The sequence below is a fragment of the Gadus macrocephalus genome, chromosome 13 (assembly GCF_031168955.1).
Source record: "Gadus macrocephalus chromosome 13, ASM3116895v1".
Taxonomy (NCBI): domain Eukaryota; kingdom Metazoa; phylum Chordata; class Actinopteri; order Gadiformes; family Gadidae; genus Gadus; species Gadus macrocephalus.
This window is the reverse complement of record NC_082394.1, coordinates 13,335,425-13,407,063: the sequence shown is the minus strand read 5'-3', so window position 1 is coordinate 13,407,063 and position 71,639 is coordinate 13,335,425. Positions and strand designations below refer to the sequence as shown.

The 71,639-nt window shown below is 43.0% G+C and overlaps 3 protein-coding genes across 13 annotated transcripts; 2 read left to right on the top strand and 1 right to left on the bottom strand.

Annotated features, from left to right (window-relative positions):
- Positions 1-11,855: 11,855 nt before the first annotated feature.
- Positions 11,856-15,800, bottom strand: LOC132471030 (inhibin beta E chain). The gene is made up of 2 exons (XM_060070006.1): positions 15,249-15,800; positions 11,856-14,885 (listed from the first exon to the last, which is right to left on the bottom strand). The coding sequence occupies exons 1-2, from the start codon at positions 15,649-15,651 to the stop codon at positions 14,092-14,094; spliced, it is 1,197 nt and encodes a 398-aa protein (XP_059925989.1). The 5' UTR covers positions 15,652-15,800; the 3' UTR covers positions 11,856-14,091.
- Positions 15,801-18,378: 2,578 nt separating this feature from the next.
- On the top strand, positions 18,379-59,592 carry LOC132471028 (R3H domain-containing protein 2). Of its 7 annotated transcripts, none has more exons than XM_060070001.1 (27): positions 18,379-18,596; positions 36,261-36,359; positions 37,566-37,705; positions 37,840-38,052; positions 38,208-38,249; positions 39,432-39,518; positions 39,661-39,784; positions 40,426-40,504; positions 41,045-41,104; positions 41,488-41,628; positions 41,910-42,018; positions 42,623-42,718; positions 42,960-43,009; positions 43,717-43,764; positions 46,885-47,120; positions 47,579-47,751; positions 48,266-48,364; positions 48,597-48,896; positions 52,136-52,271; positions 53,823-53,980; positions 54,487-54,653; positions 55,571-55,671; positions 56,462-56,631; positions 56,974-57,121; positions 58,153-58,247; positions 58,691-58,775; positions 59,186-59,592. In XM_060070001.1, the coding sequence occupies exons 4-27, from the start codon at positions 37,894-37,896 to the stop codon at positions 59,566-59,568; spliced, it is 3,246 nt and encodes a 1,081-aa protein (XP_059925984.1). In that variant the 5' UTR covers positions 18,379-18,596; positions 36,261-36,359; positions 37,566-37,705; positions 37,840-37,893; the 3' UTR covers positions 59,569-59,592. The 7 variants fall into 7 exon arrangements, with proteins under 7 accessions (XP_059925984.1, XP_059925985.1, XP_059925980.1 ...); XM_060070002.1 differs by having other exon boundaries at positions 18,379-19,030; positions 42,978-43,009; XM_060069997.1 differs by having other exon boundaries at positions 18,379-19,030.
- A 2,089-nt stretch (positions 59,593-61,681) lies between these two features.
- LOC132470701 (SH3 and cysteine-rich domain-containing protein 3-like) lies at positions 61,682-70,714 on the top strand. 5 transcript variants are annotated; one of them, XM_060069513.1, is made up of 13 exons: positions 61,682-62,430; positions 62,921-62,950; positions 63,127-63,205; positions 65,157-65,313; positions 65,503-65,600; positions 65,734-65,815; positions 66,427-66,524; positions 66,823-66,886; positions 67,080-67,129; positions 67,652-67,755; positions 68,148-68,199; positions 68,448-68,585; positions 69,325-69,457. In XM_060069513.1, exons 2-13 carry the CDS (start codon positions 62,934-62,936, stop codon positions 69,343-69,345), a joined length of 960 nt encoding a protein of 319 aa, XP_059925496.1. In that variant the 5' UTR covers positions 61,682-62,430; positions 62,921-62,933; the 3' UTR covers positions 69,346-69,457. The 5 variants fall into 5 exon arrangements, with proteins under 5 accessions (XP_059925496.1, XP_059925497.1, XP_059925495.1 ...); XM_060069512.1 differs by lacking the exon at positions 69,325-69,457 and adding an exon at positions 70,049-70,714 and having other exon boundaries at positions 61,709-62,430; positions 62,873-62,950; XM_060069511.1 differs by lacking the exon at positions 69,325-69,457 and adding an exon at positions 70,049-70,714 and having other exon boundaries at positions 61,747-62,430.
- The last annotated feature ends 925 nt before the right edge of the window (positions 70,715-71,639 follow it).

The following is a 71,639-nucleotide window of genomic DNA, read 5'->3' as shown; positions in this document are numbered from 1 at the left end:
ATTATGGTACAATTATGCAAAATGTCTGTGTATTTGCCTCTTTAGATGAAATAAAGTAAATAAATGAAAAGAGACTATCATTTTGAAGTAGATAGGCCTATTGGACTACAGGCCTAACGCCAGGCCAAATTCGACCAAACTTGGTATGAAATCAGCTTTCAACCCGTTGATGCTCGTTATGTGGCGGGTGTCTGCCAGAAAATCACATTTGGAAAAATATATTGGCACCTAAGGTATTTCAGGTTACAAGAAACAGCTGTTTTCAGGCGGCGTTACGAACCTCGGAAGAACCCCCCCCCACACACACACACACACACACACACACACACACACACACACACACACACACACACACACACACACACACACACACACACACACACACACACACACACACACACACACACACGGCGAAAAAAATAAAAGAAGCTAATATTGGCAGACAGACATCTAAAATTAGTTTCTCAAATGAAAAGTGAAGGCAAAGTCTTAAGATCAACGTTTCCTTAAGTCTGGATAGTAACATCATTATTACGAGTGTGTGTTGTCACACACTTTTATCAATCACAAACATTGATTCCGCCTGAATAGAGGAGCAGCAAGCAGTCGAATCCACAGGTTGTTATCAACCAAGTAATTCCGCCTTATTCAGACCACAGTTGGTTCAGCTTTAGTGTGTGTTGCATTGACTGGCATCACATCAAAATAATAGCTTCCACACTTCAGTCATTGAATCCACCGCTTAAGATGTGGCCTGGTTCATGCAGTTTGCAAATAGTTGTAATCATTTGCATGCATCTCGATAGCCTACACTGAATGCATTGCAGTCGTATAGGATTCTACATCATAATGAACGCAGTTGAAAAATACCATTCTACTTATATGAATTGCGATGTTTTGAACATTTGGATGTGGCAGAAACACCGTTTAGTCGTTTTACTTGGCAAAGCGTTCTTCTTTCTGCTTTCACATCAAACTATACAGATGAATCAATAAATGAAGCCCTACCTTATCACTTCGGCGGAAGAGTGTTCTGCATTAATTCTCTGACTTCATGCCCAGTCCTCGGATGGTCTCGGAAAGTTCAGGGACAGCGTCCCGCTGGGGGTTCGAGAATTTCCAATAAAGTCTCCTCTTCTTCTCCGCGTTCTGGCGGACGCAACACAGATGGAGATGGTTCGCCCAGCGTATAAAAAGCAAGACGTTATCCCTTCCGTTAAAAGTTATTTTCCATAGTTTTCTTTAAAGCCACGTATCGTAAACAGTGACAAAATTGTATCCCATGTTCGGTTATGGAGTCCCGCAAAATCCGAAGTTGGTTCAGCCAATGCGGGAATGCGCACCCTCTTCGCCTGACTCCCTCCTCCCCTCCCTGCTCCAGTCTGTGGACCACCCCGAAACAGGAAGCTCACTTTTTGTTTTCCTTAAAAAAAAAAGAAGACCACGCTGGTTGGGGTTTTTCTGTTCCAAGTTAATTTATTGCACACGTCATTCGAACACAGTTGAAGGATAAACGCCGCTGCTTTATAGAATATCAAATTAATCCATAAAGGCCTACATATATTTGAAAAAATATTTACAATTGCGTTTTTCGAGTGTTGCACTAGAGCATTAAGGACACGACCTTCATAAGAAAAACAATATATCGTTGTCTTATCAAACGCAGGGCCGACACACACGTCGATCTATGTGTGTTTACTTAAATACTGTTACTTCATAGGCAACTTCTTGGACTGCGTGTGTGGGTGGCTTACGTGTGTGTATGCTGTAGAAGCCGAGTCTTACTAGGCTATTAAGTTGTTTAAATCAACCCAAAACCCGGGGTGGATTTCAACCCGGATCTTCAAAACTATACGTATCTTATCGCAAGCCCCAAGAGAAGCCCAGAGAACGAGTTTAGCCCTACTTGAACAATTTGCATATACCATAACAAGGATTTGGAATAAAAAAAACTATTTACAGAATTTGAATAGATATCAACGGTTTTATTTAAAGGGCCTAGTCATTTTTTGATGATGATTCAAATGATTCATGATTCAAATTCATATGCAAATATTTTATATAGATATGACATTTGACAAGATTCAAAATTAGAATGTCCCGTTATCATATTACGAAAACAATGCAAACTTGCAGCAGGACATCTACCACAGATGACCCTATAGATGAGCAATGTCCACAGAGTTCAGAAAGTTCTTTTGAACAAGGTCTCAAACTGGAGGGCTGCAACCAGCCTACCAGCGTGTGAGTACACCGAGAGAGCATAACAGCAGGTAACCAAATCAGATATCCTCAATGAGAGTCTTGGGAATTAAGCCCCAACATAGCCACCCCTAAAGCGGCCTCACAGGGGATACACGGTGGTGCTGGTGCAAGCAAATATCTCCACAGATGCCGGGGCCATATGCCTTATCAGACTGTGGCAATGAAAATCCTTTTGCGGCTTAGCGCCTCATTCACACCAGGTGGAAAGTCCTCCACTGTAGAGTATCAATGGAGAGGATTGCATTAGCAACGGAGCTGTTGAAAGAGTGAGAGTGTCATGGCACAGGAGGTGCTGCTTGTAATATATTTATGTCAATGGTTTTCAATGTGAGGTAACTGCATATGTAGTTTTGTAAATGTCTGCATACGCATACGTAATTACGTATGTATGTGTGATCAACTTTCCGCACGCACGCACACACACACACACACACACACACACACACACACACACACACACACACACACACACACACACACACACACACACGGGGGGGCGCACACACACGCACATGTGCACACACGAGCACATACACGCTTGTGTGTGCTCATGTTTATATTTTACATTAAAATGCCCAAACCCTGTCAAGATATCTTTAGGATTTAACAGTATTTTCAAATTGCAAGTTAGAAGGATGAGTGAATAACAGTTACAGGTGTTGACTTTCAGAAAGAGTCAGAAGTTCATGCAGAGTTTACCCTTGAGGACAGATTACACAAAGGATGAGTAGCTATTCAGCCAAAGCAGAGGCTTCTGGCTCGATACCTAGTTCCAGCGACTATTAAAGAGTGGCAGCCTTCACTTACCAAAACAAACCTTTGACGAGCTGCTCTATAGGATCTTGGTCATCAATGCACCACTGATTAGGTGTTCACTCATTTGTGAACACACTCACTGCTGATGCTACGTCAACAAACATATGCCACCCTCATTGTGATTACCGGTGATTCAATAACCGTTAATTCACTTGGAAAAACATTGATGCAAATTTGCAACACACAAACGTAGGAAAAACAAGTGAACGAAGCACATTGTGAGGGAGTGTCAGTTTGACTGGTCTCCAGGTTAGCCCTAGGGCCATGAGGCTAGAGGCTCATATAGCCTGGGTGTGTGTGAGCGAGACGGAGCGAGAGACCATGCATCTGTCATTAAGACTCGGGAGCAGCTGGACATCATTCCCCATGTGCTACAAAATCCAGCAGATTGTTGACAGGATTTGTTTTTCCATTGCAGATGGCCCTTTGCACATGTTCCCCTCCCATTGGTCAGGGTCTCAGGCAGACTGCCGATGTGTCGCCTAAAGATGCTCTCTATCTTCTCTGGGTTTCACCTTGGATCGTCACATGACCGACCCACACACTCATATACACACAAAGTAGAATGAGGGATGTAAGAGGCACAGATAACAGAGGAGTTATCCTCTGTTATCAAAAAAGTTCAAAAAAGTTGATGCAAATTTTTCATTGCAAGATGTGTGACAGATGTTGGTGGGGAACAGTGGTGACAAAATGTTAACAGGTTCATATTTTTTTTAATGGAATCATAACTATTACTAGCATTATTTAAGGAATTAGAATGATGGTGTTGCTGTTTTCTTTAATTAAACTGCAGTTACATTTTATGATCCAGCAAACTCTGTTCTAAAGCATTAGTACGGATTTGTGATGCTTTATCATTGCTATGTTCATCAATCCATCCCTTCATCCATTTACTGATTCTAAATTAGGGTAACACACAAACACACACACACACACACACACACACACACACACACACACACACACACACACACACACACACACACACACACACACACACACACACACACACACACACACACACACACACACTAATATTATTATATACATTGGAATGTTCTTTCCGTTTTTTGCAGTAACTTTTTAGCATAAATGATCATTGTAAATGCGTAAAAATTTCGGAATCCCGATATACTACCATCAACAAATCAATTTACAGCCGCTAGAGGGCACCATAACACAGGCTATGAAGTGGACGTCCCAATATAGAAACAGTATGCAATGGATGGAACGATTGGTAATATCCTATATAGCCTTTATCCAAAAATAAAGCTTTTTGTAATACTTTGTTATATAATGTGGCCTAGTTTAAATCCTGAAATGTTAAAAAATTAAATTAAACCCAGCCAAAATTCGGAATAGCGGTATGTCAGATATAAGTAAAACTGCCTTCATTATGCTAGAATATTGTCCCCCTCTATGCGTTATGTGTGTGTGTGTGTGTGTGTGTGTGTGTGTGTGTGTGTGTGTGTGTGTGTGTGTGTGTGTGTGTGTGTGTGTGTGTGTGTGTGTGTGTGTGTGTGTGTGTGTGTGTGTGTGTGTGTGTGTGTGTGTGTGTGTGTGTCTGTGTGTGTGTGTGTGTGTTTGTGCATGGTTGTTTGTCAATCTAGGGCATCTATGTATTTACGCATGTATTTATGCATGTATTTGTATGTGCATTTAAGAAATGTGAATAACTTGTGACGCGACTCAAATTCATTGGATGTGTAGTTAGATGCCTTCCAACCCTGCAAGATTGTGGGCAGATCCTAAGAAACAGTGATGTAGGCTGTTTGCACAATCGAATCAGTTACTAACAATTGATCACATTAAAGTATGTACATGAATTAAGATCATAAAACCAGGGGCGGTTCTAGAGGGGGGCAGCAGCGGCCAGTGCCCCGTAAAACTGAGCTTGCATCCTGGTTTCAATGTGCCCCTCCAACAAAACAACCCCTCCCCCCGTCCCTGCATAAAACCTTATCAAAACAGTGGTAACAATATTCAGGGCCATAATTATAAAATTCAAATAACAATGATAACAACCCACAATATATCGGGACATAATAGAGTGAAACATTGAAACAGTCAATGTCCTTTGATACTTCCATAAAATTCTATAACTATGCTCAAAACAAAGAGAACCACCTGATCCACGGTTCCGCTGTATGTGCTGCTCTACAGCAGACTCCAGTGGTCACACGTGTTAGCCGTAAACTACAGGAAGTGGCATCAAAACATACTGGTCGGGTATTTTCCGCTCGATCTTCTCCTTTGGAGAATTAGGAGGGAAATCTCCACAGGAAATTGCATGCGGTAAGAAAGAGCTGAAAGTATGAGTGGAGGTTAAGATGAAACAGCTAGGTCTCTGGCATTAATTCCCTGAACTGTGCTGCAAGAACAGTTGCAAAACAACTCTCCCCATTATGCATTTCACTTCTCCCATCTTTGTGTTTGCAAAGCACTAGCATTCTAGGACAAATAACACATAGCTATAATCTATGATGGTCGTTACAACCGTAGTGACATTGTAGAAGTTATTTGCACAATATTTATTTGAAACGTTGTGAAACTTCATTAAACATTAACCATATTAACAATTGTAACCCCCTATGGGTTTCAATACGATGTTAAATGTTTTCCATATAAAACATAATTGCTAAACAAAACCTTAATATTCGAAGAAAGGTAAAAAAGAAAGAATGCAGACCATTATTAAACAATTTTGTCAGACCCCTGGCCATTGTTTTCTAAGTAAAAAGTTTTCTGTATGTTGTAACAGAATGTCTTGTAAAGGAAGATAGACAGAACTAGAAGCTGGGAGAGCTTGCTACAATTACCGGCCATTTCCATGGCATGGCAGCGGCAAATCAATTTTTTTAATGTTCACTACTGGCTACATATAAGGAACATGCAATCATTGCTTGTGGATTGGTCGCTATTTAATGTAAGCAGGCATTACATCTACAGGCCTAGCAATGCCGGGTTCTCTGGAAGTTAAGCAGTGCTGTTAATGGTCAATTAGTGGATTTGAGACAAGTTGGATTTGCTCATCGATGAACCCTATTTGATATCCCCAATGACCTGCGACAGAGACGAGCACCGTCATTCAGATGAGATGTTAAAGGTGACGCATTATACCACCAGGTGTGTAAGTGTGAAGCCCTTTTTTAAATCTGCCTGGGCGTGTCCACCTCGATGTATCACAGATAGATGAGCAACGATTCATACAGTCCATATGGTAGGCCGGTATATATCCAGCATATATCTAGGTGTCACCTTTAAACCAAGATTCTGTCTCCCTTTGGTCACAGAGGATCCCATGACACTCATTGTAGGGGTAGGGGTGCTATCGCCGAGCCAGATTCCCACCCTGTCACTTTTACAAACATGGCCCCCTGATCATTCCCCGGTTTTAGTTGGATTGCCAGTATCTGAGCATATTGGCAGCACCTTCTGTATTGCCAAGATGGGTGCTACACACTGGTAGTTGATAAGGTGTCATAACGCCCCCCTCCCTGTAAAGCACTTTTTGTCCCTTCACAATTCTGCGACCTGCACATATGAGAAGGTCACTACTCAGAGACCGCACCCACCCCTTTTGCCATTAGAGGACGTGAAGTCCTCCCAGAGCTAAGCAGCCCGTTTGCATCAAGTAATCACTGGTGCAGAGGGGAACAGGCATAGTGTTTATTTTGGTCTGCCAGATACAAAATAAAAAATGAAATGCACTGTACACTCAGTTGGCTGGAATTAACCAACACCTTTTTTAGACGGTCATTGGATTGATTTAGCATCTTTTTTCACATTGACATATTTCTTTATGCAACATGCTTTCAATGGAGCAGACTCAGCCTCGCGATTCGATCACAGATAAACCCATCGGTCCATGAACATTTGGGATTACAAACACTGTGCAACGCCTTGTGTCCACTTTAATTGAACGTGGAAGTAAGGGAAGTAAGGGAAGTAAGGAGGTATGAATGATGTAATTCCCCTGATTCCTGACCTTGATCTTTGCAGAAATGCTTTACGCAGAACTGTGAATTAAGATGTGGTCTTTATTTGTTGAGCACCATAGAGCTAAATCTAGTGCGCATGCTCAAGGTTGGGGACCAGACGTCCATAACAGTGTTGGCCAATGGGACATATTGGACGGAGAACGAGCAAGAGTATTGTGCCATACCTTGCCTTGCTCTTGATGGCCCAAGCCCATTGACCCATCAGCTCCATACTGCCAGGCCGCTTCAGATACGAAGCAATACACCAGAAGGCTGTTCGTTTCCAATGTAGTGCAGACAAGTTGGCTCACTTGGTTACCTCATTTCCTTTAAATCGCTGTAGCTTCAATCATAAACATCAGATATTAGCTTAATTCCCATACGACAACAGCTCAGAGGTTAAATAACAGAATCATTGCCGGCCTAGCAGCAAGAAAGTACTTTGGCTTTTTGAGATTGGGGTGTGGCCATGACACAGCTGCAGAGGAATGGCCTTTTTCAAAGAAGAAACAGCCTGGTAGTCACCCCTGTAATGCTAAAATTGTCCAGGTTTGACAAATCTAGTCGAACTTGGACCAGAAACTAAAAGGACCCAGAGCTCCATATTTAGGCAGTCTGCATTTGTTGCACTATCTTTTAATTCAAAGCAAATAAAGGCCCGGTTTTGCTAGCAAAGCTAATAGTAGAGTATAGGGATAGGATCGTATGGTGAAGTTGATAAGGTGTATTCCACCAATCCACAGCTTACGTCTACTGGGTTTGATCTTGAAAGTCTGAAGTCTATCTACAATTGGGCAAGGTGCGTAACCCCTAGTTGGTCCTTAGCAACCTTACCTGTCTGTATTTATTTACTGTTAGTTGCGTGGAAGAAAGGTGTCTGCTATATGAGTAAGTAGTGGAAGCAGACAGTGTGTCACTCATTGCAAATTGGAATGTACCCCGCTCAAGTCAGCACATGAACGCTTACCCTGAGTTTTATAGGTTATGTATTTGTCTTTCTAAAGGATGGTCACAACATTTAGCCATGATCCTAAAACCATGGAAGAGAAGTCATCCTTGCCATTTGTCATTGAAAAAATAGAACTTAAGAAAGGTAAAAAGGTGTTGTGTCAAATTGAATGAACAAATACCTTGGGTATATGATAAGTATATAGCTTCAGCTGTTGCTTACAACCTTTGGCTCATATAAGAGCCAGTTTCATTCCAATGTTGCCCTGTCTGTCAATTTATTTAGCAAGAGCGACACTGCCATCGGTCATAACTCTTTGTTATAATGATCATGCACTCACCTGCCTATATTATCTTAGGTAAGGACATGTTGCTACAAGTACCATTACTTTATCCTTGACTCAATACAGGAATCACTGCTGGCTGGGACATGTTAAATGTATTTTTGGATAATAGTGTTTTCAAAGGCAGAGTTATGTTTCCGTTGTCTCTCAGGGATTCAAAAGCCAACCAATAACCATGGCTAGTTTAACTGTCAAGATGTTCAGTGCTCAGGGGATCAAGTTCTCAAGACATTCATGAATCACCAGTCCTCGTAGGACATTGGAATATGTGTATGGTCTACAAAATTGTTTGAAACTAGGGTATCCTTTTCAAAATTGGTTGAAGATTCTGTAATTTCCTTTTGCTTCTCTTTTCTCAAAATATTGATGATCTTCAAACTTTAGAATCTTTAAAGTGAACAAAAGGAGGGGAGCAGAATAAACAGATTATGACAAATCAGGACTCGGGGGTAGTAATCTGAATAAATTGAACACTGTGGTCAACCAATGGTTAATCTTGGATCCAGCAGTTCTACTAAGTTATTGCAGAATTTCTGGGGGGAGACAGCAAGGGGTGAATTTTTTTTTCTACCAGAGATACGTGATTTTTGCGAGTGGATGAAGCTTTCAGAAATTGATTTTAATAAGTGTATCAAAATCTGGCCAGTCTATACCATGGTGATTAAATACCTTTGGACCTCTTTTTGAAGTTAACTGCTGAGGGTTGAGTCTGTGCCCAATTACGCACTTACAGACCCCTGCCTCCATGAGTTATTGGTTGAAACATATATGAAGCTAAAGAAAGTGAAAAGCCTTATTCCCCCAGATCCACGCTCGTATGCCATCAGACTTTAGATATTATTTTAAAGTATAATTTGTGAGACTTTATAATGTAAATAATGTATTGTGAGCTTACTTCTTAGATCCTGCCACCAAGTGGCAAACATTTTTCTGCATGCTGCTCCTATTGAGAAAATAAAGCTGGAAACCACTCGCAAAAAATTGCACAAAAAAAATAACGTTTGTAGTTTGAAGTAAGTTGAAAGGTATTGAAGGTCACGTAACATATATTTGCGTTCCCAATTTTTTTTTTGTCGTTGGATACCAGATTGCTTGATAGAATTTGCCACAATATAATAGTTTTTTTTGCAGTATATTATGTTTGTGAACACAAACATAAAAAAAAGATTGATTACTTTACATTACTTATTTCCAAATGTCCTTATGCAAAGGACCACATGAAGATGCGTAAACGAAGGACAACGTATCTTGTCTCAAATAAAGGCCCATTTTAGCCTAGTCTCTTTGTTTATAAATAGAGGTTTGTATTCGTTTAGTTAACAACAAGGGGCAATTTTAAAAGTTATACATGAGCATAAATGAATTTATATGACTTTCAAAACCAATCAAGCTACAAAGGTGTAGCCCCTAGTGTCCTCTTATGGGCCCTCAGTGGTCCCCAACCCTACCTTTGAAAAACACCCAGCTAATAAATAATTTATTCAAGTTATGACCAGCACATAGACAATCTAGTTATACTAATTACATAAGAAAGGTAAACTAGTCAATAACAATTCTTTAAGAAGTTACATGCTTAGATGATCCTTGAGTTCACCAAGGATGAGGATGTTTTTTGTAAAACCACTCTTATGTCACACGTAGTGATATATCAGGAAACTGGGTGCATCGTAACAAGATCATCCTGTGCTGATCCTTCTGTTATTTGAAGTGGCTTGTACAAGGCTGTAAAAACACGAGCCAGCCAACCATATACACATCTTGTGGACTGTAGAAGCAAGAAGAATGTGTTAATTGGGTTTTGTCTGGGTTATGCTTCATCAGAAGGCAGACATCCTTTCAGGTCAGATCTGCATTATTATAAAGAATGGCAATTCTAGTCGTCTTCAACAGGCAATAATAACACTGTTATGTCACTTACTCGCCAGTGTAGCTACATTTACTGTGTTTTCAATGGTAAAAGATAAGAGGTGGACCATATATGCAACATTTAGTTTTTCTTACTTAACAATATTATCACATCTCTTTGTTGTGGGGGAGAAACTTAAAGACTCAATTCAGTCAGAGGTCATATTTATGGAGACTTAAGTTATGAAGAAAATATTACTGGTTTACCGAGCAAACTGCTTTAAGCAAAGGCTTGCACAAACAAATGAGAAAGCCCCTTGAAACTTGCTGTCAAACATGTCTGTCTGACAGCATTAACCTCCCGCCCAACACCCACGCCCCGGGGGATTTGTGGGATGGCAAACGGAGTGAGGGATTAGGGTTTTATAGTGTCAGCAATCAGTGGGCCGGTGGGTCAGTGTGCCACTGTGCCAGTATATCAGTGAGTCGATGGGTCTCTGGTACAATCTTCGAGTACTCCCTTTCAATCTCCTTTTCATAATAAACACAAATTTGTCACGCAGATTGCTGTCATCACATGGTCTAACCTTCTCACATATTCATGGGGAAACCGTTTTGTCTCTTCACCCATCATCACACCTGCAGCTACACGCTCACTGCCTTTTGCCTTTTTGGCAGGGGAAGAAGAACTGTGTCGTGATGTGAAGCAGAGGAACCTGTGGCCACATTCTTAGTAGTAAAGACCAAAGTAAGCAATTTATTCACCATGCGGGAAACTTTCCCTTAGCCTTTTAAATTACATTTTAATGCAGAAAAAGGCAACAATGACACAGGTAAATCATGATGAATCAGTAACAGTCAGTTCTTCTCATGACTCCATTTTGGCTGCTCTACAGGCATTGCCACATTTGGACTTTATTATATAAACCACTATGGTTTAAGCTGCTAGTCACATCCTCTGTGATGAACTGAATGGAAAGTGTCAGTGTGGTTTTAGGGAAGGGCAGAACGGACTCATTCGAGTCACAGCGACAGACCAAAACCAAACGCCCTAAGGTATCTGGATATGGTTTGCATTTTTTTTGCACTTCATTAGAGCTAGGGTCGGCAATTGGGAGAAACCAGCCAGAGAATGCACGATTTTTTAAGTTTCCAACCGAGAGATTTTCTTCAGGCCTCCCTCTCTAGAGCCGCTACGGGCTGCGGTGCAACATAGCACGTCAACAAAGACAGAGGGACGAGCCGGGAACAGATCAGTTATAGGATGTGATTTTATTCATAACTTTATTGAAATCATTATCGATCAGCATTGACTACAGACATGTCCGTGAAAATCTGAGCTGAAATGTACCGTATTGTCACTTTGATCTGAAGGCACATGCCAATGTGGTACTTGGTGCCAGGGAATCTCAAAAGTGTTTACAACACAAACATAGACTCGATAGCACTTCCACCTTTTGTTTGCACAAGCACAACCTTTGCCTAAGGGAGCACGCTGGTGACATGACAAATCCTATGTTTCTCATGGGATGTGAAATTTGCCAGCAGGAATGTGAAAGTTGATGTGTGTGTATGACGCAATGATGCATTTAAATGTTAAGAAGGAAAGAGAGAAAAGACCCTCCATTATTTAAAGATTAAACAAATAAAGCACTGATTTTTACTCTTTTTTATTTAAAATATAATTTGACTGTCATTTCAGACCATTTGCGAACACCCTGAAAACGCTAACTTCTAGTTACAATTGATTCTTCAGAAAGAGATGTTGACACAATTACGATTTGAAGAAAGAATTACAATGCCACATAATTACTTTTCACCATCTGTTCAACTCTACACACATATTCAATATCATACATGTTACACAACTATAGCATGAGACAAAAACATTTGGTTTTTGATTTATTTTTGGCAGTACTCAAGCATCCTACGAGACGTAGATGCTTCAAGCAGAACTCAAAAGTACAGTAAGTTGATAAAGTGCTTAGTAAGCTATGTACGGCCCCTCCTTGTTGCTGAGGGGCCTGAAAGAGGAAGTGCTTGCAAAAAAATGAAATATAAAAAATAAAATAACACAATAACTCTTAGGGCATTGAGCAGACGCTTTTATCCAAAGTGACTTACAATAACTATTAGGTGAAAATTGTTTGCAATAACAAACATTGGCAGTATTCATTATTATATTATTATAATTGTATAGTACTAAACTCAATTTATGGATAGCTTTGTAGCTGTTTGCTATTGTACCCTTACTTATTTCAAAAGCACATCATCTAGTTGCTTCAAATTTGTACCTGTTATATCACATTATCAACGTCCTGTGATTTTAAGAGACGTACCGTACAGCAGAATGATACAGTACAGACCATTCAGGCCATTACACCATTAAGGATATACAAGAAAGCAAAAACATACATTTAATTCGAAGTCCAAACTTCAATGAAAGACATACGTAGCAAGAACCAGATGTTTCCAAATCAGATGAATAATCAATTGTTTGCTTGGTGGAACTTGAGAAGCGTATGACTTTAAAAAAGACTTTGGAAAATACAAATGCCGACGTGCCTGCCACACATGCCAAATGACCCATCTGTTTCGCAGACCTTCACATTACCTGGTTCTGAAGCAATCGCTGAATGTTTACTTGTGTGGCTGGGAAATAACCTTGAGTTCAGGCCATCGGAGCCTCAGTTGCCCAACGGGTTGCCTGAGCAAACAATACAGTGCAGATGCTGATTAGCTGCATTTCCCCAGCATGAAGCGCATGCATACAGCTCTCCGGGCAGATTCTAGATGTCAGATGCTTGACGCTTAGATGGTGAAATCTGACTTCACCAGCGACCCTCTCACCCTGCCTTCCATTATTCATAGATGATCACTTCAAACATCTCCTCAAATTGCTAACAGAATGCAATGAAAACAAAAAAGCATGTTCGACGCACAAAGCTTCTAAATGGAAGACTGTCATAGTTATGAATAAATCCAACATAAATACACTTGATCGGATTAAAAAATGTGTCCTTTTTCTTGGGACATATTTTTCTGCATATCAAATTGATGTGCAGAAGGAACAATTTAAGCTGAATAGGTGAATAACTATAATTGTTAAAAAAAAAAATGCAATCAATAACAACGTTGGCAATATCATCGACGTTACGTTGCTCTCCTTAATCGAAGTGCGCACGTTTTGTTTTGTAGGCAGCACAAGTAATAACACACGTGAAAGCATGGTTTGAAGGCTGTTTCCCTTAAGTGATCCTAGTAATTATTAAGGCACTATATCATACTTAATCTCTGAACAGAATCTCAGCAGCATATTGAATGATAAAAGTAACTGAACTACTTTTGCCATAAGAATGAGGACACAATATCAATCCCGGTTTTTTTGTGTCAATATGTTTTGGTCCAGATTTTCTATAACCTCCTTAGTATTTGGCTGTTGGTTTTTTGATTTAGAAAAAATTATATTGCATTACATCAGAATAAGGTTAGTCATTTACCCCCATGATGGTTAAAAAATTGGGTAGGCCTACTTGTTACTGCATGTTTACTTATCCAAAAGTATATCAAACATTTGTTTGGATGACTTGCAGAATTGAATTGGCACCTACCTCCTAAGATGGCAATGTTTGTTATTAGTTGTTTGCAAAGCAAAACTCAACAAGGGTTGCTAGAAAAATAGAAATATTGTTGCGTGATGCTGAAGGAGCTCAAGGAGCCCTGTATATATATGTATATATAAATATTTATATACACATATGTAAATAATTGTTCTTTGTATGTGTTAGTATCTTTGTGAATGTCAATGGGAATTTCCCCAAACCCTTGTGTGATTACATTAACATCGACCACCGCCTCCGCCTCCAGCTACATCTCCGCCTCCCTTCCATCTATGTGCATCCGCAGGAATCCACGATCATGTCGGGGACGTCCATCTTCACGATGTTGTGCTGCGAGTTGAAGTACATCATGGAGAGCGGCCTGCGCTCGGTGGGAACGCAGCAGGACGTCACGGCCGTGTTGATGCCGTTGATCTTCAGCTGGCTGAACACCGTGGCGTGGAAGGAGGACGCGATGCCGGGGGACCCGGACAGATGCTGCGGACACTGGCCCATGCAGTAGTTCATGTGGTAGCCCTCTGGGGCGATGATCCAGTCCTGCCACTGGATGTCCTTGAACTTGATGTAGAAGTCCCTCTTGCAGCACACGGTGACGTCGTCGCCGCACCGGAGCGAACGCTTCCTCAGCGAGTGTTTGGACTGGTCGTCGTGTTGCCGCACCTTGGCCACAAGGAAGGGCTGGTGGTGGGGGTTGTCGCCGGCGCTGGAGGAGCTGGAGGAGCCCTGTAAGGAGCACAGATTCTCCCCGCCGTCCTCCCGGCAGCTGACCTCCAGGTGGAGGTGGCTGTGTTCGCGGTCCAGGAAGGCCTGCAGCGGGCGGGTGATGGTGAAGGTGTGCCAGTTGCTCTCCTGGACGTCCAGCGTCTTCTCGACAAGCAGAGTGCGGTTTGAGTCCCCGGGGAGGCCGGACAGGAAGACCTGGGCTCGTATACGGTGGGGGTCCAGGCCAGAGGAGCGGGCATATACCCACAGAGAGGACTGGAGCACCTGGATGTTTTGGCCGTGCTCCTGCAGGAACTGGAAGGTGAGGCCGAGGCTAGCGTTGGGCGCACTGCCTCTCTCCTCTGAAACAGAAACCACGTTGCATTAGTTAAAAGTGTAGAGTACATTTCTATTTGTTTTTTAGACAAAAAAATATGTGACAACTTTTATTTTCTTGTCATAACGAAGGGAGAACTGGAAAAGTTAAAAGCAATGTGTTTATTACAACAACAAAAAAAGTATATGTCATGCAGAAAAAGTAGGCGCATTCAAAGAAATAAAGTAGGCTATAAATCATATTGCTTGTTTGTATGGTATAAAAGTTCAATCTACATATGGTCATTGCTTTTTTTTTCGCGGAAGCGTTATGACCATCAAAGTCACTTGAATGATCAGGCCTTTATTTCACCGTAAAAACGATGTCCCCGTTAAAATGTAACACTCACCTGTTTCTGCAAAGCTTACTATCTCGTAGCCATGATCTTTCGTGGGTATGGTGTTGCTGACGCGCCCCGCTTGGAGTTTGCGAAGCGCCGTTAAAAGCGCCACCCGAGGAATTGTATGAGTGATGTTTGGTCTCTCTTTAAGGTGCAATTTGCTCAAAATCTGTTGCTTCGCGACCTCGATCATCAGTCTGTCCTCCGCTTCCTTATCCAGTGCCGGCAAACCACAGGACACACACCCTGGGGAATCACCACCAGTCTTGACCTCAGCCCGGAGCCCCGTCAACATCAGAGAAGCAATCAATAACAACGTTGGCAATATCATCGACGTTATGTTGCTCTCCTTAATCGAAGTGCGCACGTTTTGTTTTGTAGGCAGCACAAGTAATAACACACGTGAAAGCATGGTTTGAAGGCTGTTTCCCTTATGTAATCCTAGTCGAACTGGAAGTATATAACGTTTAGAGAGGTCTTGGTTGATGATGGTCCGGGTCCTTGTGGCCGAGTGGGCAGGCTTGTTGAGAGAAAGAAAAAGTGACTCCTCATCTAATGATTGAAATATCTGGGGTAATCCACAAAAAACGTGTGACACGTTGGAGAGGCGCACCAATGAGCGCACTGAGGCATAGACCAAATTCTGGCATTGCATGTCTCAGCACCTCTCACGCAACACACACATGACACACACACACACACACACACGCACGCACGCACGCACGCACACACACACACACACACACACACACACACACACACACACACACACACACACACACACACACACACACACACACACACACACACACACACACACACACACACACACACACACACACAGTTCACTGGAAATGCTGAACCGTAGCTTTTACGCGCACACGATAGCCAACTGCATGTCTGCTGCGCAGTGGGCGCTAATGAAAAGATAAGTTTTAACCTCGCTGTATTCTGACATAGGCCTATCTGACATTGTATGCGTTAAGCGTTCTTCAGCACAAACATTACACACTTTTCCCGATTTTGGACGGACAGTATGACAATTGCATCAAAGAGGAAACGCTGTGACAAGAAGTGTTACAGAGTTACTTCACTTACTTCAAATTCGACAGGAGCGAGTTCATAATGCAGCATACCCCCCGCATCTCATTGGGACGGCGGCTTGTCAGTAATTATAGTCTACTTGCCCAAAGTGCCCAAGGCCGTAACAACCTTTTCAGAAAGTTGTCTTAACATGTCGATTTAGAAGGCACCGAATCAAGTTGCTTTGTGTGTGTGTGTGTGTGTGTGTGTGTGTGTGTGTGTGTGTGTGTGTGTGTGTGTGTGTGTGTGTGTGTGTGTGTGTGTGTGTGTGTGTGTGTGTGTGTGTGTGTGCGTGTGTTTAAATTGAGTGCGTGTGCGTGCGTCATGTGAGTGTTTTCTTGTTTGTGCGTTTGTTTGTTTGTTTGCTTGTTTTTTTAATGTGTTTGGGTTCGTTCGAAGGTAAAATTGCAATTCAAATGTTTATATTAGCATTAAAAAAAGTGCTTCATACATTGTGAACCTTGTGCGTTAGGTAGCTGCGGTAGCGCAATCAGCCAGCTCATTCATGTCGGTAACGGTAGGTAATCCCTTCGTTGATCCTTGAATTCAATCTTACCCAAGCTTAAATGATCCACCTCTTCTCTCGACCCTACACGCCACCAGTATCTCGTTCTACTAATAAAACGTTGAACAAAATGTAACCAACATGTATTACACCTTTACAAAAGGTAAATTGGCTTGATATCTACATAACAGTGACATGCACATATTTAAATTTACTAATGAAAAAAAGGGCTGGTAATTACAATGAACTACAAAATAGTAAAAAGTAACCTAATATATACTAATCTTAATCTATAATATATACATACAAATATTAGATATACAAGGATAAGCAAACAGACAAAGAGCAAAACAATAGTGTCTATATGAGTAACAGTGACATTATACTTATATTTGTCGGCCCCTATATAAACAATGAGTTTATATAGGCCTAACAGCTATATTTCCTCCTTAAAGATAAGACAGTTGTGGTTGGAATGATTTCCAAATTATTCTCTCTTTTTGTCCCCGGTGGTAATATGTGTTTTGATGTCTTGATTGGCCACAAAATATAAAGCAACAGCTAAATGTAGTTTCCAACACAACGTTAGTGCCATGTAGGCCTACATGCTCACTTCTTTAGGAAGCTGGCTCGGCCTTTTCATGGTCTGCTTGGCATGTCAAGCAATGAATAGTTCCTATCAGTCACGGTTGGGGTCAAATAACAAAACGATTTAGGCCTACTTCAATTTCGGGTGGATCATTCACAATATGTCAAAATGAATTGCCGTTTTCTTATTATCTCTCTCTCTCTCTCTCTCTCTCTCTCTCTCTCTCTCTCTCTCTCTCTCTCTCTCTCTCTCTCTCTCTTTCTCTCACACACACAAGCTCACACACACAAGCACACGCACACGCACGCACCCCCCCCCCCCACACACACACACACACACACACACACACACACACACACACACACACACACACACACACACACACACACACACACACACACACACACACACACACACACACACACGTTAAAACAATTAATGTGAATCGGCCTTGATGGATGCCGATCCTGCACTGATAGCAGGCCACAAGAGTCAGTTACATTTAGGAATATCGCGGAACTAGCCTGCCGACACGCGGTACGTATTTGTAAGTACAGGAAGAGCGTGGAAATCAATAACAGTAGGCTACTCAACCATAAGCAGATGCAGACAGTTGGCCCATTTCAGCTCTGGGTCGATGTTTGAAATGCAGTTCCTACATGAAACCAAGAACGAATAAAAGGCACTTTTCTTTATCCGTAGTTATCAGACATCCTTTAAACGATCCCACAACGATGAAAAGGCATATGAATGAGATTTATAGATGATCACGCCGTTGTTTCCTCTTATTTCCTCTGCTGCTCCTTTTACGTTTTGGGGTTTCGGATGTATACAAGTTATGGGATATGCCAGTAGCCTACCACACACACTGTAAAAAGTGCTCTTGACTTAAACTTGGTGACAAAAAATGTGACGCTGCCACAGTGGCCGCAGCTCATAGGTGAATACCGTTTTGTTTATTTTTTGTTCTCTTATTTGATGAATGCATTATTTCCCAAAAGTAATCGTCTGGTTATTTCCAAACACTGACAGACCGGGGTTTGACATGAGTGTGGGGCGCCCTGGTCGGCAGTTTAAGTCACCCGGCGGCCTATCACTTCTATCCGTCTCGCGCGGCGCAGTTGTGACAGTGCGGGTCGCAGCAAACCAAGTGAAGCTAGCAACACCATTATTAGCATCGGTGAGTCTTCTGGAGATAAGCCTATATAGCTTAGCCCACCCCATAGCTAGCGCCTCATATTGTGACATGTCAGTGCCTGGTTAGTTTAGGGTAATGGCCAACCTCAGTGTTAATATTTGATATTTAGTTTGGGAGGCAGCTGACGTTTTGGTGACATTATTGTTGCCTGTTGACGAAACGATATAACGTGAACGTCTACTGGGCTAATGCACTAGTGCTAGCTGGCTATTTCGCTAGGTCGGTGGGAAGGTAACTAGGTGGCTAATTATACTTGCTGGAGAAAGCAAGCTAATGCCATGAGCTATCATTGGCTATTGTTACCCAGTGTTTCAGTAGCCTAGCCTCGGCACCGACAACACCACCTGTGCTCAGCAGACAGATCGTGAAGAACTGGACAATCCATATCGGACTCATTGAATACAACCCCTCTTGCGGTGAGCCTAACCTTGTTAATGACTCAATTAGTTATGTTTTATAAAACCCATAACAAGCGACTTTCAGCACCAATAACACCAGTAAACGTTGTATTGCATTGGGTGACAGTCCTTATGGAGAGCGGTCACGATATCCCCGGAGTGAATATAGCGTTGATGCTTAGACGTTGCTGGTCGTTCATCCTTATCTGCACCAAACCCTTACTGCCAACGAACTGTTGATTCCTAATGATACTCAAATCGTGCATAAAGTCGGTGCAGTAATGATCGGATGGATAGCATTATATAACCCATTACTGTACCCCTGCAGATTAATTAAAGGCTTCGTCTTGATTGGTTGAATTAAGATGTAAACAAACGGAAAATACTTAGGATGAGCTTTGGATGCATGAGACCATATCGGAATCTGTTCTATTTATTCTAAAAGTTATATTAACTTCAGTACTAGAATTATTTAATATTACCCGTGTTCAATGTACTGTATATTCCATTCAGCATTTTGGGGCATTCGCTAGAAATGTGCATGTGCTTCTGGTTAGATCCATTAGTAAATATTTTTTGTAAATGGTTCATTGATAATATTTGGACCAGTTGAAATAGCAACACATGCTAGTTTTTTATTCCTTATTAAACTTATTTCGACACTATGCCTGATTCTGCTGTAGTGACCATCCGTTCATTTGTTTGTTGGAGTCAACACTTTGTGACCAGAAACACATGCTTTATATATCTTTCTATATTCTAAGAGGTAATTATTCCGATTTGGACGTCGAGCCTTGACAAATAAGTATTGGTTCTTGGATTATTTCAGATGAATACAAAAATGTATAGAAAAACATGGCATTGTCATTGCCTTGTATTCTGATAGTGGGGACGTATTTATATATCCCACTATCAAATCACTATCAAATCACCTTTTTCCTAATCCAATTATATTTAACAGTTTACAGTACGCTTGGTGCTACTTTGCAATTCCCTTCTATTAAACCATTGAGCAATAAGAATGTAGAATATATAGCAGGATTTGAGGCGGTGTATCAGTGAACCACCAGTCTGCTGTTGCTAAGGCTAGAAACAAGGAAGATGATGGAGCCCGTCTGCTGTACTACGCCTCATTTCCTGCCCCTTGCTCATTTTGGTCCTGACGATCTAGCATCATATTATTATCTGTTAAACTCTAACATCAACCGAAATGCAAAAAAATAAGACAGCATTTCGGGTGATCAAATTACTGATGTCATTTTTCTTTGGTCGTAATTTAATGCGAGTGTTGAAGTAAACTTATTTGTTCGATGTATGAATTAAGCGTACACTGATTGCCTGAAGTCTTACTCCTTACATCAACTATTAATGCAGATAAGAATTCTAAATGTGGATTGAAACTACTATTAAAAACTAAAGGGTATATACAATGCAGGTTGTTTAATCATGCATTGGTTCTTTGGTTTGACATTACCCGTTTGTTACTTTGAACAGGTATCCATATCGCCTTCTGTGTCTGAATATCTGTTTGCAGCAGCAGAGTGCCTTTTTCTCGAGATTTGAAGAGCTATTTATAGATCTCTGCCAGAGCAGCAAGCATGGTGCTGTTGCTGCTGCTCCTCGCTCCCTTCTCTTTCACACTCCTGCTTATTTTTCTCCCTGCTCCTCTCGCATCCTTCCGAGTCTAGTTGTGTTTCTGTACCCATTTCATTCCCATGTTTCTTGATTTCTTTCTCTGCTTCACTCTTTTCTCTTCCCTCTTCATCATGACCTCCCTCCATCCTTGTTTCCATCCCCATATTCCTCAACTCGGTCTACTTGATGTAAATTATTTATCAGAGCGGAATGGTAACTGGTTTTGTGGTTCCAAGTCTGGCTTTGATGAGGCTTGGCTTCCTGATTGACCTTACACTATAGACCTAACTCTGCTGCAGAGTTTATGTGTTTTGGCATGATACTCCAACTCAATTCATCCATTAAGTCTCACTGCACACAGTGTGGCTTGTAGCCTAATAGCGAAACAAACAGTTTTTCTAAATGTTACACACGCACGCACGCACGCGCGAGCGTATTTTGGTTAGTAAGTTAACATTTTGTTACAATAACAATCACTGGACGGCGTCTGATGATGCTTCTTGAATATAAATGTGTCCCTTGTTACAAGACCCAAATACACCTTGACATGATGTGAGGCTATCAAGTGAGATCATTCAATGTTAATTGCAATTCGTATTTTGGTTCAGTGTTTGGTACCTACCTTTGTGCAAATCAAGCATTATACATTCTCATGCAAACACCAAGCTTTCTGAGCACAATGATTGGATGCTGAACTGACGTATCTTGTAAGATAAAACCTCTTCTGTTCATGTTTGTGAACAACAGTAGGTTTGTGTCTACTAACGAAAAACCTCAAATAGCTTCTGGCAAATCCAGGATGGCCCTATGTCTTTGTGGGAAGAGGCATTGATTTATTTGATACAAATAGTTCAAGAGGGAAATTGAGCATGCCTGGATGCAAATGGTTTCTATTTTCCTTGGCACTGGCCTTCAATATGTAGCAGTAGTGTATTTCTAGCTGTTGAACAATTCACCGTTAATCCTGGTTAATTAAGGGAAACAACCTTTACTCTGTTTGGTCCGACGTCCCACAAGCAATGCTGTCTTGCTGATGTCCCTGGTAGAGCCCTGTTTGATGAACTTTTCACCGTCTCTCTGGCATTGGACTACACAGTGGGACTTGAGGGAAGAGAGATAGAAATGTACTCAAGGGGGGTTATTTTATACCATTCAATTATATAGATAGCTTGTCTCCTCCCTCTGCTTTATTTGAAACAGGTGCTTTTGTGTTTATTGCTCCGGTAGATGTCCAGATGTGTGCACATAAAGCAGCATTAAATATTGGTCATAAATAGGCCATCTGGTTCATTGTTGTGCTACGAAGACTTGCATGCAGGCGGATACAAGTAGGTCCATACGCAGCTGGGCTTTCTTGGTGGCATTAGGATGGTCATCGCATTATATTGTTTGAAGAGAGGAGAGAGCGAGAGGGAGGAAGCTGGAGAGCTAGAGAGCAAACACGACCTGGAGACGAAGAGACATCTCAACAGGGAGGGTTGGAGTGGAAGGGAGCGGTGAGCAGTGCGTATCACAGTAAGCAACACAGAGAGAGAGGGAGAAGAGAGAGTGCGTGAGCTAGCTAGTGAGCAAAGCTTTCTAATTCCCTCTCGTAAGCGTGCCTCATTCAGAAAAACCCCCGGATACGATGAAAAGATAGGTTTCAATGCAGATTCTGTAAAAGACACGTCTGGTAGTGGTGGTCACAGTCGAGATGGGATCAGACCAAGCGCAAGGTGGAAACAAAGAAGAGTAACGAAGAGAAGTGAGCCAGCTTCCCAGCTGAAATGTGTTGCCGCGGGAAACGCAATGTTCTACTCCAGCGTTTAAGACCAAACTAATCGTCATTTTGCAAACCTGCAGTTACTGTTATCTCTTTTGCTTCTTTAATGTGCTATTGTCCGTAAAACCCTTTTATCCTTCTGGGAACCCAGCGTGCCCAGTTAACAATTCAAGTAAGTTTCTTCTGTGTTTTTACTTCTATTGCTGTGTGTGCATTAGTGAGTATTGGTAATATGCAGCCGAGTAGGGTAGGATTTGAGTTACTAATGCTTCCCTCAACTCTTAGGAGTGTGTGTTTTTGACCTGCTGCCATTGTCATCATTAAAATTGCCTTTTTACCTTTTCCCCCTCCATTAGTTGATGATGCTCCCAAGACAAAATTTGGGAGCAAGATTTTGGGTAAATTTTCTGCAATCTCCCATTAAATATGCACATTATATTGAGAAAGCACTATTCAAATGATGAGGTTTATCAGGCTCTACTTGGAGTAGGTGATCATAAGAATCGGTTAAAGCGCAACACATATATTATATGTATTTATAGGAAAACTCCTTAATGTGTATACCTTTTCCATTTTAGTCAATGGTACAGGGCAGCAACAGCGTGTTTGGACTGGTCCTGAAGGCATTCTATTAGTGGCAGCTGTTCCCTGATGTCTTTGTAGGGTTGTACTGTGCAGTGTCTCACACATGCACAAATGAACATACTACACATACAGAGTGCAGTGAGGCCAGTACTGAGGTTACGAGGGATTCCCTGCTCCTGTGTCCTTCTCAAAGTGTGTGTGTGTGTGTGTTTCATGGGGGTGCTCACTTCAACCTTGTCTTACATAGGAGGGGGAGGGACTACGCTTACTCTATTGGTTTTGCCTACAGATTACATGCAGTAAGGCTTGTTGTTGCTGCACACGGATACGCTAAAGACTTGTCACAGAGACGCAGATGATTCATAAAAAGGGCGGGAATGCATTATTCATAAAATGGAGGAAGTTACCTTACATTCAATGGTGCTGTGCATTATTAGCGATGATGTGCCATTAATCCTTACTCAAACCCACGTTTTAGACAATGATGTGTACCAACATATGGAAAGAGAAGGAAAAGGAGACCGCAGCAGAGTCCTCCTTTAATACAAAATCTATTGCTGCTATTAATAGTAAACGCTCCTCTTGTCTTTAGTGCTGGTTTAGCTTTAGAGAACTCGTATACGATTCCAGTATATGCATGTCTTATTTTTTCAAACTATATGAAATATTTAGAGCACAAATTATTTGTTCTAATTTAAGTATTTGGATATGCGCTAAAGTGTTGACTGCACACAGAAAAAAATCTGCTTTTGACCCGTTTATCTAGTAAAAAAATAATACAAATTCAGGTGTGAGTTAACCACAAATAACTTTATTTCCCTGTCAACTATTCTCTTGTTGTAAGGTTGATTTCAGCATATCCTTTCTCATCGCCTGGCAAATAGTCTTAATGTACACACATTAGGAGTCAAACTTTAGCATTTGGGTAATGGGGTTCAAAGTAAATGTTCAACTGCACATATTATTTATTACTTAAAAATCTTTGTGAATATTAGGAGGAAAAAATAATATAAAAAAATAATATATACAATGCTTGGATGCCAATCATTGCAGTCAAAACATTACCCCAATGGATTCTTATTGTGTTGAAAGCTGAAGTCCTAACATGTATCCTTGTTCTGCTGCATCATTAGCATATTGAGGACTAGTGCTCAAATACGGCCTTTTGCACTTGGAAATCCAAACAATGGATAAAGATCACAGAAACACCCAAACTAGATAGTCAAACTCCATTTCGGCTTGGACTGCTTAAAAATTACTCCCTTATATCCCCAAGCCTACACACTTGGCCACTCAGTCCCCTGAGAGACTGAGGCTAGGATGACTGATGTGGCCGAAGCATCCAACTTAAATCCATCCTCTCACCCATGGTGCTTGCTGTGAACACACCTCTGTTGATTTGGCCATGTGTGTTTTGATGTTTGTTTGGTTGTTTTTTTTGGTAACTGGTTCCCAGGTACTGCATGCTCAGAAAGCCACCCTCTTGCATAACAATTATCCGTCCGTGGGAAAAGCGACCGAACAGGGAATGGGAGTAAGCTACTGGATGAGAGGCGTTGCGGAAAATCAATAGCTACCCCCAGATCAGCTGCTGCCGTAATTGCCATTGAAGTCAGCAGGTTCACACTCCTTTTCAAACTCAACTTTAGATGAACATGCAAAAGTGTATTGTCAGAGAATTATCAATGATGTGTATGCTTTGATTATTTCAGGCTGCTTCCATACTTTCACCTTTTTTTTTTATCTCTGGCACTCTTGAGTTGTTTTAGTATTTGTCTTGATTTTCTTTAAAGCCATAGAAATAATAAGAACCTTTTACTTTACCTGTCTAGCTAATGGATACGGACAAGGAGCACTGGAGCACTGATAACTGATTTCTTCTGAAGCAAACAATTTCCTTATCAATTCACTGCGTACCACATTGAATAAATGGCTTTTGGGAGAATCAATGCTTAAACTTGCTTTAGGTAACAATTAAGAACTATTATTTGGACACAATTTGTTAGAAATGCCATTGTCAGATATTGGTGAGTAAAATGCTCTGTGAGAATATGTTTCTAGTTGAGTTTGCCTGGCTATGCATGAGACAAATACAATTACATTAACTAAAGATTACCTGTTTAACCACTCACAGCTCTTTTCTGTGAAATCAGGGTTAACCCAATTTGCAGGCCAAATGGGTTCCCTGAACCAATCAAATGCGGGCATTTGCCATTATAATAGTGCTGCAACAGGTGCGTGAATGAAACCTTTCTCGATTAGCTGAGAAACATCAGGAGGCATGGAGCATAGCTCTCTTCTTCTCTCTTCTGCTCTCTTCTCTCTTTGCGATTCTCCAATCTTACCTACGGCAGCTTTTAGGGAGAGAGAAAATGGCTGGCATTTGAACACCTGAAGGTGGTGAAGGGCAAGGCAAGGTAGATACTGTTAGGGGAATGCTTAATGCACCCTGATGTTTACTGGTGTGGGCGGTTCCCTATAGAGAAGAGCTAAGGATGGATGGAGAGGAGAGTGTACATAAGGAAAGCAGGTACCATTCTGGGGATGGTTCTGGTGGCAGGAAGCAGATGGTGGAGGGCAGTGAGAAGCCGACCTGTCGCCACAGCTAGGTCACCTACGTGATCAAGCTCCAGTTTTGTGTTAAAAAATGCTGTTCATTCAGCTACACCAACAAATATAAAAAAAATACATTATTCCTCATTATTATGATGGTGGTGATGATGCAATAAAAAGACCTTGCATGATCCAGTGGCCATCACTTATCCAAATGGTGTCTAAACATGACGTTATCTAGAAGGAAGACAATGGCCACTGCAAGCTCAGCCAGCGTCTGCCGCCGTAATTGTGTACTTTACCATTCCTGGAGCATTCAATAATTCTCTATATCTGCCTTGGACCTGGCTACCATGTTTTGTCGCTTTATCGTGTCATGCTGTGTTTCTTGAGAGAAAGCTATGACCTCAAATGTGATGCTGACTGGAAGATTGATAGAGAACCAGACCTGTTGTGATGGCTTGATAACGGTTTGATCGACTAGATGGCCGGCTGATTACCGTCCCGCCTTCTGGCCTTTTTCGAGTGGACACGCTGAGGGGTGACAAAGACTGCACTGACTCCTGGCCCAGCAGGGGCAGCCGGTCGGGTTGATTGGCTGGATGCCTGAATTCCAGGCTTGTTGGCTGGTTGGCTACCCTCACAGTCCCTCTTAAGAGGCCCTTGCACAACCACCACCACTGTTTTGACTTTGCAGTGAGGCAGATTTCACAAAGGGTGTCTGAGTTCTAGTTTGGCAGCTCATCAATGACATTTGATGAAATAGGTCCATCAAATGTCTGCACTAGGTGCATATGCAGAGCAAGAGCAGTGTGGTCTCTCTGCTAATAGGATATTTGGCTCCAGAAAAGGCTCTGTAAAGGGGAAAATCCACAAACACGTTTCATAGAATTTTCGTAACAAACATTAAGGGCAGAGTGAGGTAGTGGGTTTGCCATGCCTTTTGTAGTTTAATTTATATAGAGTGCAAGTACATTTCTTTAGGAATTTTCCAGATAATATGATGGTGTGTGGGAAAGCAATTTGGTCTCATAGGGAAACTTTCCTGTGCTACCTTCATTGATGTCTCTAGTTGCCCATCATTTCTAGCAACATTTAGGGATGTGCCAAACATTTTATGTCTAAGTATTGCAGCTATCAATGCATGATGGTATCCTGTAAAGAGTGTGGATTTGTTTGTAAGAATATAATGCTTATTAAGCCTCTACTGTACATAGCATAATAATTTTAGTAAACAATCGTATAGTCTTAAAAAGACACATATAGGGTATCAAGTATTTCCGAATGGGATTAAACTATATGTCAATCACTGAAGTCCGCATTGATCTATCATCTGCTTTATTTTATAATAACGGTACAGCCATAATTTCTTTAACAGCCCTTTTAAAAATGCATCACATTTTCAACTTCCACATTTGAACACTAATTGATGTGGCTGCTAGCATTGCTGAAGTCTCTTATTGACTCTGAATTATTTAGGCTTGCATGTTCGGCTTGTTGTTTTTAAATGATCTGTCAGCAGAGTTTTTCAAAGTGTGACTGGTAATCTTCTCAGTCACTGATTATTAGGTTTTTGGTCTCATGCCTTGATCACAACCTTTCCTATTGACGGGAAACCAAGTTGAGAACCCCTCACCTTGCACAGAGTACCTGTGCACCTGCAATCTGAAATCTGCTTTAACTGTAGAGAGAATATGTGAATATAAAGACACCTATATACTTACTTATAGAAAGATAAAACACTGGCTAGCCGAGCTGTAAGGTAGCCTTGTCATTTATTTAGGTCCAGGGTCTTGTCACTGGCCACAGGGAATGAAAGGAGAAGAAGCTAGCAGATTGAGCTAGGAAAACGAAAAGAAGGATGCTTGAGTGCTGATGGTTTATCCCGCTATTTGTTTCACCATTTTCTTTCAAGGTGGATTCTGAGTGCAGACACTCATGATCGCAGAGTGAGTACAGGAGAGCGATTGGGGACATTTGAGCAATACCAGCTCTGATATACGCTTCAGTGGTGTTATTGGTGTTGCATCCCTTGGGATAGGGTTCCTGCTTGCAGGGCTGGGTGAGACCTTTCAGGAAAGCCCCAGTGACGGAGCTGTTGACTGCTCCTCTGCCCTGCTGGCCAGGGCTATTCGTATTAATACATTACCCTAGGGACGGGTTATCCAGAAAATGCCTTACTGCACCCATTACTATGTGACAAAGTACACGGCCGAAGAGACCCAGAGTGAAAGCTCTATGGTTGCTTATTATCAAAGAGGAATGCGTTGATGGCTCTCTTGACGTATTATGGTTGAATTTTAGATTCATTAGAAGTGCAGAATATACCGGTAAATACTATTTCATTCTGTCCTCCTATTTTGCAGGAAAACGTTGAAACAAAAGAGATAATTCATATTGAAAGAGTTTATGTTACCACTGGATGCAGATTTTTTTAATTACAATATTGACCCAAATTTTAAATGACCTAATTAATAAGATGACTCCCCCCCCCCCCCCCCCCCCCCCCCCCAGCAATTGATAAAAATAAATAATTTGTTTTTGAAAATAATGATATTTACAAACCCATTTAATACCAGGTAGGCTGTTGTTTTTAACTAACACGGTGACTCAAGCTAGGTCAACTTATGTTTGAACCAGTGTGGGAACTTTAAAATGGGTTCACGTCTAGTGGGCGTGGGCACCGGAACGCCCTAATTATACACTCTCCCATGTGAGCAAGCTTTTAGGTTTATTGAAATGAAAGCGAAGCTGTCACTCTGCCTAGGGATAGGTGTTAGGTTTATTATATGGCAATAATGTATGCCAGGTTTCTGTCCTCAGTCCCCATATGTCAGTGAGGATGGAGCCGTGACTTTCCATCAGCCAAGACGTTTCATTTGAGGCCCGTCTTCTTCTTTTTTTCTGGGTACTCAAGCTGTTTACGGCGGGGTCCACTTCAAGCAGACCTTCCTGTTAGTCATGGCTTCCATCGGGCAGAGCAGAACGCAAAGCAGACGTCCGTAACGTGTGAGAATTACTTGTATTGTCACGTGTCCATGAAAACAGTTAACATTTGCCACTGCCATTGGTGAATGTCTTCATACCTGTGCAGTTTTAACTAAAAATAAACTATTTATAGTTTATTTTAACACTTAGAGAAACAAAAATGAAATTATGTATTCAACAGAAAGCTACGCAAAACTATAAGAATATATATATTTTGCATAAGGAATCAGGAATTTGACTGCACTGCTATGTTTTGTAATACCTTGATGTATGTTACAGAATAATTCTAGTGTGCTAGATGAGCCCACCATACACACACACACGCATGCACGCGACTAAGACCTGAGTCTGATCATGGCCTAAGATTTAAACCATGCCGTCCAGGGAGTCGCTTGTTTCTAGACATGGATGCGCCTATGATCATAATCGACCAATAAATCCTCTAAATGGCTGATCAGTAGGTATGTGTATATCCTTGTAAGCATCATTTCATATGCATTAGTGAAAGTCAAGTCAATTTTATCTTCATATCCCTTAATCAGTTTCAATCTGAAAAGGCCTAACCCAGGCCATATATATTTATGATTCCCCCTAAGCCTACAAAAGTGTTTTATTATCAAGGAATAAATCTTAAAGAACACAGTATGGGGGATCCCTTCTCCCAGGGATGGTGAGAAGTGCAATGGGTGCCACAATTGACATACAGAGTAGTATTACCAGCAAACATTTTAAGTGTAATAAAAAATATAGATTTGTATTGTCCATGGCGATGAGGTGCTGGCTAGTCGCTAGTCTTAGCTGGGGAATAGATTGGGCAGGGTGGCCCAGGAAGCTGTAGGGGACTTATAATCCAGTACCTTTCGGCACGAGGGCTAGGCTAGTGCTAGTTAACAGGTCGTTTCAGGGGTCTATAGGTGTCAAGCGTTCAAGCTGGATGCTTTTCGTAATGGAGTTTGGGCAACCGGTCATTACAGAAATCGAGTCTAAAATATATAAATGCTCGGATGAGCACCTCTGCCTCTGCTGCAGATAACATTGGTCTGATTTAGCAATGTATCTATGATGAATTTGATGCATTGCATTAGATACAAATTATCTATTGCAGTTCTGGCAATACTTTTTACATCTCGATCAAAATTGAGCATATGGCCAGCCATGAAAGACGGCAAGATTTCTGACAAAGGAACTTTAAGAGATAGCAGAGCCATCTAAACACACCAACGTCCTCAGACTGTGTTGGTTTTTTTTAAGCTGCCACTAGTTTTGGGCCGCCCATCTTTTAATTCAACCATCCGGATCGAGAATGAGTTGTTTGATCCAATAGGAATGTTGTCAGCGTAATAGGGAAAGCAAATTCTGTGACTGGTTAATAAGGCCAAGAGGAAGACCATAACCTTAACCCAGCGTGATGAGAACATGAAAAGATGGGCACTGTTCTGATAAAAATACAAAGTAGAAATGGATGCATTAAAATCCCTTTATGAAAACCTTATCCACTCGTAAAACATATTTTTATTTCTACTTAGGTAGAGGAATATCTCTAACGAACCAGGGAATAACGTTTAACTCCGCCCCTTGAAGTTTCTGGTTTCCAGCCCAGGCTTTTAGCCGTTTCTCATAGTAGAAGTTCTGCTGTAACAGAAGTTCTCCTATAACTTCATAGGACCCATGCTGGATGCATGATTATCAAAACGTTGGTTCTTGTTTGACCAAAGCAATTTAAATGGGTGAGCCATCGTCTTTGTCTACGTGTTCAATCGATTTCATGTCGTACTGTACTCAATTTGAGATACATTTCCTTTTCATGTTTTACCATTTGCTATCCTTTTGCTAAGCTTGTTAGCACAGTCAGCAATGCACGGTGGTTTGTTCTCATCCCAAATCTGCAGAATATTCTGAAATAAAAAGCGCTTTATTAGAATTGTGAAAGTCCGTTCTGAGAAGAAATGTGTTCTTGTAAATATGTCACTAACAATGCAGTCTTACTTATAGGCATTAGTTATATAATTGTAGTATAACATTTCACTGCCATCCAAACACAATTAATCCACAGGCTTGCATTTGTGATTAGGGTCTCTTTAATCAAAATGTTATTCCTTATTAGCCTAATACATTTATTTAATTGATTTGTAATGTTAAAGAAACATTTCGTCATATTCCCAAAAGCCTTCTTACAAGGCTGCTTCTTGCGTGTGTACCTGAGCCCTTGTGGGCCTGCAGGATTGAGCCATTTTTTTAAGGACCTGAAGTGTGCAGTTGTAAGTGGGCCACCGCGGCTGTGTAGTACCTGCGTGTTAGTGTTTGTGTGAATACCAGGTGTGTTTGTACATTGGTAAATACGCTGGGCTCTATAAGTGTGTGTCTGTGTGTGTGTGTGTGTGTGTTTGTGCGTGCACGCAGAGGATGGGGGGGGGATTGAGGGGTATGGCTGCCTTTCTCTTGGTGACAGAGCCTGTTGCCATGGAGCTGTTCTCTCCATTGGTGGAGGCCTAGTCCAATCACTTAACAGCGCAGTCCGTTTCATCATTGAGAATTTTCTCCTCTCTTCCCGACTCACTCTCCTTTTCGCTCTCCCTCTTCGATCATGTTTTCTTCTCCCCTTTCATTCCTTCCCCCACCTTCCTAACAAAATGAGGTAAAGAGGATGCATTTGGATTGTAATCAAGGAATGGTAATTTATCCAGAGTCCATTCTGGTAATATGTTGATTTTGACACTGTTCATCTTTGAATCCTCTTATTTTATTATCTTCTGTACTGACACTCAATTCTCACATTAGAACTTCTGATGCAGCTTAATCCCCCCTCCCCAATTTATTTCTTCTTAAATTGAACATCATGCAAATTATGCTGTCATCTTGTTAGGTACATGTGATGGCCTGGAGATTGTGCAACCAAATCATGCAGTGAATCTTTCCTGGTCACTTTTCTACATAAGTATCACTGCATGCAGTGATGCGTACACTAGTGGCTTCATTCATAAGGGCTGGAGCTATGTTCCGAGTTGTTTGTTTGGCTTCTCCATGTGTGACAGTCTTCAGCTTTTTTGCTGAGCCAAAATAAATGTTCTGTCTGTGCTCTGTTGCTGTTATTTAGATAATCCCCAAGGCCTAGCTTCTGACAAACAGGTTGATAAGAAGACGTTTCTGCTGGACCTGCACATGCCCATTGTATAAGAAGGGGCAACTGATAAGAAGTGCTCAATGACATCAGTGGGGAAACTAGTGTTGTGTAAAATGTTGAGTTTTTTCGACCATAACCCTCGAGCTGGCAGTACTGTGAGCCGCATCAATAAAGCATTCCGGTTAAGGATTCCCCCTTTCTCCTCTGCTACCTATTCATTATGTAAAAGGGAGAACTTGACATGCTCATCCCCTTGCATACATTGTCGAGGCGTTCTGTGGGTCCATTAGGCCTACTCTCATTTCTCTGATGCCTGTTTTGTCATTCTTGCAGAGAAAGTCAAATTTAGCCTGGTAAAGCGTGGTGGGGGAGAGAGACACATGGAGTAACTAAGGAAGGGGAGGGAGAGAGGAAGATACTTTTAGTGAAACGAGGGGAGGAGCGGGAGGTAGAGTCATGGGGTGTGAACAGGAAAGAGGTGGCAGATGGAGATGAGGTGCGACTGAGGAGAGGGCGAGAAACACAGGTGTAACTAAGGAACGAGAGAGAGAGGTTGCTGAACTTGGAGAGCGAGTGACAGAAAGGTAGCTAGGTTTGTGGGGAGGGAGGGAGGGAGGGAATGAGTCAGAGCTCATCCCACAGGACTGAGTGGGTTGGCTGAGCGGAGGAGGATGGCGTCAGCAGCAAGGGCTGACAATCGGGAGGACACATTAAACGTGGAAGAAAAAAGCAGAGAAAAGGGAGAAAGTAAACAAAACGGTTACTGGTGGGTGGACTAAAGGATGTGAGGACGGGAGGGGCAGATGACAGGCAGGGGTATCCTCACTGAACCGAGCGAGCACACATAACAGAGGTGGTGGGATGATGATGACGGATTCTTAGTTGAAGAAAGACGATAAGTAAAGGAACGGAACCCCAGTTTCCGCTCACTAACCGTTGTAATTAGTCAAACTTGGCAAGGGACACTCGTGAACGGTCGCTGTATGAGACTGATGGATAAATGTGTTCTTGTCTGTCAGACTGTATAGTACCCCAGCCCAGTCCATTCGCCTACTAGTGTTTCAACCTTTGCCAGACCGGATCTGTGGGGGCATGGTACACTGTACTGTAGCCAAGGCAAAAGGGGGAATTTTGTCTGACGTTCATTCACACATAAACCACAAACACCGGTGCGCTGCCACATACACCACATACACCTGCAACGACTACTGTGAGGACATGGTCTGCTTGTGTTTGCTTCCTTTTTTGTGAAACAGGTTTTCTGTGATGTTGTCAAATGGGCTCTGTGCTCTTCAGAATACTGAGTAGGTGAATTATGTTGAGGTTCCATTCATCTTAATATCTTACTCGGAGGCTACGCAGAGACTATATTGCATTCTTGGGGAAAACTGTTATGATGATTGACGATAACTTGATACAAAAAGGATATTGGGCACAACTATGTACTAATGTAAATCCCCCTTCCGCACCCACCCAAGAAGTTTTGCAACTCTATGTGATGGGTTTTGGTAATAAGCTAATGCAGTGGCATGGAAATGAGGGAACTGCAGAAAACATTTGGTGCTGTAGACCCTTATTGTTGTCCAAAAGCTAACAAAGGGAAGTCATGGGCCCTCATATGAGGGAAACTATTACTTGAAGATATATGCATCCATTCACATTATCACCATATTACAATTTCCTGTCCATGTTAGCAGACCCCATGCCCCCAGTGTGCACAGAAATTCCACTCACTTCTGTGGAATGCCCGGTTGCTAACTATTGCAAAGACCATGACCCAGCTTGCCCTGGAAAGACTAAATTGGACAGTGACGTACCTGCTGCACATAGCCTCCTTGACCAGCATACTGATGCCCATACAGTGCACATGCGTGCCCTGTATTGTACAAGCACTTTTCATGTGGAAGTAATTATCATTGAAGGTGATCAAAGAAGTGGTGTATGTATCCAAACTCTGCCACTACACAAGGGTGCAAGACATTGTGCAATGCACATAGTGGTCATTTCATTAATTTTTTCCATATTTTTTTGTATGTGTTTATCAAACCCCCTGTTTTATTGGTAGCTGTCACATGGTCATTTAGTCCAATAATTCAACTATGCGGATGTCCTTTTTGGATATGTAGCCCGGAAATAGATATGGAAAGGTTTAATATCTCTCACTCTACTAACCTTCCCTTTTTGCTCCCCACCCTCCAAAGACCATGCGCTCACATCCCCTGATTGTGAACCGTGCAGCATTGGCTGTGTTTGGAGTGGTAACCCGACACCGTGGGCTGGGCAGGGGATGACCTGTTGCTGTCAGCTAGTGACTTGTCATCCACCATGCTTGTATTGGTGGAGCTGCCAAGGTCGCTAATACCCTGAAGTGGGTCAGAGTGCCCTACACTGATTCATGCATGCTGCTGCTGGACTGCCCTGCTCATGTGTGGTTTAACCTGGGGGGGGGGGGGGGGTCAAGCTATGCAATTTTTACTTTGGTTTCAATTGCATACGTCTGTTCCAAAACATTGATAGTTTTCAGCAAAAACATAATACAAATGGAATTGCACCATGCATTTACTGCATTTATCTGAGCCTCTTCTTGAAGCCTCTTCTCTTCTAAAAAGATTTTGACTCATGGTGTAGGTAATTCCTGTGCACTACCCTGTGCTATCACTTCAGTAAAGGTGTGATACAAGCGAAGAATCTCAAACTCTTTGCTGACCATTGGAATAAGTCCTCTTTATTTACTCTTGGAATGGTGTGAGGGCAGGGGAAAGCTACTGAAAGCCATTGTTAAGGCAATAAGTGTAATGCAGAATGTCGATGTATGGTCAAAAGCAAGTGTACTGAATAAACCATACGTGCGAGTAAAAGGTGTAAAGCTCTAGCAACCTTGTGCCTTATTCTGTTCGGTTGTGAGCTACTTTCATTTTTTTTCTTCCCTTTTCCTTCTGGCGACTTTTATTTGTCCACCACTCTGGGCACGCTAACTGTAATCCACATATTTATTTTTTATATCATCCTTCTCCCTGCCTCTCTTACTGGTGCTCGCGCGACGCAAATGGCAGCAGCTGAGAATGTCGTTACCGTATCCTAGGCAACCCATGTTCGTGTGGGGGAAGTGGGGCGCATAGAGGAGGAGGAGGAGGGAGAGAGCAAACGGGAGAATGTGAAAGAGAGAGAGAGAGAGAGAGAGAGGTGCGGCTGAGGTGGAGTGAATAGGGTAGGCTGCTTCATTCATGAGCACCATTTGGAGATCCCATTCATTGTGTGTGTGTGTGTGTGTGTGTGTGTTCTACTCATTCATTCTATCACTGCAGAGAATATTTGAATCAAATTTCCGATTTACACCACATAAGGCACAATTGCATTGCAAGCAGTGTGTATCCGTGTGGACGATTTTATATATGCATACATCAATATGTGAAGAGGCAGCCAGAGCCCCTGGTGAATCATCAATACGCTGTGTCGGTAGCCAAGTAGAAAGTGTATCTGCGTAGATACCTTGGCTGTGTTGTGCTGTGCTTGCTGCTGCATGGCGTGCGTTGTGTAACTGTCTGCAGAGCGGGGCGAGGTTGTGTGGGTGTCCTGGTCATTGATGCATTGCGTTGCTGCTGCTGCTGCCGAGGAGGCTGATGACGCCCTTGCTGTTGCATTGCCTGGGTCTTCCCCACACCGGGAATCCCAATATCTCTCGCTCTCTCTGTGTCTCACTGTCTCCCTCTGTCTCTCTCTCTCTCTCTGTCTCTTTGACTCTCTCTCTGTCTCTCGGTCTCTCGGTCTCTCTCTGTGTCTCTTTTTTATCCCTTAGGTGTTTGTGGATCCCCCCCATGTGTCCAAGCAAAGCTTGTTTATACCGCAGAGGGTGCCCATGTATGCATGTGTGCGTATGACAAAACCTAATTCGATGATGATGACTGCTGTAATTAACAGGTTGTCGTTCATGACAAGGGAGGTGGCAGAGCTCAAGCTGTTTCCTCTGATTGGAGGAAGTTAAATTAAAAGGAACTTGTAATTGGAAGATGATGAGGGGTTTGTGATTGATGGAGGCAGAATACTGAGTGTGAGTGGCTGACTCTGTAGGGTATACTCAACTTGCTGCTACATTTATTGTTGTGTGGTATTAGGTATTTCCTTGTTCTTAGATTGGATACTCTACAAATTTAGGAATTAGATTAGTGGTTAAAACACCCAATGGAAAATCTGTTCAGCAAGGCTTGGTTACCATAATGATTGGCTAGACAAGAGGATTAAGATCTGGAATACTACAAAGATGCTGTTAACATGGAGGTTAAGTAAAGAGTTACTTTGTGATGGGAGATATCACTCGACTTGTTCCCTTTCAAATAGTACTGATGCTTGCAGTTTGGGGAAACCCATTTTGAGGAGAAATGCACCTTTTGCAACATCTTTTGGTTTCATTGAATAAATATCGACTTTATTTTTTGTAATGGTTGCCCAGGCACTTCTATTGGCCAATGGGCTCCGCGTTTCCAGGAGCTCTGCCCTACAGAATCCCCAGCAGCAGCAGCAGCAGCAACGGCAGCAGCAGCGATGAGTCACTGGATGTGTGAAAAATGACGTCATCCGTGTCTTCCTCTTTCCCTCTCGGTCTCCAGGACTCCTCATTGGAAGGCAGAGCATGCAACTGCACTGAGACGGAGACGGAGAAGAGAGCAAGAGAGTGAGAGAGAGCGAGGCTCCAGAAGAACGTTCAGGTGGGGGCTGGTCGGTCTGTGTTTCCCTCCCTGTCCCACTTTAGTCTGGCTAGCTAACCGCTGCCCATTCAGTTCCACCCGATTGCTGTTAGTATGCCTGCTACTTTTGTGCTTTTTCACCGGTTGTGTTGTTGTTGATTGAAGTGTTTTTCTGGTCTGCATCGATCTTGCACCTAGGGAATGTGGGGTTGCCAGGATGTCATTGTGTAATAGGCGTGTGTTGTTCGTTGTTTTGAAGAATGATTTATTTTATTTGCACAACTCATCTGTTTGCAATCAAAGATTACATATTTTTTTTTATTAAGCTTCATCTTGGAAACAGTGATTAGGATTTTTTTTTTTTTTGATATTCTTACTGTTAAAGCTTTACACTGCAGCTACTAAAACAGTCATTTTTCAATATTGTTTAGCTACGGTGCATCACAAAATAGCGGAAATATAATTGTTTCTGAATGATTTTCATAATGGATCCGAAGTGAAACGCCAGTATATATTTATTTTGAGTATACTATTTTTATTCTGTAAAAATAGTATACTCTGCCTGATGCTATTGACTACTGAGGCAATCAGGTACGGAGGGTCAGTAGTTTTTGGCCAGGAACTTAGGGAGGATGGCTGAAACCAACTGAATGTCGTGAAACATTAATTCTCCAAACTAATAATAAGTGGAAGAAAGAACCAAATGAAAATGTTTGGTTGGCTTGAGCGTAACAGCCTCCTTTGCCAACAGTACTCTTTGATCAATACTGTAGCCTGAACCTTGCAGACGCTATCATAATAAGCAAAATTGTCACTATAGAGAGTGGGGCAGAGCCAGGATTAATCCCTGCTCTCGGCTCCTCTGAACACGGTCTTGAGTAAGTGCTGTCTGCTTTATTTACCTTTTTTATAAATCAATAAAGAAAGAAGTCACGAAGAAATTATTGATATAATGCTTAAATAACTAATCATTTAAAATTCCTGAAACAGATATTTATTTGAATATCAAGACACCATTGATCGTTTAAGATCGTTTAAGTTATAGATTTTTAACAATGAACATCCACTCCCTGGGGATTATGGCACGGTCAATGGATTTTGTCGTGCAAATAATAACCAAAGTGAACAATCTGTATAATCATGAAATCCTGAAGCCATAAAGATGGTTAAATAGAAATAAACAATCTCTTGTCTAACTGACCTTGTCGCTGTAACTGATGCCTCCAGCTCTCAGGCTCCACACTTGCCATGGACTGCCGTGCTCCTCCTGCTGCAGCCCAACCCTCTACTCCACTCTAGTGGGATCCCCTCCTCCTTGCCGGTGGCATCCACCCTGCGAGTCAGCGCACATCTGATACCATCCATAGGTATTCCACACAGTAGTCGCCACCAACCTGTCTGCAGTTTTGCAGCTACCTCTCTGTCTGACCCCTCTGATGTCCCAACGGATAAACACCTAAGTCACACACCTGCATTTTTTTTTCTTCTCCCTGACCCCAAGCCTCTGCTGGGTCCTCCAGCCCCCTCCCCCCACCCTCTCCCTTTCCCCAGAAAGATGTCAGTAAGCCTGGCAACGGACATCCAGCAGCAGGGAGAGAGTGGGCCGCTCACCGAGCCCTGTAGCCGAGGCATGGGCTCCCCCCAACCTCAGGCCACCAAGGATGGGAACGGGGAGGGCCTGGAGCCCGACGACGGCTCCCTGCACGATGCACAGGTGAGACGCAGGGAGGGAGAGAGTAGGGGGTTGAAGAGGAGTACTAATTTTTGGATTTCAAATTGTCTACGTATTCATGATTGTAACATATTGTGCCATTTTTACAAAATAGGTTGTAACATAGCAGGATTAATGTCTTTGTCCTTTACACACAGAGACGGGCGCCTAACCACAGCCATAGCAGGAAAAGGCCTAAGGTAACTGTACTTTCAAAAATAAATAATATTGTATTATATCGAAGGTTGAAAGGTTTTAGTGTCGTTAAAGTAGAAACACTCAAAGAATTTGTCCAAACGATGATAATATTTAATATTGCACTTCTGAGTCACGACTATCCGTTGTTGTTAGTGTGAAACAAGACAATTTTGGAGCATCCTCGTAAACAAGGACATGTTTCTTTTAATATGTACGATCCATGTACCAAATTAGAATTTCTAATGCATTGAGAAATATATATTTGTAGCCTATTTGTGTTTAGTAAATAACTTATAAAAAAAGATTAGATTAATCAATTTATCTAAAAGTTGAAGTCCTAAATCAAGCCCTAAATTATAATGTGTGCTGATGGATGGTAAACTGTAATTACGCCAATATAGACCGCATCATACATGAGCTTCACTAACAACTTTATAACATCTTTATAAAGGCCGCACTTGTGTAAAACACATGCTTTAAAGTACATAAAATCCTATCCGAAGGCCCCCACGTTCTGCTGAAAGGTACAAAGGCATTCTTTTGATTGTGACCTTTTAATTCAATTGTTTTGCATTGAAGAGCTGCAGCATAACAAATCATTGAGTCTGTGAAAAGCCTTTTGAAATTTTGGGATGTTTCTGTTGGGGCAGCGCCCCTTAGTAGACAACGCATGGTTCTATGTTTAATATAATGAATGGTATTGATGCCATGCGCGCCAAGGCCTGGAGCAGGCCTGGAGCAGGGTTGGAAATCATAACGCGCCTGTATGGCGGCGGCGCTGCGACAGCTCTAGTTGGAAACACGACCAACTAAAGTTTCAATGAAATTGCACCGCAGCACTAGTGCTGTTCAAGAGAATGCAGATAAATGCACTATTCTGAATGACGGATCACCAGAAAATAAATAATAATAAACACCCAAATATTGAAGTTTATTTCCCAATTAGCAGGCTTATTATTAGTAGCCTAGATAACTTTTTCAACCTCTTGGTGCAAGAGGGGCATTACCATTTAGCAAACATTGACCATGTCAATATTATTTTTGAAAGGTAAATGTCTAAATGTCACCGACACTTGTTTGGAGGCTGCACAACCATCATTTGTCTGAAATATTTGCATACAGGACGAGGTCTATATTTGATTATTTACGGTATGGTGTAATTGACTGAATGGCTTGTGTTTCAGTCCAATGCCAAGCTGAAGCTGGTACGGAGTCTAGCGGTGTGTGAAGAGTCCTCGGGTCCATTTTCTAGCGATGGACTTCCAGAATCGGTACATTTCATCATATGCTTTCCTATACAATATGCTCATGCAGTATCACGTATAATGCAGTTTTCCATGCCATAAGTCAGCTTAATGTATTGACCGGTTGGACAGTCTGATTTCTATCTGCTGATCCGATCTCGTTTTCCAGGATATCATTCAGCTGCACATCAGCTGTCCGTCCGACAAGGAAGAGGAGAAGTCCTCCAAGGAGGAGTATGAAAACGAAGAGAAGGATAAAAAGGACAAAACGCCACGCAAAATGTTGTCCCGCGGTAAGATTGCGATCATACGCATTGTATACATTTTGTTTTTTATGACGTGTGATGGTGAGTTGCATCATCTGACCATCTATCCCCAAGAAGACAAAGCAGTCAGGCATGGCCAAGTATCTGATTGTGATTGAATCCCATTAACAGTGCTAGTGCAGTGCCCCATCAGTTAAATCATTTAAACCAATTTGCATCGACATGCAGGTGACTTCTAAGAAAGCCAATGGGAATTATTTGCTTTGTTTTCCCTGCCTTCTTTGTTTCTTCTGTAATCTTTCTTTATCTCTTCACTTCTGAGACATTCCGGGCTTTTATGAATCATAGAGCAGTAAGGAGACAAAACGACTTAGCCCAGTTGTGTGTGTGTGTGTGTGTGTGTGTGTGTGTGTGTGTGTGTGTGTGTGTGTGTGTGTGTGTGTGTGTGTGTGTGTGTGTGTGTGTGTGTGTGTGTGTGTGTGTGTGTGTGTGTGTGTGTGTGTGTGTGTGTGTTGGTGCCTCCATAACTACATGGAATTGGCCAGTCAGGTTAACACTTAATCTCCTTTCCCTCTGGGAACCTCGCAGCATGGAGTCGCTGGGGTTCTCCAAGGCTTTTAATAATGCATTGGAAATGCCCTCATTGATATATTTATGATCTCCCTCAGACTCCAGTCAAGAATACACAGACTCCACTGGCATCGATGTCCATGAGTTTCTGGTCAACACACTGAAAAACAATCCCAGGTATTTGTCCCACATCCCCTTTTGCTTCGTGGTCAGGAACGGACCAACAACAACAGTGGCTTGTGTATGTCAACCTGTCAGACTGTTTTATTTTGTTTATCATCATATATGTCCGATCGGTGCAAAGGCTGCTGCTTGAATCTTCAAAGGAGGACAGCATTTTTGACCCGGAAGCTTTAGCCTGCGCCATCCAAGGAAAGGAAATCCCTTGTTTCACCTAATGGGCTTTCTATTTAGAGATCTCCCCAGTATTTGGCATTGGATAAGTCTGGCCTGCGTCAGCGGCAGCGCTGGGGGTGCTTGAGTGGGGAAAGGGAGCTGGCCGTTCTCTCCTTCCTCTTTAGATGGGTTGGAAATAAAGAGCCTCGCCTTTTGATCTTTCCCTTGTACTTACACACGCTAATCAATTCTCTCTCTCTCTCTCTCTCTCTCTCTCTCTCTCTCTCTCTCTCTCTCTCTCTCTCTCTCTCTCTCTCTCTCTCTCTCTCTCTCTCTCTCTCTCTCTCTCTCTCTCTCTCTCTCTCTCTCTCTCTCTCTCAGGGATCGAATGATGCTGCTCAAACTAGAACAAGATATCCTGGAGTTTATAAATGATGACAAGTGAGCCACATTCTTCATAAACAATCGCTTGTGTTTAATTTAGTACTCCCTGGTCTAGCCCATTTCTGCTTATAGGCTGTTGGGGTAATCAGATAAATATGGCATGTTCTATTTGGACAAAGTTAATTGTTACTGACCATTGTGTTATATAACTATGGGTGAGCTTTGGCAGAGACACAAGGCATTTTAGTAATAACATGACTATATCCATAAAACATTTATTTGAATACATCTTGTTTGTTTTTTATCGTTGCATATACATATGTGACCGCATTGGAAAGTTGGCCTCTGCTACATAAGTAAACAAGTCATGGCACCATGTTTGTCCACGGGCAGTAGGAACCTATGCACTGACGTCTGTCCCTTGGTTTTTTCACTGGCAGTAACCAGTATAAGAAGTTTCCCCAGATGACCTCTTACCACCGCATGCTGTTGCACCGGGTGGCCGCATACTTTGGCATGGACCACAATGTGGACCAGACGGGCAAGGCTGTCATCATTAACAAGACGGGCAACACGCGCATGTGAGTCGCTCAAGAGACGCATTCACTTTTCAGTTGAAGCAAAAGTACATTGTTACTATGACGTTTTCTTTTTATCGTATGTGGTTGATGTTGAAAAGTCATCACAGTCGACTCTCAGGGGCCAGGTTTGAATAAATGGAACAATGGCAGGGTTTGTGTGTTGTACCTGTTCTTTAATTGGATGCATGATACTAAAAGGGCCCCATAGGGATCTTGTCGACTCTAAAACATTGTTTTTGAAGTTGACGTTGTTGTGCTCTCGTTTTTGATTTGCCCCACAGCCCAGAGCAAAGGTTTTCTGAGCACATTAAGGATGAGCGCAACATTGACTTCCAGAAAAAGTTCATCCTGAAGAGAGATGACGCTAGTATGGACAAGGACGATAATCAGGTACTCTCCAGTACTGTGCTTAGTAAGTGTTGGACTACGAATATGATATGCACAGTACAAACTATCTTCATCAAAGCCTTTTCATGGATTAATAACGTTCTGTTAAAGAGAACTACAGCATCTGGATTACATTGCTTCTTTTGTGCAATCTGCTGTTTGAGTCTTGTGTATGCATATTGAACTGAATAAGCTGCTGTTGAAATACCAACCATCCAGCAGTTTTTTTTAACTTGGTGTGTCATGTAGCTGTCAGTGAAACACAGGAAGGTGTTTATTGGCACAAAATCGTGTAGAGGATGCAGAACAATCTTGCTTGTGATGTTTTAAAGATGCTATCGCAGGAAATGTAACAATGCATTTCAAATGAACTAAAAATTATAATTTTATTCTGGCTAATTTAGAATTGATCTATGAACGCTCCAACTCTGTCTTCTTGCAATTGCAGCCAGTCTAGCAAACCACAATAATTATGATCAATGCATTACAGATCTTACAAAAGGATGCAATGGCAAGGTGCCCTGAGTAGCCCAGGCATGAAATCGCAGCTTGAATGATTATCATGCATGTGTTTCGTATAACACTTTGAGGTCTTGTTTCCCTGCAGATCCGTGTTCCGCTGCAGGACGGGAGGCGCAGTAAGTCCATCGAGGAGCGTGAGGAGGAGTATCAGCGGGTACGAGACCGGATCTTTGCCCGAGAAGTAAGTATTGGGTAGAGACAGCTTTTCAGACCCCATCATCAGTTAACAGTCAATCTACGGTGGTCAGAGGAAATGAGAGTACAGGCAGGGAGAGATTTTCTCTTTGTGTTAAACCCGTACTGAGTCATGTAACCGACCCCTGATAAAACGCTAGGCTAACATTTATCTCTTGCAAAGAATTTAAGCATTGGGCTCTTCTGTGGTCCTTCTTCGGCTGGAATTAGCCATTTGTAATGTGCAGGTGTCTTTTTCTTTACAGTCCTCTCAAAATGGCTACATCAACGACAACAGGTAAGATGATGCGTCCACTAGAGAGTTTGTTGTGTATAGTAAATAAGACATGGCCAGCCCTGCTCCCTTACTCACCCCAGATGACACTGCATGCCTTGCCAACATCCTGTCTCAGTAGACGGGGGGGCATGTGCCCTGAAAGCCAATGGTGTCTATAGACGCAATACATTTAGGTTGTCTTAATAATGGCATTTAAAGCGGAGCTGATTTCCTATTTTGCCGCCGTGGATTTCATAACATTTGGTATCAGATGTTCAATTCCTGAGGTTAAATTAACTTGCAATAATGAATTTGCTAGGCCTGTTGGGATTTGGCTCAATATGACTGCAGGGGTTATATCATCTGTTGCAAGCATGTGTTTGTTGTGGAAGGGCATTTTGCAGGGGAGGTTAGCTAACAGAGGCAGAAAAAGTCCACCACCCTCCCCAGGCTTATGGCTGTTGACTATGACAGATTTGTAGACGATATGCTGAGGAGGAGAGAAAAAGGGGAGCGTGGGCCTTTTGAGCAGTCGGGTTCTGCCTACTTTGCGATTTTATTCCTTTATTTAATTATTTTTATTTTCTTGGAGGGCTGGAAGTTGTGCACTGTGCCTACCTCAATCTCCTACTGCCTCCCCCCACCCCAGACCTTTCCAAGCACCCTCAACCCTCCTTCAATCCATTCCTGTAACCCTAGCGTTTTTCTCCCAATGTTAACCCCAACAGACTTTCCACTGAGGGCTACTCCTCTCAAAAGAGGAGGCAGATCTTTAGGTACTGGGGTGTTCTGCTGACCTTGACCTCTGTGTTTGCCATGCCCATTTCTCAAAGTGGTTTGGTGGTCATAATGGTGGTTGACTTGTGGTGCTTTTCCTCTTTTGGTTTTTGTTTGTTTTTGTAATTGAAATGTATCTCTATCTCTGCTTGGCATAGTCCGCTGATTGATGGCTATTCCAGCACTGCACTGTGGGACCCCCCATGACCCATGCATGGCTGCTTTATGATCTCACTGGGGGCTGATTTGACCTAGCTTACTTTCCACTCCGTCGATCATCATCAGCACTGCAATTTTTATTTTATTTTTTTTCATGCAGCAACCGCATTGCTTTCAGTCGCATTGTTTGTTTTGTGAGTTTTTTTTTTAGTTTTCAACATCATCCGTTGTATAATGCATGATAGAAATCTCCATTGTGCGTTAGACTTGCAACGATCAATTATGGGAGCTGTATATCAAAAACAAGATGATGGCAATTTTTTTGTGATAGGAATATTTAATCATCTATGCTCGAATGTAATACACAGTAATTTTCGGTTCGACGTTTTTTCAGGCAGAAAATATGAAACGTTAAATCAACGACGCACTTACTGTCTTCGCCGGTTGGAACAAATCAGTCTTTTGTGTCCTTAAAAATAGTACAAATAAATTAATATGATGCAAATAAACTAAGGATTATTTCCAGGGATGTCCCTACTTTAATGATAGGAGGATTTAAGCAGTATCTGCATTAAGCACATTTACAGTAATTTAAATGTTGACGCCAAATTATAATTTCTCTGGGCTTGATGACATCTCAGCTATCAACAAATGTTGACCAGTCATGAAACACAATGTAAGGTTGAAAAAGGTACAAAAAACTACTGGTAGCTGTCGATGCAGCAACAATATGGTAACTTATTTAAAGCTGCTTTATGATTAAAGCAGCTTTAATTGATTTTTGGCCACTAGAGGGCAAAAGGTACACTTCAAAGAAGTTGAATTAACAAACACAGTAGGCAGTCGTCCCCCACCCCCCCTCCTACGACAGTAATTAGTGACTTCTCGCTCTTTCATTAGGTTATAACAGTTTGAAAAATGACATGCAGACTAAAAAGATTAAATCTATTTGCCACCAATCATTAATGAATTTGGTGATGGGAGACAAATGTGGGTTAATGGGACATTTGACACTAGTAGATCCCATAGTGTTGATAACCAGTTACATGCATTACACAATTAGATTTTTCAATATAAGTATTGGTATTAGTGTAATAGTATTGCATAATGAACCTATATTTTCTCATATTTAGCCCACCATAGACAACATATGTTAACCTGATTGACACATGTTTATTTAAACACTTAACAATAAATTGCCAATAAACAAACAAACATGGGCTTCCCATTACTGAGCAACCTAAATACCCTTCAGAGAGGAAATGGAACTAGTGTAGATTTGCTTCATACTAGGAGCACGAAGCAACCGTGTAGCTCGGCCAGATTGCTTCCATATAAAGGTGTGTTTCAATGCGAGCGCTATAGATGGAATATCATGTGATGAGCTGCAGAACCCCCCCCCCCTCCTCCATCTCCCTGCTCTCATCTTTGTCTCCAGAGCGATGGGAAACAAGCGTTGGCTGCGTGCAGCGAGCAGCGCGGCACCCGCCCGTCCTTAAAATAGGCTCTGCAGAGTGAGGCCTTTAAATAGATTCTCCATTAATTACAGCTTCTCTGAAATATTTATAAACTATTGCCATGTCAAAAACATGGCTCTACAAAACTGGTTTGTTTCACCGGGTTTCGCACAGCCCCAGTTCTGTTTGGCCGAAGATGACAAAAATCATCCATCATTTTAATTTTCATATTATTTTTGACGTGTGTACTTTTTTCCCTTTTTTCCCAACCTAAACCTCAACAGGAGCGCACGCTCTGTTTTAATCGGCTCAGCATAAATTTGTGACTGACAGTTTCTTTTTATATTTTGGCTACCATATTGCAAAATATTTGGTTATTTTGATGTAAATGTTTTACATCAATCAAATGAAACATGAATACGTTGTATGATTTGTAGTATTGTCTGTCATGCAGCATTGCTTGAAGACTACTATAGCTGCCGGCAGGCCGATTTCCTTTGGAAGCAACGTAATGTTAATAGCATGTCGTTTGCAAGCCCATCCATGAGCCCTTACGGAGTTGGTACCCAGAGGTTGTGCTTACAGTCTGATTGCTGGTTTTCTTGGCAGCTGCTCCAACGCAGAGCGACTACATCACCGCTAAACACCACAAGAGCAACACATGTTTATTCAGCAGTCTAGTATCAACAAAACAGTGGTTACTAGTTGCAAACCAGTGCAAGTATTTATTCCCTAGAGAGTGTCTCTGTTTTGTATCTGGTCTCAATCTGTGTATTTCTGTGTGTTTGTCTCCCTGTTTATGATGGAGTATGTCTGTATGTGCGCATGTTTTTCATTTTGTATGAACCTGAAATGTTTCTATAATCACCAAGGTTCATTAGTTAATGTATCTGTATCTCAAGTCTTGGATGGTATGTCTATTGTGTCTTGACGTATTGGCGTTGATTGTCTTGGGAGATCACTGTACCTGCATGGTTGTGTTGATTTTTTGTCGCACCGTACTGTTGCGGATGCGTGGGTGTGCGTACGTTGTTATGGTTGAGGTGTGTTGCCTGTTTTCTTTTACTATATTTTAAATCACAGTTGAATTGAACAAGCCCACATGCATCTCTTGTCTGTCGAATGCCCTCATCCTGTCAGACTCTCGAGCGGCTGATGGCCAATCTGTCCTCTGTCCTCCCTCACCTCCACCCTCTATGGCCTATCGCTGTGTCTCTGTGCACCTTAATGATCAGTCAAACATTTTTCTGTTCCTCTGTGTTTCCTTTCTGCCCATTATACCTCTCGCACAAACCTTCCTCCCTGCTCCCATGACCTCGGCTCTTCTCAATCCCCATATCCTATAATTACACACCTTCATCCCTTTTGCTTTTTAACCTTTGTACGTGACTGACTTCTTTGTGTTATTTCTCGTCTGCTTCTTCCCACTTTCCTACTTCCTGGTTCCTTCCTGCCCCCGTCGTTCTCCCACATCCCACCACCACCCCCGGCCCAACCAACCAGGGGGAACCGTGAGAGCTCGAGCCGGGCGTCCAGTAGCCGTCAGAGCAGCACGGACAGTGACATGAAGTGCCTGGAGCCGCGGCCCTGGAGCAGCACCGACTCGGACAGCTCCAACCGCACGCTGCGGCCGCCCGTCACCAAGGCCAGCAGCTTCTCGGGCATCTCCATCCTCACCCGCGGAGACAGCCTGGGCAGCAACAAGAGCTCCCAGGGCAGCTGCCGGGGCTCGCGTTCGGGTATGGGCCCCCCCCACGGAAGAAAGGGCAAGGGGGTGACGGGAGGGAGGGAGGGAGGAAGGGGGGGGGGGGAGTGGATAGATGGATGGCTGATCTCTGATCTCTGAGGAATCTGACCTATGGAGAGCAGTTGTCAAATATGTCATTACAGGAAAGACTTTCCCTCATTAATCATATCTGTGATGTGGATTTTTATGCTTCCGGGATTTTTAAATTGTGCTTATTAAAATATGAATATGAGATTTCAAGAATATTTTGAAATGAGTATATCCTCTAGTGGTTCAAATGACAAGTATCACATTTTTAGTGTCCGTTAACATCTTTGATCGTGTTGATCCAAATAGTTGCACATTACACAGCAATAATGTACTGTCAAATGAACTCTGCTTGATAATTTGGCGGTTCTTCTATTTTTCTTCTTCGCTTTCTTTAATATTTGTTTTGTCTGTGTCTTCAAGGCCTGCCCCTGGTGAGTCCGGACCTGTGTCCCCCAAGCCAAGTTCCCCAGTCCAGCCGCAGCCTGCTCCCCTGCCCGCCACAGCCCCAGCCGCCTCACGCCCAGCCCCCACCACAGACCGCCCTGCTCCCCACCCCACAGCAGCACCCCATGGGGAACCATATGATTGCCCAGGTAAGAACAGCCTCCACCCGCGTCCCAGTAATGGCCATGACGATACATTTGTATGAATGACTTAGGTGGTTAAATTGAGCACATTGAAAGATTTTGGAACAACCTTTTTGGTCTTGATTTGAGATTCTCTCTGGTGTTACATAACACCTTAGAGAACCTCATGTTTTCTTCCTCCCATGGTGATATTCGTCGAGCATCTGCGTTGCGTTTCCATGCACCACGTTGTCTTCAAAGCATTTTGAGGCCAAACCGTTTATTTTGGTTACCAATTTCCTCAGTGTTCTGACCCAAATCTTCCCTTTGTCGGCCTGTTTATTAACGTGTATTCATCTGTCTCTGCACCGTCTTGCTCTCCTCCTCCTCGCTCACTCTCTCTCTCTCTCTCTGTGTGTGTGTGTGTGTGTGTGTGTGTGTGTGTGTGTGTGTGTGTGTGTGTGTGTGTGTGTGTGTGTGTGTGTGTGTGTGTGTGTGTGTGTGTGTGTGTGTGTGTGTGTGTGTGTGTGTGCGTGCACAGCCAGTGACGTCAATGCAGCCCTCCCAGTCCGTCTCCTACTCCAGCCCAACCTGTCCCCAGGTCCTCCTGCCCGTCTCTCCTCCCCAGCAGTACACCATGGTACTGACTCCTTATTGTCACTCCTCACCAAACCCTTTTGTTGATCAAAGTGACTTGGGATATTCAATCGGGCTTGCAAAACATAAATACATCCGGTTGGACTTTTAACAGCCGACAACGGTCTTAAGTCATTTGTCTTTTGAATGGAATCCGACGCCATTTTAGCATTCATACTTGTGAAGTGAATAATATCCGCCTTTGGTTTCTACCCCGACACTGCCTCCTTCCTCAGGGAGAGGAGCTGGCCCCCCAGTTCAGCCAGATGACCCTGAGTCGGCAGGGCTCCAGCGAGAACCCAGAGGCTCCACCCATGTATCAGACGGCCCCGCCCACCGCCGTGCTCGCCCAGCACCCGCCCCCCCAGACCAGCTACATCATGGCCACCGCCGGGCCGGCCATGGCCCCGCCGTCGGGCTACCAGCCCGCCACGGGGCACCCACACCCGCCGCCCCCGCCTCCTCCACCCTCCCAGCCCGTCATGCAGGCCCCGCCCCCACCGCAGGGCTACATGCAGCCCCCTCCGCCCCAGCAGGTAGGGAGGCAACAACCACGGCAGGGATTACGTTACGGTTGTTGGATTCAGTTGTGGCCGTTTGGGAGTTCTCTACACATGGGGGTCTGTCGTGATACGCACCAGTAAAAAAAAGATGGTGATTCTTGTTAAAGTATGTGTGGTATGTGGAGAAGTGGTGGCCGAGAGGGAGATGGTTCTGAAACCGGAAGATGTATTGACTCCAGCCGTCTTTTGTTATCGTGGGGTGAACGCTAAGAATAGATCCACCGGCTCGCAGAGTGTGAATGGCGGCCTGTTGCATCGTGGCCCAGGTGGACTCTTATCGAGTGTGTGTGCATTCAGGGTTGAGTAGACCACTGCTGCAACCTTGTACATTTGTAGGTTACGTTTCCTCTCTTAAATATGTATAAATGCCCTGCGTTCTGACCTGCCGTCATCAATGCACTTTGAAGACGCTCCATGGTCGAGATCGTGTTCCTAACATCAATCGGCCCTGATGGAACGCCCTTCCGCTGTTAAAACAGAGGTGCAAGTACACAGTGTTCTTCACCCTACCACTGCCATCACTCGGTGAGCCTATCAAACTGCTTCGTGGCTTATCCATCAAACTTTCCAATGGCCAATTGAGCTTGATCATTTGGATTATTTACAAGTGTTTTTTCACTAGATTGAATTTGATGATTGTCCTGTTTCCACCGGACAATCATCATCAATGCCTTGCTTACGTTGATCCAACAGTGGAAGAGTGAAATGGTGTGAATTTCACCAAGTAGCAGTGTTCCCCCAGTGTGAAGTGCTTTCCTCCCACTCGGTTTGCTATACGTTCTTTTCAGTCAGCCAGTCATACTGTCTCATATATAGCTTCTCAGATGTATCTTTGGCTCTCTCCTCTATTGGTTAGGTTTATATTGAGCCCTTAAACTAGTTTTTGGGATGCATTTTCCTACTGCCAGTGATGCAGTAGTCGTAATGAAGGGATGTTTACATATACTCACACATAATTATTAATACCAATAGGAGTCAACTTGTGTCTTGTAAATTGTGATTAAAATGAAGGTCAAATGATTTGCCCAAATGTGTATATCTGTATGACTCCCTGGTGTGGTCCAATCATGTCCACACACGTTAGTTGCAATAAGACGGTCTCAAATCTATAATGTTTGAACTGTGAACTGTTGAATCCACATTAGTGGCTCAAGTGACTCAGTGTTTCGGATGTGCAATTCACACACTCGCTACAGGTCTGAGCGTGTCCATTGTGGTGCAGTGGAGCGACTCAACTCAGCACAAGCCAGTGTACTGCCAAGGTGCTTACCGTCCGATTGGAAACACAAAATAATCTATTGTGGTAGGTGAACCATATGGTACCTTGCAAAAACTTGTTGAAGGAACTACGAGACAAAAACGATGAATGACACAATCCACGTTGCTGTTAGCGGAGCCATCTTCAGTGAAGACACCCGCACTCCAAACCCTAGGGGCACACTTCCATCTTCCAAAAATAGCAACATGTGCATTGTTTAATTCATTGTTTTAGTTTTGTAGTTTTATTAACCAGGTTTTGCAAAGTGTCACATGGATCATCCATCGATAAATTATTGAGCCCAACCAGGGCCACGCTTCCCATCAGAGGGTAATTGTTCCGTCAGTGCTGAGTCTGAGTTGCTCTTCCACCACACCACAGAAGAAGGAACCTCAGTCGAGACTGGCCGATCAGAAGCTATGAGTGTGTGTGAACTGAACACATCCGAAACTAAGGGAAATATGTTTAAAAACTCAGACGGGAGAAAGAGAGTGTTTCAAAACTAAGTCAATGATTGCACGCGTTTCAATCTATCCACAAATAACTATTGGACAGTTAAGGAGCCAATTTAACATTAACAATTGAAACTAATTCATACAGACATTAATTTACGGTATTTGTGGAAAAAGTATAGTTTGGATTCATAAATATGTATACATTTGTACAAACCATTGCAAATTCATTTAAATATAAATTATCAAGACACTGTCAACTTGTACAAGACCCAAGTTGACTACAATAAGCATTATTCCGTATTGTACTTTCTATCTGTTAACTTTGTCTTAACTGGTCCGTCTATTTTTATATTTTTTCCCCTTATCAACTCCCTGTATAGGATTTGTCTTTTTCAATTGATACTCTGCAGAACGAGGCGTGTGTGTGTGTGGGTGTGTGTGGGCGGGGGGTGGTCCACAGCGTAACGAGAGCAAATATCGACATCCCCAGACCAGCCCCGGAGACGGTTGGTGTGTTGTCATTTATGTAGATGAGGGTGGAGGCAGCAGCAACAGCAGCTATCGATTCTTCACAGCTTCGCGGCTACTCACTTTTGTTATGTGTCATTTTGATGTCTCCTTTTGTGTGCTCACACAGTATGTCTATGTTTATATGCCAGTGTTGAATAAACCACTGTGGGCTGATACCCAAAAATGGAAAACTAAGGAGGCAGACATTGACAGCGCTGGGCCTAAATATAAGCCACTGTGTACTTTAGTCAGAGTGCATTTCAGTGCCTATGCATGCACAGCCTTAGCTGGATAAGGATGAATGGATAGCAAGAATAAGGCTGCATTCAGAATCGGGTAACTACATGCGTTTTCAGTCAATTGATAGCTTCTGGTCAATGGGTTTACATGACCAATGCATATTAGCATCGTCCAGCAGATGTTGTCTGTGTAAACACCCTACGCATTCTTCCTTCATTTGGTGAATCAGCTGCTTCTGGTGTGTGTGTGTGTGTGTGTGTGTGTGTGTGTGTGTGTGTGTGTGTGTGTGTGTGTGTGTGTGTGTTTGTTATGCAGATCATTGACCTTTTGCTGCATGCACAGAACAAACACAAATCCAAGGCTATTATGAATATGCTTTTAACAGACCCAAAGATGTGTTATTTATTTGCAATATGTCTGGTCCATGTGAATTCAATCTTCTTTTGAATTTGGTATGCTGTTTAAGCTGTGAAAAGGACAATTTAACTTTTTGGAAGATGCTTTGTAATATACATTTGTGACATTGATCTTGTCAATTTGTGCATCACTGTTGATATTTAAGTGGGTAATCATTTAGTGGGTAATCATTGGGTACACAAGCTCTCTTTCTCGTTCTCTTTGGCAGGACTGCACGCTCATGTCAGGACTCTGAATTGTTGTAAAGTCACCGTGTCCGTTTGGGACAGGCTCTCTTTTGGCTTATGCTTTGTCATCACATTCCCCTTCTCCTTCCCCACAACCCCGTCCAGATCCAGGTGTCCTACTACCCTCCCGGTCAGTACCCCGGCACGGGCCAGCAGTACCGCGTACCCCAGCCCATAGCCCACCAGGTGTCCTACCCTGCGCAGCGAACACAGCCCATGCCGCAGCCTGCACAGCAGTCGGGTGAGTGGAGGAGTGTCTGAGTGCCGGGGTTCAGGCGGAGCGAACGTTTGCATTGCAAGGCGTACGCATTTCTGCTCAAATATAAATAACTCTCATGACCCAAACTTAATCACTTCAGGCTGTATTTATTTCAGTTAACTGAACACTCTGAAGTGTTCCCGTACTAGTCCTTGAAGCAAAAACAAAAAGTACACACACCAGACACCTAACACCAGCCTATGTTTAGCACAAGCGAACAAAATATTATCTTTGTCAATACGAGTGCTCTAACATTGTTGATTTTGTTTTTGTAATGGATTTTCGTCTGATCAATACTGTCTGAAACATATTTAATCTCATTGGACTGGTAAGAGCCTGTGGTCTGAGGAACTTCAGCGGGGAGACGTTTTGGCTGTGAAGAGTTTGCTGTGATCAGTGCTTTAGTAAGCTAACAAGGGGATTGTAGGCAGTCTGGCTGTAAACGCTGGCCTAACTCCACATACACTTACCTTTTACCTCCTGTCTTAAAACTGTACATACTTGGCTTTTTAATATTGCATTGTTGCATTATATTTCACTTACTCCTCTGTATATCCCATCTAATAAAATATGTACATTCTAACTATTTAACAAAGATGTAGTAACTGAGTAACACTTGAGACCTTTGCTGTATAAAGCATGTAAAAGGGTTAATATAGCCAATAATGGTCCTGCATAATTCGGCCAAGTCAAATATGCTCGGACCAAAATAGACGTTTTTCTTTTTGGCATGGAAAACACATGTTTTCCGTCAAGCTCAGAAAACATTACTCATTGATGTATACAATAAGTAATGGCTAGACTGTGTTGACAAGTTTAAAGGAGGAGGGGATCTAGGGTTTGTCAGTGAGACTTTCCATTGGGCACTGCGTGTGCAGACACTTGCAGACACGCTTGCCACTGAGGGTAATGTCAATATTGATATTGGAGGGGAAATGGCCTTTTATTTGTATTTTTCTTACAATATATCCACAACGAGGATGATAACCTCTGGGATGATAAAAGTGCTTCTTATCTTGCACATAGTTGCATAAAACAACTTATTTGGTGTAGATTTGAGGTATGACAATAAACTCTTATCTGAATCTTATATATTTATCTTGCTAATGTATTACTCATTAAACTGATCTTGATAATAAACAACATTGCTTTTTAATAATAATGTAATTTATTTACACTACAATATTAGACCAGCCGCTACTATTACTTGACACACAAACTGCCAGTGCAAACACCATCTTGACCCGATATTTTGTCAACCAGCTCCACGCATCCACACTCTCCCTTGTGTTTCCAGCCAACGTTCAAGCCTTCATTTCTCAACAGGGTCATGGTTTTTCCGATGTTTTGTAGGCCACGCAACCTTCCACCTCATGACATCATCCTTATTTCTGTGTAATAAAAACAAATAAACGAAGGAAAAACCTTATCTAAAGGTTGTCCAGTTGAGGGTCCGTCCACACACGCTGGACTCCAACTCCTCCAATCTTCCTTGTATTAAGTCCCTCTGATGTAATTGTGTTGTGCCCGCAGGGCTCCAGACCATGATGCCCAGCCAGCAGCCTAGCTACCAGGGCATGATGGGAGTCCAGCAGCCCCAGAACCCAGGCCTCATCAACTCCCAGAGGGCCGGCATGGGGGGACAAATGCAGAGCATGATGGTCCAGTACCAGCAGATGCCCTCGTATCAGGTATCTACGCACACCAATGTCTCTGTTGGACGTACCACGCAGAGAATAGCTGCCCTCTCTGCATGTCTCGATGTCTTAAGAATCGCCCAGGTATGACTGCTGTCTCCGTCTGAGGTTGTTACTGTTAGGACTTGTTTTTAAAAGGGAAACTCATTTTGCAGCAGTGTTGATCAACTATTGATGCATACAATGTCGATAACAAATGGATAGCAAAAGTGTATAAAACATAAAAAACAAACAATGAAAGGAGCAGCAATGTGGCAGAGAAAGTGTAAGATTGTAATTATTGTGCAAATTTTGTTAAATTGCATATATAGTGTATACAATTCCCCTGATAATAAGCCACCATATTCATGTGTGGCCTACCTTAACCCTCATCATTAATCTGTATGAACAGGTACATGGCCATCATACATGCAGATGTTCACATATATGTGAACATCACAACAAATGAGTGATTTAACCAGTTCACCACTGAACGTTCTATCCGTGGTGCTGATTCCCAGATGGAGTCGGGTCTCCCTGCCTGCGTCCAGGTGTCCGTGGGGAATGAGTCCCAGCAGGTGCAGCAGCAGTACCAGCAGCAGGTCATGGTGCCCGTCAGCCAGTCTGTCCAGGGGCCCATGCCTGTCTACTACAGCGTTATCACCCCTACACAGCAGACCAGCACAAGGTGAAATGACCAAAATACCTTGTTGTTCTTCTGAAACCGTGTGTGAACAAGCTGCTAACCTGCAAGTCCTCCTAATAGCCTTGGCCGACTTTCCAATCCCTGGCAATTAATAAAAATGTAAGAATATACGTCCTGAGGTAGCATTACATTTTCACATGCCTATAGCATTAAGTATTAGATTGTAAAGTACATTTTTATTTACAACGGGACGTCAAACGTTGGACAATATTTTTTTGCCTGTGATGCCAAGGATGTGTGCAATGTTACAAGGGCCTATATATATCTACACAGTCTTCCAGAGGCAACTTTTATTTAACAATAGCATTTAATGGTGTGCGCAAGCCCTGTCCAAATATCAGTAAAGTTATTTTTTGCCGTAGTGACCCCGTTCCCATCCACTTGAACAACTTGTAAATGCCCTGACTCCTCTTCAGGAAAGGAAGACACTAGTCTTGTATAGATTTACTTGAGGGCAATCCATAACGCATTTCAATTTTTTTTCATGAACCTATATGGATGGGTGTCCAACTATGGATGCTAACGTGTGTGTGTGTGTGTGTGTGTGTGTGTGTGTGTGTGTGTGTGTGTGTGTGTGTGTGTGTGTGTGTGTGTGTGTGTGTGTGTGTGTGTGTGTGTGTGTGTGTGTGTGTGTGTGTGTCTGTAGGTGTGTGTATATGTGGGTGTGTGCCGCAATCCCTCCTAGCCATACATCAGGGATTTGAGCTACTGCCATCTGGGAGACGGTATAGACTGCTTAGAGCTGACAACATTAATTATAAAAGGTCTCTTATCCACAACCTGTATCTGTGTTTGTATCAGGATGTCCAACACTGATATCTATGCTGTATCTGTGTTTGAATCAGGATGTAAGCTCATTTGCTTTTGTCTCACTGTGTAACACTGCGTTGTGCCCCCAGTCCATCAGTAGGCTACCTGCAGCCCCCCAGCACGGAGCAGTACCAGATCACCCAGTCCCCGTCCCCATGCAACCCACAGCAGATCCAGCAGCAATATTCAGGTGAGGCTGTCATTATCACCGGATGGGGTAAAGTCAGGTAAAAATGACCTTTTTTAGGATGTCAAACGGTTTCCATGTGCACCATTTTAGCAGTAAACTAAAAATGAGTTCTTATAAAGTTCTCCAGCCGGCGTTCATGTAACTGCCAGGTTAAGGTTTCCCATGAACATCAGCAATGGCATCATTTATTTGGGCTGGGGTTGATGTTGAACTTTGAACCATACGTAATGCGTGAACCAATACGTAATTCAAAGTTAACATTTGCTCAACCTGTCTTTCAACATCGAGCTTGGCATAGTAAACAAAGCACTGTGTGTTTATTGCCAGTTGTGTTATTGCCTTAGACCACATAAGTCTGACATTACATTTCTGCACAAATAGGATGTCTAACTCAGTCAAATGTATACACAGTCTAATTGGCTTTCATACTTAAATGTGAATGTTATTATGAGACATGAAACAGTGTTCTGGCTCATTTATAACAACGCAAACATCCCTCCCCTCTCCTTGCTGGCCACGTTTGACATTAAGTTAATGTTTATTGGGAAACAGAAAGTTTATTTAGCTGTTGCTAGGTGTGTCACTGGCAGGTTTTCCATTGTGTGTGTGTGTGTGTGTGTGTGTGTGTGTGCGTGCGTGCGTGCGTGTGTGTGTGTGTGTGTGTGTGTGTGTGTGTGTGTGTGTGTGTGTGTGTGTGTGTGTGTGTGTGTGTGTGTGTGTGTGTGTGTGTGTGTGTGTGTGTGTGTGTGTGTGTGTGTGTGTGTGTGTGTGTGTGTGTGTGTTCCATCAGGAGTGCCAGCCCCCGGTCCAGGGGTGATGGTCATGCAGCTCAGTGTCCCCAATGGACCGCAGCCTACCCAGAATCCTCCTCTGGTCCAGTGGAATCCGTGCAAGTACTACAGCATAGAGCAGAGGCCCAGCAAGCCAGGGGAGCTCTACAAGCCTGAGAACCCTCAACAGGTGAGCACGGACCCCCCCCCCCCCACTGATATGAGGACAGGTCCTTGGCGCACCACAACATAAAGACCACTGAGAGACCTCAATCCACACTCCAACAGCAGGGCAACTTTAGCTGAATGTGGCTAATTAATTGATACCCTGACTCTACCCACATAACACAGCAAAACAAGTCACTTTAAAAAGTTTTCAGCCCAACAATGAGTCGGGCTGAATGTCTTTCCTTTATGTGTTATTTTGTGTGGGTGTTCACTTGTAACAAGTGGCTAACGCATGTCTTTGCCAGAGTACCGTCATCATCATCAGCATTGAGTTGTACCTCTGGCCTATCCCTCCTGTCCCCAGGCCGGTACTCAGCTGGCCAACAGCCCCCTGGCCTCCCCCACCCAGTCGCCCGCCCCGTCCCCCTCCGGCAGCGTGAACAGTGTGTGCCCTGGCCTGGGACCCCTGCCTCTCATCTCCCAGTTCTCTCGGCCCGGAGGACCAGCACAAGGTACGGCAGAGTCCACCCTAGACGAGCTGGCACGAACCCTAGAGATGAGTGGACGAAACGATGGAGTCGGAGATGTCAATTATAAGGACTTTAAAATGTGTTGAAAGGTCTTATGTTTGAATTGCGTAGGGCTTGTTGTGACTCAAAATAGGATTATATCATAAATTCTTATTATGTTGTGGCAGGGCTTAATGTTGCAAGTCTGGTGTCTCTGGTCTTAATTATTTTTTTTTTAGTTGTTGAAACCTGCAGCTACCATGTATTAAGTGGTTCATTATAAAGCACTTTGTGTTTGATAATTGCATTTTAGAGTCTTAACTGTCCCCAAGAAGGTAAAGTTGAGTCCGGAAGGGTTTGGATATGCTTTACTGGATTTCAAATAGCCCAGAAGGACCCATTTAATGGAATTGCAATTCAATGCGCTCTGTTGTGCTGTTTGTGGTAGCTATGCGTAACTGCTGATCTGCTCTCTTGCATACTGCCAGTTGGACCCTCTGCAAACCCTCTGTGTGTGCTAGGTCTTCATTGATGGCATCATTGCAGGCCATTCACTCACAACATCACATGATCTCTATCCCCCTAACCTGAGCTCACCTCTTACCTACCCTCCCACACAGAGATACATCCTTAGGCCGGTAGATTGTCAACACCGGGAATAGTTCAGACCAAGCTGTCCTGTAGCCTTCATTTGATAGGAAACTGTACGATTCAGATGGAACCTTTTCAATGTTATTTATGCAATCAAAAAAAGATGAATTAAGCAAAAATTGATTGAAAACATTTTTATTCAACCAGTTAATATCAAAAAATCCCCAAAGCCTAATGGTGGATATCTGAAGTAGTTGGTACTTCCTTCATGTCTAGATCAAGCCGTGATGTCTCCAGCTGGTTCCTGCGCTGGTTCTCCTCTGTGCTGAAGCAGCATAGCCACCACTCTGAAAGCATACATGTGCTGTAACTGTCATTACAACTAACCGTCGCTCCCTCTCTCTCTCTACCTCCACCTGGCCGCTGTGTTGTGGGTGACCCAGGGGACGGACGCTATTCCCTGCTGGGCCAGCCCCTGCAGTACAGCCTCTGTCCCCCTCCGCTCATGCACGGACAGCCCTCCTACAACTCCCATCAGGTCAGTGCACAGCTTCCCTTCGGATCCATGCATCCATTAGCGGTGGTTTGAATGCCTGCCTGGGAACGCCCTCCCCAAGTGATTGAATTCAGACAGTCCAATGGAAAGTTATTTTTTTCCACCAATGATGGCATTACCCTATACTTGTTTGTGTCCCTTTATCAACAATGCTTTATAACATAAGCATTCAATCAGAACTGTTAAATAATTTGTTACTCTTATTGAAGGATCGCAACCTGTGTTATTCTGCATTTTGCATTTAGGGCATGTTTTATTGTGATTTTACATTTGGAACACGGTAAAGAAAAACCTCAATGGCAGCCTCAGTGTTTTTGTGCTGTTGTCCATCTGTATGTGTGTGTATATACCGCCATCTGCTGTCACAGTGTGTTACTACATGACACTAAATCTGCCACAACACTGTCTCTGATGTGGGTTTCCAGGGCCAAGGAGCCATGAAACACGGAGCGAGAGGGAAGAAACAGACGCTGAAGTCTCAATCAACAGATCTTGGCACCACTGATGTCGGTACGATATGAGAATTCCTCAAGTCAAATGTCTCTACCCACGCTGTGAAATGCATGTTCTTCATCCAATGGACAGAGGTATACATTTCAGGTTCAGAAAGTAAAAAGACACTCTGAATGAAATAGATGGACTAACGACTCAAAAGCAACCAAAAGCTAAGCTAAGCCGAAGTTCATATATGTCAACTCGAGCGAACATGCGAAAGAGGCGAACCAAGTAGAATCACGCAAATCTGTGTCGTTTGTGCCGCCGGCAACGCCAGGTGAGAAACCTGCGTCTATTCAGGTCTTGGCATTTACTTTGTATGTAATCAATTAAAGTTGTTGTTACCTTTTTCAAAGAAAACCTTTACCCTGGGCTCCCTCTCCCCTGGCGTTGTGGTCTCACCGTCACCGTGTGTTTCCCGCCAGTGGTCAGCCGCGTGCTGGAGGTGACCGACCTCCCCGAGGGGATCTCACGCCCCGAGGCCCAGAAGCTCTTCAACCAGCTCTCGCTGTGCGGCGCTAGGATCCAGTGGCTTAAGGACCCCCAGGGGGGCCGTGGGGGGGCAGGGGACAACGGCAGCCACCCCCACCACCACCACCACCACCCCCACCCCCACCCCCACCCCCAGCAGCAGCACCACCACCACGACCCGGCCCACCTGTACACGGTGGTGGCGGTGTTCCCCAGCACCATGGCCGCACAGAGCGCTTCCTTCAAACTCAACAACAGCGGCGGCGGCCTCTTCAAGCTGCGCGCCGCCAAAAAGAACTACGACCTCCGCGTTCTGGAGAGGGCCAGCTCCCAGTGAGCAGGGGAGGAGGAGGAGGAGGAGGAGGAGGAGGAGGAGGAGGAGGAGGAGGAGGTGGTCAGGCTTCAGGGGAGGGAAGGTGCAAAGAACCGAGAGAGAGAGAGAGAGAGAGAGAGAGAGAGAGAGAGAGAGAGAGAGAGAGAGAGAGAGAGAGAGAGAGAGAGAGAGAGAGAGAGAGAGAGAGAGAGAGAGAGAGAGAGAGAGAGAGAGAGAGAGAGAGAGAGAGAGAGAGAGAGAGAGAGAGAGGAAGAACGGAGAGAGAGATAGATTGAAAGAGGGAGATGGACTGAAAGAGAGACATTCATGCTGTGGCATGGGGTTGGGTGGGTGAGGAAGGGGGTCGCTGGGCTGGGCTGGTGGTCTCTGACTCTCTCTGTCTCCTCTGCCACTCAATGGCCGATGAAGATAGATCTGTATCCATTTTGCCATTGTTGAGATATATATAAATATATATATATAGTATATAAAGGCGGGGAAATCGGTGTGAATAATGAGGTGGCCGGTGTTTGTTTGCAAAGATGATTTGGTTGTTTTTTTTGGTTTGTTTTTTTTCTGTTCATTCTTACTTTTTGTTTGAGTATTTATATACCTGAAGAGCACACAAGGCACGTGAGCATGTGTTTCACTGTTGCCGGTGGGGGGTGGGTATGAAAGAGGGAGGGGGGGCTGGAGAATATGTGCTGCCATTATACAAATGCACAGCGTACAGCATGCATACAAATACAAACATTACTCTTGTCCAAGCACTGGGGGAACCGACATGGGGAGCGGATCAAGACACAATGCGCGCACACACACACACTCACACAGACGATAACATTAACACGTGCGTTCACACAGAAAATGCAGGCAACAGGGTTCCGTAGCACATCAACAATAACACGCTGGAAATCAACCTCACTCCTCTCAAAACACCGTCCCTCTCTCCCTCCTCTCTCTACCCCGACCCCTGCTCTCTATCACACACACACACACACACACACACACACACACACACACACACACACACACACACACACACACACACACACACACACACACACACACACACACACACACACACACACACACACACACACACACACGCCAAAACCACTCCTGACCTTTTCAACTCTCTTGTCTGTGCTATCTCTCCTGCTACTCATTGTGGTGCCTCTCCCTCTTACCGAAAAAAAACCTCCCGACTAAATCCTATAAATCTGTCATATTTATAACATTTCATACGCACAGGCTCTCCGTCACACTATCTCTCTCTCTACCTCTTTCTTCTGCTCTCTTGTTCTTTCTCTTGACTGTAACCTCTTTTTCTCTCTCTCTCGCTTTCTGTTTGCCTTACTGCTGTTGTGGGTTTCCGTAGTGCGCTGTTATTTCTCAGAAGAGTATTGTTCTTTTTTGGTTCGATATATTTATAAAAAGTGATGTAAGGAATAAAATAAATCTATATATTCAGTGATTAATTTTCCTCCAGTGGATGAGTTTTAGGCCTTCTGTAACACCCATCCTTTCCCCTTCCGACACATCCTCCTTCCCACATTCTCTCCATTCTTTGCTTCCTTCTTTCCAGTTCCTCTTATTTTCTCATCATTTTTCCCTCTGCCCCCACTCCCCCCCTCCCCTCCATTGTGTTTGCTTTTATATTTTTTTGACAGCTGTGCAGAACGTTTCAAAATTAGTAAAAGTGCACAATATAACATAAGTCTACTGTAAATTTTATTTAATCTTGTTATTTTTTGTTGGTTTTTAAAAATATAAAGTCGAGAAAAAAAGAAATCCAAAAACATCCTTTGATTGTCTTGTGGTTCATTATTGAATCCCCAGAGACGGATTGCTGAAGCTGAACTCAACACGGGCGCCCGGAGGTGTTATTTAATTATATAGCCTAGGTGTTAAGAAATGTAATTTTCCTCCTCCGCGACCACGGAGATGGGGAGTGAGGAGAGTGAGTCATGGTTGACCAACCCTGGGTCATAGGCTAGAATCAGACCGCGCCGTCACTCCAGGATAATGTCAGATTATTCCCGCTCGCCCGACCCTCACGGTATACCGCTGTAGGGGACACCATGATGAGGGCCATGTTTAGTTCATATTAGACCCTTCAGATTTTCATCCTTAGATTATTGGTGTTATCAAAATCTGTAAATATAAAAAGGATTTATTAGTATTTTCCTGATTTAATAGAAATAGCTAGTACTGAATGAAATGTCCACTGTAAGTTGCTTTGAATGAAACTGTCTGCTGAATGTAAAAGTAATCGTTATGCAGGGTCCCAACATCCTCTAACTAAAGAAATGCCTTATTTCACCTCATTTAAACACAACCCATGGCCGTGTGCTTTGGTATCTTGCTGGCCAGTTAACACTCAATATCTCTTGGGCCTTTACCATTTTTACAGTAAGCCATGGATAACTGCAGTATATTCTGCGGGTGTCTTGTGTTTCGGTTCTAATAAGACATGTCAACATTGTCTTAAGGGAGGAACCAGAGCGCGGCGTTGTCAGTTTAACCACAACTCCGAGGGGGGGGGGCATTCAAAGGGTTGCTTTCAAAGTTCTCAGCTGTCCCAAACGGTCACAAATGGAAACACACGCATGCACGCACACACTGTCAGAAACACATCCATAGAATAGGCTAGACCCGGCTGGGCTGGGCTTGGGTTTCTTGCATTGCTGCGTGTCATTCTCCCACCTGTTAGGGCCCCGTTTAACCACGAAAACAAAGGGGATGATGGGGAGAGTGCTGGAAGAAGAAGTCCTGGCATCGAGGCGCTCTCCGACAGGGAGCCAGACCTGGCACTCCATGTCTGTGTGTCGGTGGTCCTTCACCCCCGTGTGTTTCACTGAGGAACTTCGTTTGACTCTTGAGGTTAGTTGATGTGTGATCAGCCTGCACAATTTGAATGGTTACTCATAGAAAGCATGTATGAATGTATTTACCTATGTATTCCCTACTTTTTCTGCGTAAAGCACTTCCTTACTAATGCGTTCTACATACAGTATATGCATGTTTTTGCCTCTACTGAACATTATTGTGAAAGGTGATGGGGAAAAATATTTTTCAAAATGATATTGCATTAAAATTAAGCAGTGGGCTATAAATAATGTTTATTTCCTCTCCTGCCTTGAAAGGAAGCACAGGCATTAAATAGGAGGCAGGGCTGCAATGTATATATCTAGTTATCATTGAACATTCACAAATGATGTTTCATTGTATTTAAGTGGATGGAATTGTTTGGAGATATGATATGATATGATAAATGATTGCGACCAACATTCCTATCCTGCAATAGAAAATATTTTCTTTGCAGTTCATCTTGTGTGTCAAATAATTGTACCTTTTGACGTCTGGTTGCCAGCTGAATACCAACCATGGCTAACTACGACTCGTGAGTTCACCCTTTATCATTCTTGATCTTCACTTGGATTAATTGTTAATGCTTCTCAAGTATTAAATAGACATATGGTTTTATGTTAAGGAACGTAATCCGTGGACCTTGTTGTGTAGTTAACGTTGGTATAAATTGCTGATGGATGGATTTCTGTTTGGGATGCTTGATCACAGACTGGATGATAAGGATTCCCTGGACTTCCATGACAACCCACCTGCACCCGACAACGTGGTGAGAGAGGACGACAACACGGTAAGGGTACTGCTTACCAATCTGATTACAGGATTAACAAGCAACATGGAACAAACACATGGCAACAAACTACACAGATGATGGCCAGGACCCTCTGAAAAATGAGGCCCTACGTAATTCATTCTTATATTTTTCTATATATGGGATTTCAGATTTTTTTTAATTTTTTCTTTTAAAAAGTGATAAACCCATGTCTGACAGAATACCTTTTTATCCAATCGATGAACAAACTAAAAATAAACAATCAAATCATATCAAAACTACGACCTTCATTGGTAATGGTAAAAGATGCCTGGCCCTAAACACGAACATTACATGATAACTCCTTCCACCTTGGCATGTAGGACTAATCCTACACACTCAGTCTTCCCGAAGATACTAATGTACCTTTCAAGAGGGTAGTTTATGGCAACAAAAACACAAATCTTCCTCTTATTCATTCTGTTTTTTTTTTTTTTTTTTGGGGTGGCCTGTACAATGGAACAATGAGCTCATGGTATAGCATTCTATACCGAAGGTGCTGTGGAAATACAGCACCCGGAGCTATATGAAGCTGGAAACGGATTGTACAGTAATAATGTGTTAACTGTCTGTGGCATTAGTCAGCTATTGTAATGTTAATCCCCCTGCTTGCCCAGGCCTCTAAACCCTGCCAAAACCTGACAGTGGTGGACACTGTGTGTGTGTGTGTGTGTGTGTGTGTGTGTGTGTGTGTGTGTGTGTGTGTGTGTATTTGGCTGTAGCCACAGTATATTTAGGAGCTGTAATGCCAAGCTCTTGATTACATACAGTTGGGACTTCTGCCGGTTTCTGTTGAGTTATTTAAAGATGAAAGCCCTTTCAAGTCGACCCACCAGAGGTGTGTGGGTGTGTGTGTGTGTGCTGTGATGCATGATGAAGGGTATGATGGGGGAATCCAGCCGTCATCTCTAAAATCTTCTCTATAGTCAGAGATGTCCACAAACTGCACGGAGCGGTATTGTGTCGGTATGTGTTTGGGACGCATAGTTGGTGTATATATATGTGTCTTGGTGACTTGGATGGAGGCTGGTGGGTTGTAGTCTCCCTACTGCTGGTTCAGACCAGAAGGACAGACTCCATATGGGTCAGTTCCCAGGGGGGGTCAGTATTAATAGCATGTTATTGGGGGGGGAGGGGGGCTACTGTGTGTGTGTGATGCTACTGGTAGGTCGATGGAAGTTCTATATATATATTTTTAATTGTAACAGTCAACAGCCAGTTCAATGTTACAAATGGCTTATTTTGTTTGATTCACATATCTCATCTTAGGTTTGATCTTTCATTTAATCAAGATTTGAACCTAAATCAGCAACATATAATCATACTGAACTTAGATTATTGTTCAATGTTCGACTCAAATTTAATATATTGGGATATACTCATGTCCCATATTCACATTTGGTTTATCTATATATTTATTTATAGTTACCGCTCACTACTAGTTCCTATTACTTTCTGTTGATCCCTTTAGTAAATTGGTAGTTCTCACTCCATAGTCTCTTTAACACTTGATGCCGTGCTAAGTCTGTCCTCCCCTGACAACTGGAAGGGGTATTTCCTCTGTGGGAGTCCTTCGAAGGCCCCAGCCGCTCTCTCGTGGGGAGCTTGTGGTGAGGGGGGTTTCCTGGGGTGTGGTCAGGACTTGGTGCCCGCCAGTGAATATCATACCACAACAAGAGCACAGCCAAGACCAACACTGTATAGATCTTAGAATAAGACGGCAAATAAAGATAATCAATAGCAACAATCTAGAGCTTAAAATAAACACAGATGAAACAATATGTAAATAATACAATAAGTCAGTTTGACCTCAGCCTTTCATCCTCTTTGATAATGATTCCATTTCAAGAAGCTGTACATTATCCTTGATGCTCTACATCAATCCTAAAGATCCATGCCCCTTACCCCCTGCATGGCTGCTGGAACCCAGGTGTACTTCGTCTACGACGAAGAGGTAGAAGAGGAGGAGCGAGAAGACCCCGCCTCCCTAGAGCCTGTCAAACCTGTCAACGACAAGCCCCACAAGTTCAAGGACCACTACTGCAAGAAACCCAAGTTCTGTGACGTCTGCGCGCGTATGATAGTCCGTAAGTCCTCCTTCCTACCTGCTCCAGCTGCACCATAAACTCAACTCTACATAGATCTCAATAACACCACCTATAAGGCCTACCTGCTGAGCTATAGCTAATACAGCTGCACCATTGCATCACCTCCACCCAGAGCTCAATAACCACACCTATAAGGCCCACCTGCTGACCTATGTATCTTCACTCCAGTGAACAACAAGTTTGCCTTGCGCTGCAAGGACTGCAAGACCAACATCCACCACCAGTGCCAGTCCTACGTTGAGTTCCAAAGATGTTACGGCAAAATTGTGAGCCACTCAAGGCCCTCATGTAGTCCCACTTAAGTTATTGCATGCAATAACTTATTATTTATTAATACTTAATACTTATTAATTCCTCTGTGATCTTCATGGTTCCCTCCGTGCTCCCCCCCCCCTCCAGCCCCCAGGCTTCAGGAGGGCCTACAGCTCGCCGCTGTACAGCAGCCAGCAGAACGCCACCGTCTCCCAGCTGCTGCCCTTCTGTGAGTCCCCCCTGCTCACACGTTGGAATGGAAGTCCGTATGGAAACCAGAGTGGACATCGCCAGCAGCCTGCACAACCGATAATATTACTTTCAGAATTTGACGGATTTAGAAGTCAACCAAAATTGTAATATTCTTATTGGTCTTGATTCCTCGTCTTGCGGTGTATCATCATTCTGAATCAGGAACAGAAGTCATTTTATTTGCATGTATTCAATTTAGGTGACTGGGAGTTGGGAGGGGACTGGGAGTGTAATATAACTATTTACCAGTCACTATAGCAGCATTCTATCCAAACACGTGGTTCCCACGTCGGGGAACACCACGTTCCACACCAGAATTTTGAGAAATTCTGAAAACGAAATCAAGGATATTAAATATAATACAGGTTATTATCAGGTTATTATCAATTTCCCCATATATTTCACAAAATGCAGACCGTAAGTATCCTAGCCATGGATGGACACAGGGATTCATACAATCCCATTGCATTACTTGGAACAGCATCGAAACAATTCATAAATAGTGCCATGTAAATATCCAGTCCCACGTCTCTTGGCCTGCCTTGCCCTCTAGGCGGGAAAACTGATCTAAACCATGTCCTCTTTCAGCGCAGTCCAACCGCACCGACCCCGTGTTTGAGACCCTGCGCGTCGGAGTCATCATGGCCAACAAGGAGCGCAAGAAAGGCTCGGAGGACAAGAAGAATGTGAGTCCAGGAGGGTGTGAAGGTTCTAGCTGGAACAACAGAGAGGGAGCCATTCAACCACCACTAACACTATGTTCCTTAAAGTGATCATCATTAACCACATCACACTCATGAACACAGGAATTAATCAAAAGTTATTCAATATATTGTTGCATTCGTAATTTCACCAAGAACAAGGTTAGTTATTTCCACAAACAATAGAAACAAAATAGCTAGAGATGACCCGTGGTGCTGGAGTGACTTAATGTGAGGTGTTGTCCGTTGTTGTCCTTTGACTGCAAATTGAATCATGGTACAGGTAATGATGATGATGATGGAAGAAGAGGATTCCCCACCCAAAGGAGATGAAGGAAGAGGAGAAGGTGAGCTTGAGGTTTTAACATCTATCTTTCTTTCTCTTTCTGTAGGGGCGGGGGTTATTAATGTAGTTTGGTAAATCGTAGCACTGATGCGCCAACTGGTCCCTGTTTTTATTTTCATGTGAACGATCGATGGACTGATTGATGTTGTGTGTTTCTGGTTTGTGTATTTCTGCATTCTTGTGTTCTCTACCAGCCATCCCAGAGGCAGACAAGAAGGGAGAAAAGGTTGTTCCAGATGATAAGGTCAGAGGATAAGGAGTATGTGTACGACAGTGATGCTATGATAAGTGAATGAACCACAAGAGAAAGTTTATGTGACAGTGGCCAGAACAATGCAACCATGAACATCACAATGACATAATGAATAAACAATGCTTAAATTATTTATCAAACATTACAACACATAAAAAATACAGTCTTTATCATAATGGCTCTGATTACAGTCAAGGAACTCAACATCAGAGGACTCCATCAATACAATTAGTTTACATTATGTTTAATATTACAATATTCATTGTGACCATCGGAATTAGCAGTATTATATGAGGAATAATACTGCATAGATAATGGTTAAACTAATAAAATGCTTAAAGGGTTCTACACATGAACCCCTGCTGCTGCGGTTCAGAACTGGGATGATTTAGATGTATTAATTCATAAAATCCTTATCGAGCTGGCGCTGTAATAACATTGTCCTATGAAGTGATCATCACATGATACTGAGGAGGTGCTAGATCATAGTATTGTCATGTGCTGTGCGTTCAGAGTAAGAAGCCCCAGCCAGGGAAGATCGGTGTGTTCAGCCAGTCTCACTACTACCTCGCTCTCTACCGCTTCAAGGCCATCGAAAAGGACGACCTGGACCTGCAGTAGGAACCTCAAACCGCCCTCCGTCCCTACGTCTGTCCGTCCATCCAATTGTCTGTCTGTCTCTGATACGTTTGTTCCTGTCCATTGTTGTCTGCATTTCTATATTTGTATTCAATACATTTGTATTTATTTTTTGTATTTATTTGTTTTGCTTTTTAATGTTTGTTTTTGTCTTTTGTCATTGTACTTCATTCATAATTAAGTATTGTATCATACTATATTACATGACATTATAAAAGCACAATACTAGCAGCATATTAGCAGTATCTAATGTATCTTAGCAGTTTGATAGCTGTATGTCATTTATAGTAGCAGTGTTATAGCAGTATCCAATGTATATCATCAGTGTGTTACGTGTATGTGAACCAGCTGTGCTGCCTCTGTGTTGCAGCGCTGGTGATCGGATCACGGTGATCGATGACTCCAACGAGGAGTGGTGGCGGGTGAGCATTAACTAACGATGCTAATGGTACTAACAGCGCAGGGAACGTGTCATTTAGTCAACGATCATGGCTATACCCGCTTTGGGAATTACTCCCAACTACTGCAGTTCATTCATTGATGCGCTTTAATCGGGACACAAGCTACATGTCGCAGTAAGCTCTGTGTTTGAAGTTTAACTTGAGGAACTTGAGGATTTTTGTTGGTATTAACATTTTGGAACATATTTGACCTTATGTCCTTTCTCAAGGGTAAGATAGGGGACCGCACAGGCTTCCTCCCGGCTAACTACATCATCCGCGTGAGGGCCGGAGAGAGTGTGTACAAGGTGACACGCTCCTTCGTCGGGAACAGAGAAATGGGTCAGATCACTCTGAAGAAAGACCAGGTTTGAGTCTGCATACACACACAAGCAAACACATTGGACACGCACACGCATGCACGCACATGCCCACACACACACACACACGCATGCACGCACGCACGCACACACACACACACACACACACACACACACACACACACACACACACACACACACACACACACACACACACACACACACACACACACACACACACACACACACACACACACACACAGAGACACACACACAGAGACACACACACACGCACACTGTAACTGAACCAATAAATTAACTGGAAACTGAACCAACTGCAGTGAATGAATGGCAAACTCCCGACACACTGAAGCGTAATGTTGAGTGTTGGTTTAAGTATCTGCAGTGTTGTATTCAACGCTCTCCGTATTCCGTCTCTCCAGTCCACTTCAATAATTTAGTAGAATTGATCCGGTGGAGTGTATCAGGGGAGTAATATATAGCAACACATCACACTCTGCATTCCCCTGCATTATACAGCAGGCCATTAGGCTTCAAATGCGTAGGGGGGACAGATATAAATGACACTACAGCGACACAAATTCGCTGAACACACACAGAACATCAAGGGTCATTGAGTGTTTGGATAGATATTAACTGTAACACCCCCTCTACACTTATGTTGCCACCTCATGACTATCCCTTTATGCAACCTAAATACTTCCCATAATCATAATTTTAATGTTAATCCCTAAGCACCAAACCATGCTCCTTCTCTTCTCTTTAGGACCCTATGAACATACGATGAGCCTTGAGTACGATTAAGACACATTTAAAGGTCCCAGGGCATGCTACTTTATGGATGCTTTAATATAGATATTAGTGGGCCCCTATCACAGCATTTGAAGACGTTCCTGAAATTCAGCCGTGATCAGAATTACAGCCACTACGAGCCAGTCGCACATTGAGCTTTCCCCAAACGTGCCATTTTGGTGTCTGTAGCTTTAATGCAAATAAGGAGGAGAGAGGGCGCTCGCACGTTCATAGCTAATTGTCTCATTGGCGGGCCAAATTCTCTGGGCTGGCAAGGCAGAGGGAGGGGGGGTGATGGCATCTCCCCTTATGACAACATACAGGGAAAATTCCAAAACAGCGCGTCTTGTTTTTTCAAAGAGCAGGATGCCTAGTGCTCGTTTTACACCCAACACAATTTCTAGCTACTGGGGGAGCATAAGTAGGCTAGGGGCACTCATATTAACGTTAGAAAATCTCAGAAAGTGGTTAATATTAGATGAGTGGAGTGAAACAGGGGCACAAACACTGAGAATGCGATGGACACACACACACACACACACACACACACACACACACACACACACACACACACACACACACACACACACACACACACACACACACACACACACACACACACACACACACACACAGGTGCACAGTGTGAGTGTGAGTGAAGGTGCATGCGCCTGTGTGTGTCCTTGTGCTGTGGGCAGATCGTGGTGAAGAAGGGGGAGGAGCTGAACGGCTACCTGAAGGTGAGCACCGGGAGGAAGCTGGGCTTCTTCCCTGCCGACCTGCTGCAGGAGATCTGAGGAGGAGGAGGAGCAGCGCCACACGGGGCCGCCTTCTGGTTGGTCAACCAGGAGGAGCCACACCCACCTCGGGCCAGAACCACTGCCTGACCTGATACAAATGTCAACGAGAGGTTAAAGTGCCGGTGAAATCACATTTGTATAAATGTTTTAGGGTCTAGTTATCGGCCTCTATGATGTGCAACGTAAGCTATGCCATTTTTTCATTCTTTCTAAAATAATAGCATATTTCATAAAAAAGCTAAATCCATGTGGAAAAACATGATGATGATAAGATGTTTTTTGCTCAACCAATGAAAGCACTTGCCGGTAATATTGAAACAAAACCAGACAGAAATATGATGTATTCTATTATTGTTCCTCTTGTCATCAGAATCCGATGTGCCTTTAATGAGGAAGAGACTATATCTTCATTATCTGTTACATTGTCATGCAGCATAAGGGACTGCTGTTGGGGCTATTTTAGAATCAGACTAATGAAAAAACAATGTGTGGGTGGAAAGGCCCAGTCTGAGATATTAATGAAGTGTTTTTAGAGTGTGGAATTAAAGAGTTGGCATTTAGAAATGTTGTGTTTCCGTTAGTTTTTTATATTATGTAAATAAATGACAAATTGGGTCATAATTTAAATAGATTATAACTCAGAGTGACCCTTAAATGCTGTTCAGAGTAAGATATAAAAAAAACAGTCAAATGTATTTTGAATTTTGGAGAATGACACAATACAAGCCTAAACTAACGTGAGAACTTTACTGTGCAAAATACATTTTTTAGGCAAATCATTTAGAATCATATTACAAAACATTGAGTGAGCCTTATAAAAATGACAACCAGACTGGCCTTTAGGCTTCAGACCTATGGTATAAATACATATATTGTACATGTATCATTGTCTACTCAATATGTGTTGTCCGTGATCCAAACTCTGTGTGTGTGTGTTTATGTGTCGGAGGAAGAGACTTCTCGCTTTGAATGAATGACAATGTTGCGGCAAATCATGTAACCAAAGTGAAGAATGTGTGTATAGACAAAACCAACAAAGATACACAAAACGTGAGAGAGAGGTGACGTCCCAGAATGCAGTGCTCTCCATGGTGTCAGTGTGAGGGCCAGTTAATTACTGAAGGGAACCGCCATCTCTGTGTGCTTTTCACTTTTCAGGGGGATGACTAGGGGATGAAGGAATGCAGGGAATGGCATCTTCATATCCAGGGAGACATTGCAGCGTTAACCAAAGAACACACTGACATGAGGCGGACAGACAGACATGCAGTCAAGCCACTCTCCCCAAAGGGTCCCGGAACAAAGATGACTTTCCACATATGATATAAATATCAGCGCTCCAGGAAAGACATTATAATAAAGCAATATACAGTTTAAGTTACTTTTTAGGAAGTCAAACCAGAGGAATCCAGATGTATATAAACTTTACATTGAGGCGGTTTCACCCCCCCCCCCCCCCCCCCCCAACACACACACACACACGCATGCA

Excerpts from the sequence above, each read along its gene's own strand:
- LOC132470701 (XM_060069512.1), top strand. Across the intron at positions 65,601-65,733 it reads AAAGATGTTACGGCAAAATT|CCCCCAGGCTTCAGGAGGGC; the intron begins GTGAGCCACTCA and ends CCCCCCCTCCAG. Across the intron at positions 67,756-68,147 it reads AAGGACGACCTGGACCTGCA|CGCTGGTGATCGGATCACGG; the intron begins GTAGGAACCTCA and ends TCTGTGTTGCAG.
- LOC132471030 (XM_060070006.1), bottom strand. The coding sequence starts at position 15,651 with ATGCTTTCACGTGTGTTATTACTTGTGCTGCCTACAAAACAAAACGTG. Across the intron at positions 14,886-15,248 it reads AGTAAGCTTTGCAGAAACAG|AGGAGAGAGGCAGTGCGCCC; the intron begins GTGAGTGTTACA and ends TTTCTGTTTCAG.
- LOC132471028 (XM_060070001.1), top strand. The coding sequence starts at position 37,894 with ATGTCAGTAAGCCTGGCAACGGACATCCAGCAGCAGGGAGAGAGTGGG. Across the intron at positions 42,019-42,622 it reads TGGACAAGGACGATAATCAG|ATCCGTGTTCCGCTGCAGGA; the intron begins GTACTCTCCAGT and ends GTTTCCCTGCAG. Across the intron at positions 56,632-56,973 it reads AGCCTGAGAACCCTCAACAG|GCCGGTACTCAGCTGGCCAA; the intron begins GTGAGCACGGAC and ends TCCTGTCCCCAG.